This window comes from Macaca thibetana, chromosome 19 (genome assembly GCF_024542745.1).
Source record: "Macaca thibetana thibetana isolate TM-01 chromosome 19, ASM2454274v1, whole genome shotgun sequence".
NCBI classification, from domain to species: Eukaryota; Metazoa; Chordata; class Mammalia; order Primates; family Cercopithecidae; genus Macaca; species Macaca thibetana.
This window is the reverse complement of record NC_065596.1, coordinates 54550956-54622828: the sequence shown is the minus strand read 5'-3', so window position 1 is coordinate 54622828 and position 71873 is coordinate 54550956. Positions and strand designations below refer to the sequence as shown.

General features: G+C 45.7%; 1 pseudogene; it reads right to left on the bottom strand.

Moving 5' to 3' along the window:
• Positions 1-45461: 45461 nt before the first annotated feature.
• On the bottom strand, positions 45462-46074 carry LOC126941730 (60S ribosomal protein L15-like; annotated as a pseudogene).
• Between the last annotated feature and the right edge of the window lie 25799 nt (positions 46075-71873).

Genomic DNA, 71873 nt, shown 5'->3' with positions numbered 1-71873 from the left:
GAACCAAAGACAAAAACCACATGATTATCTCAAGAGATGCAGAAAAGGCCTTTGACAAAATTCAACAGCCCTTCATGCTAAAAACGCTCAATAAATTCGGTATTGATGGAACGTACCTCAAAATCAAAAGAGCTATTTATGACAAACCCACAGCCAATATCATACTGAATGGGCAAAAACTGGAAAAATTCCCTTTGAAAACTGGCATAAGACAGGGATGCCCTCTCTCACCACTGCTATTCAACATACTGTTGAAAGTTCTGGCTAGGGCAATCAGGCAAGAGAAAGAAATCAAGGGTATTCAGTTAGGGAAAGAAGAAGTTAAATTGTCCCTGTTTGCAGATGACATGATTGTATATTTAGAAAACCCCATTGTCTCCGCCCAATATCTCCTTAAGCTGATAAGCAACTTCAGCAAAGTCTCAGGATACAAAATCAATGTGCAAAATGACAAGCATTCTTATACACCAGTAACAGACAAACAGAGAGCCAAATCAGGAATGAACTTCCAATCACAATTGCTTCAAAGAGAATGAAATACCTAGGAATCCAACTTACTAGGGATGTAAAGGACCTCTTCAAGGAGAACTACAAACCACTGCTCAGTGAAATAAAAGAGGACCAAAACAAATGGAAGAACATACTATGCTCATGGATAGGAAAATCAATATCATGAAAATGGCCATACTGCCCAAGGTTATTTATAGATTCAATGCCATCCCCATCAAGTTACCAATGAGTTTCTTCACAGAATTCAAAAAACTGCTTTAAAGTTCATATGGAACCAAAAAAGAGCCCGCATCTCCAAGACAATCCTAAGTCAAAAGAACAAAGCTGGAGGCATCACGCTACCTGACTTCAAACTATACTACAAGGCTACAGTAACCAAAACAGCATGGTACTGGTACCAAAACAGAGATATAGACCAATGGAACAGAACAGAGTCCTCAGAAATAATACCACACATCTACAGCCATCTGATCTTTGACAAACCTGAGAGAAACAAGAAATGGGGAAAGGATTCCCTATTTAATAAATGGTGCTGGGAAACTGGCTAGCCATAAGTAGAAAACTGAAACTGGATCCTTTCCTTACTCCTTATACGAAAATTAATTCAAGATGGATTAGAGACTTAAATGTTAGACCTAATACCATAAAAACCCTAGAGGAAAATCTAGGTAGTACCACTCAGGACATAGGCATGGGCAAAGACTTCATGTCTAAAACACCAAAAGCAACGGCAGCAAAAGCCAAAATTGACAAATGGGATCTAATTAAACTAAAGAGCTTCTGCACAGCAAACGAAACTACCATCAGAGTGAACAGGCAACCTACAGAATGGGAGAAAATTTTTGCAATCTACTCATCTGACAAAGGGCTAATATCCAGAACCTACAAAGAACTCAAACAAATTTACAAGAAAAAAACAAACAACCCCATCAAAAAGTGGGCAAAGTGTATGAACAGACAGTTCTCAAAAGAAGACATTCATACAGCCAACAGACACATGAAAAAATGCTCATCATCACTGGCCATCAGAGAAATGCAAATCAAAACCACAATGAGATACCATCTCACACCAGTTAGAATGGCAATCATTAAAATGTCAGGAAACAACAGGTGCTGGAGAGGATGTGGAGAAATAGGAACACTTTTACACTGTTGGTGGGATTGTAAACTAGTTCAACCATTATGGAAAACAGTGTGGCGATTCCTCAAGGATCTAGAACTAGCTGTACCATATGACCCAGCCATCCTATTACTGGGTATATACGCAAAGGATTATAAATCATGCTGCTATAAAGACACATGCACACGTACGTTTATTGTGGCACTATTCACAATAGCAAAGACTTGGAATCAACCCAAATGTCCATCAGTGACAGACTGGATTAAGAAATTGTGGCACATATACACCATGGAATACTATGCAGCCATAAAAGGATGAGTTTGTGTCCTTTGTAGGGACATGGATGCAGCTGGAAACCATCATTCTCAGCAAACTATCGCAAGAACAGAAAACCAAACACCGCATGTTTTCACTCATAGGTGGGAACTGAACAATGAGATCACTTGGACTTGGGAAGGGGAACATCACACACCGGGGCCTATGATGGGGAGGGGGAATGGGGGAGGGATTTCATTGGGAGTTATACCTGATGTAAATGACGAGTTGATGGCTGCTGACGAGTTGATGGGTGCAGCACAGCAACATGGCACAAGTATACATATGTAACAAACCTACAGGTTATGCACATGTACCCTAGAACTTAAAGTATAATTATAATAAAAAATAAATTAAAAAAATAAAATAAAATAAAAAGAATGCATCGGGTCACCCAGGGGTCTCCTTCATTAGACTGCCTGGGGTCGTCCAATAGTTTCCCCCATTAAAATGCATGGAATCGTCCAGGTGTCTCTATCATTAGACCACCAAATATCGGCTGGGAGTCTATCCCATTAGAATGCCTATGATTGCCCAAGTGCCTCTGTTATTAGAATGCCTAGGTTCGCCCAGGACACTTAAACGTAGATTACCTGGGGTCGGTCTGGAATCTCTCCCATTAGAATGCCTAAGGTCATTAAGGTGTCTCTGTTATTAGACTGCTTGGGGTCATCCAGAAGGCTTTCCTATTAGAATGCCTGGGGTCGTTAAGTTGTCTCTATCATTAGAATGCCTGGGTTAGCTGAGATTCACTCCCATTAGAATGCCTGGCGTTGCTCAAATGTCTCTGTCAGTAGACTGCCTGGGTTTGGCCGGTGTCTGTCCCATTAGAATGCCTGAGGTTGCTCAGGTGTCTCTATCAATAGACTGCATGGGGTCACCCTGGAAACTATCCTATTAAAATGAAGGGGTCACCCAGTTCTCTCTATTATTAGAATGCCTGAAGTTGGCCAGGAGTCTCTCCCACTAGAATGCCTGTGGTCATTCAGGTTTCTTTATCATTACAAAGCCTGGGGTCATCGAAAGTCTCTCCCATTAGAATACCTGAGTTTGCCCATGTATCCGTCATTAGACTTCCTGAAGTCAGCTCGAAACCTCTTCCATTAGAATGCCTGGTCTAGGTGCCTGTATCTTTAGACTGCATATGGCTGACCAAACGTCTCTCCCATTAGAATGCCTGGGATATTGTAGGTGTCTCTCCCATTACATTGCCTGGGGTCTTTCAGGTGTCTTTATAATTAGATTGCCTGGGGTAGGCCAGGAGTGTCTTTCATTAGAATACCTTTAATCACCCAACTGTCTCTATTATTACAATGCCAGGGGTCAGCCAGGACTCTATTCAAAAAGGATGCTTGGGGCCACGCAGGTGTCTATATCATTAAACTGTCTGTTGTCACCAAGATGTCTCTATCATTAAAATACCTAGGGTCAGTTGAAGGTCTCTCCCAATAAAATGCCTGGTTTTGCCCAGGTGTGTCAATCTTTGCAATGCCTGGGTTAGGCCAGGAGTCTCTCTTTTTGAAGTTACTCAGTCACCCAGGTGCCTGAGCTCAGCCAGGAGTCTACCTAATGGTAATTGCAGGGTTCACATCTCTATCTTTAGACTGCTTATGGTCAGTCAGGAGTCTCTTCCATTAGAATGCCTGGGGTCATCCAGGTGTCTCTATAATTAGAATGTCTGGAGTCGGCCTGGAGTCATTCCCATTAGAATTCCTGTGGTCACCCAGGTGTCTTTATTACTAGACTGCCTGGGGTCAGTCAGCAGGTTCTCCCATTAGAATGTCTGAGGTCAGCTGAAAGTCTGATGCTTGACTTGTGGCACTCAGGTGTTTCTGTAATTAGAATCCTTGAGTTAGCTGGAAGTTTCTCCCATTAGAATGCCTAGTGTCACTCATGTGTCTCTATTATTGGACTGCCTCAGTTAGGCCAGGGGTCTCTACCATTAGAATGTCGGGGGTTGTCCAAGTGTATTTATCATTAGAGTGCTGATGGTCAGCGAAGAGTCTCTTCCATTATGTTAGATATGGTGAGTTCCTCTTCAAAAGTTGTATTTTATGGTAAACAACCTTCCCGTCAGTTCCAATCTGTAACCCACATCTGTTCCCAATCTGTAACCCACATTTGCTCCCCCTCTGTAACCCAATCTGTAAAACCCACAGCTGTTCCTTATTTGGCCACTGTAGCCCCCACTCCTACTCCCTTTGAAGTAGCCAATCAGAAACAGCTTAGATTGTTTGGTCCAATTACGGCCAATGGGAATTGAACATAGTAGCAGAGACAGACAGCATTAGGGATTTAAAAAACCCTTCCCTCCTTTGTTGGGTGTTCTCTCACAGTGCCAGAAGAGCAAGGAGCATCCTTTTGCAGAAGTAAATTTACCTTGCTGAGAAGTCCTTTATTTGAGGGCTCATTTTCTTCGTGACTCCAAGCTCTTATTTCCAACAGCTTGGTGGCTTGTCTGGGATTCCCTTTCTCCTCCAGGGAGAGGTCCCTGATCATCTCTTGTGAGGAGATGCATCCCACTGCCTTGTTGTGCTGGCCTCAGGGGCAAGGGGGTAGAAACATCCCCTAGCCTCATGAATAAATCCAGACTCTCAGCAATGCAGGCAGAAAGCATCCTCACATACCATGGCAACCCGGTAACTCTGTGCACAGACCAAGGTAAGAAACATCATGGGGGTGACAAAGTATTTCCTTGGTGGTCGAGATATTTTGGAGGTTGAAAATGTGTGAATGAGACACACAATTGAGCCTCTAGAGAAAGAAAAGCCAAGAAATCTGTAGTAAGATGGGGTTGAGCCTCTAGAGAAAAGAGATAAAACATCTCTGGTAAGGGAGGTTGAGCCTCTAGAGAAAAGAAAGGCAAGAAATCTCTAGGATGAGGGATTGAGCCTCAGGCCAAATCTCCAGGATGGGAAATACCTCAAGTGAGAAAGAGAATGGAAAGGATAAAGCTGATAATAATATTCTTCCTGATAGTCCCCTAGGTCTCATGTTAAAATATTTGGAACATAATGAAAGCACTAAACACAAGAAAAAGCAACAGGTGATAAAATATTGTTTCATTTGAACTCAGTAACCAATTCTCAAACCCTCAGTTTTCTGGTCAAAGTTTGGGTCAAATGAGGATTGGATTTGTCAGCTTTTAATAGAATATGTTAATGACAAGACTATGGTCTCTGAGGAAGAAATAGATTATGCCCTGTGTTGGTGGCAGGGACCTGTCCTCTTTTACCCCCTAAAAACTACAGGAAGTAAGTATTCAGAGAATATGGTCCCTACCCCCTAAGAGTTCACCAGCATATGGGATCCCCTAGACCACTTTCCCCCGTTTAATGCCCCTGATCCTCCTCCTCCTTACAACCCTGACTCTTGAGAATTATCTTCCTGTTAGCCTGCTTATTACCAGTCCAAGTACCATTTTCTAAAAAAAAAAAAAAAAAAAAAAAAAAAAAAAAAAAAAAAAATTCAACTTGAGGTAGAGCAATGTGAAAAGGATATTCAAAACTTCCTTTTCCCCTCTACTTCCAAGGAATCAGCTCCAACCTTCTTCTCCTTAAGAGAAGTGCCCCTAGGAGGGAGAACCATTGGCTTCGTGAATGCCCCCTTAACAAGCTCAGAAGTTGAAAATTTGGAAAAAGAGCTCAATCCACTGTTAGATGACCCTTATGGGGTGGCAGATCAAATTGACCAATTTTTCAGACCTCAGTTATATACTTGGGCCATGTTAGTGTTCATCCTGGGCCTCCTCTTTTCAGAAGAAGAAAGGAGCATGATCTGTAGGGCTGCTGTGGTAACTTGGGAATGTGAACATCCTCCCAGTCAAAACGTTCCTGCCATGGACCAAAAATTCCCTGCCCAAGACCCCCAGTGGGACAATAACAAGCAGTTCACCAGGAAAATATGCAGGACCTTAGGGAAATGACAATATAAGGAATTTGGGAATCAGTACCCGGAATTCAAAATTTTTCCTGAGAATTCAACAAACAAAAAGGAAAGATGAAGGGCCTATGGAATTCTTAGGCAGACTAAAAGAGCAAATGAGAAAGTATGCAAGCCTAGATTTAGAAGATCCCTCTTGGACAGGGAATAATAAAGCTTCCTTTTGTCACTAATAGTTGGCTAGACATCTCAAAGAAATTACAAAAGAGAGAAAATTGAGAAGACAGTCCCATGATCGAAATCCATAGAGAAGCACAGAAAGTATACGTAAGGAGGGACAAAGAGAAGCAAAACAAAAAGCAAAAATTATGTTATCCACCTTCCAGCAGAGGACTCCAAAAGATAAGGCCCACCCATATTACTCTCTGTCACCTGGAGACCCATACACCCCTAGACAAAATTTCCAGGGGGCCAGAACCTATAAAGGATCCCATTCCTATAAGGGATAAACAGAGACAAAGCCAAGGAACTCCGGAACAGGAAGGGAGGAAAGACAGAATAAATGTTTCAAATGTGGAAAAGTAGGTCATTTTAAGAGGGAATGCCCTGAATGGGTAAAAGAGAAGGAAGTAATCCCGCTTATGGCCTTTGAAGAATAGGGAAGTGAGGGGCTCTGTCTCTTTTACATTGAGTCCCACCAACAGCCCTTGGTAAATTTAGAGGTGGAACCCAAATATAAGCTCATAACCTCTTTAGTAGACTCAGGAACAGCTCACTCCACTGTTTGTTTCTCTCCACTTGCTATCATCTACTACAGCTGTTATTTTTTATCCAATAACAAAACCAAAGTGGCCATTGTAGAAATAAATGACTTAAAGCAGACTTTAGCAACTGAGTCAGGATATCAAGATGCAAATGCCTGAATGGAATGGATTAAATATTCAGTCTGCACTCTAAGCTACAGCGATTGTTACACTTGTGTGCATCATAGGACAGAGGTCCATGTTGTCCCCTTCCCACTTGGATGGTCTTCCAGCAGACCAGGCATGAGCTGTATAGTGGCTCTCCTCCAAGACCCTCAGTTTGGGGTATTAAATTCTGCCAAGCTCTCTCTCTCTCTCTCTGCTATTCCCTGAAGTCTGACACCCTGTGGGTCAGCACCGAAGGGCCATCCAGCGTGTCTCCCAATGCCAATTTTACCTCATGTCTCTCATGACAGGGGGAAAACTTGGCATTCTTTGGAAGTCTAACAGGATGCAGTGAGCTTAAGCCCTTCCAAGAGCTTATCAACTAGTCTGCCCTATTCATCCCTGAGCAAATGGATGGTGGTATTGTGGTGGACCCTTACTGGTAACTGGAGTGGTACTTGCACTCAATTGGCCATCCCTTTCACGCTGGCATTTCATCAACCAGAAAAGAAAAAAACAAAGAAGAAGAGAGGCTCCTCATGGGTTTTTTAGCTCTCATGTTTATATAGATGCTATTAGAGTACTGCAAGGAGTACCAGATGAATTTAAGATCTGAAACCAAATAGCTGCAGGCTTTGCATCTGTATTGTTTGGGTGGGTGACTATACAACAAGCAATGATACTAGGTATGCCATTAGAGGAATAGGTGAGCAATTAGGACCTACTAGCCAAATGGCCTGGGAGAATAGGATAGAATTAGACATGACATTAGCAGGAAAAGGGTTGAGTTTGTGTCATGATTGTAACCTAATGTACTTTTATCCATAGAAAACTGGCTTGGTAAATGGAAAGGGCTAAATGATTTAAATATTTACCTCTCTTGCAATTGTTATAGGTGTACTTTTTCTTCTAGGAAGCTACATCATACTATATATTCATGGATTCGTGCAGAGGCTTATAGAAGCTGCTCTCACCAAATCCTTTAATTCTCCCCCAACTATTGGAAAACCAAACAAAACAGCAGAGTCAAAACATCCTAAAAAAGTTTGAAGGGGAAGAGTTATGAAAATCAAGAGGAGGAAATTGTTAAATGCAATGAATTCCTCTTCAAAGGTTTTATTTTACAGTAAACAACCTTCCCCTCAGTCCCAATCTGTAACCTACTTCTGTTCCCAATCTGTAACCCAATCTGTAACCCATATCTGTTCCCAATCTGTAACTCAATCTGTAAAACTCACATTTGTTCCTTTTTTGGCTGCAGTAGACCCCACCCCTGCTCCATTTGAAGTAGCCAATCAGGATCAGCTTAGATTGTGTTGTCCAACCCTAGTCAATGGGGATCAGATACAGTAGCAGGGACTGACTGGGTTAAGTATAAAAGCCCCTTCCCTCCTTTGTTTAGTGTGGTCTCCCAGCAGCCAGAAGAGTGAGCAGCACCCTTCTGCAGAAGTAAATTTGCTTTGCTGAGAAATCCTTTATTTGAGTGCTCATTTTCTTTGTGACCCTGAGCTCTTATTTCCAACACCTTAGAATGCCTGGGGTTGCCCACACATCTTTATCATTGGACTACCTGAGGTTGACCAGGAGTCTCTCCCATTAGAATGCCTAGGGTGATACTGGAATCTATCCCATTAGATTGTCTGTAGTCGCCAACGTGTCTCTACCATGAAAAGTCTTGGGATCACCCAGGTGTCTATATAATTTGAATGCCTGCGGTCAGCCAGGATTCTCTCATATTAGAATGCCTGGAGTTGCTCAGATGTCTTAATCATTATACCACCTGTAATAAGCCTGTAGCCTCTTTTATTTGAATGGCTGCTTTCACCCAGGTGTCTCTATCATTAGAATGCCTCCGGTCTGCTTGGAGTCTCTCTCATTAAAATGCCTGGGTTTGCCTAGATGTTGCTATCACTAGGCAGCATGGGATCAGCCAGGAGTCTCTCTCATTAGAATGTTTGATTGCTCACATGTCTCTATTATTTGACTGCCTGGATTTGGCCAAGTGTCTCTCCCATTTGAACGCCTGTGGTCGCCCAGATTTCGCTATAATTAGACTGCTTGGGGTTGGCCAGGAATCTTTCTCAATAGAATAACTGGGGTGGCCCAGTTGTCTCTATCCATAGATGGCATGGGGTTGGCCGAGGTCTCTACCAATGGAGTACCTGGGGTCAGCCAGGAGTTTCTTCCATTAGAATGCCTGGGGTCTCCCAGGTGCCTCTATCAATAGACTGCCAGGTTTCTGCCAGGAGTCTCTCACATTGGAATGCCTGGGTTCAGCTGGAAGTGTCTCCCATTAGAATGCCTGTGGTTTCCCAGTTTCCCCTATCAATAGACTCCTGGGGTCAGCCCAGAGTCTCTCCCATTAGAATACCTAGTATAGCCCAGGTGTCTCTATTGTTAGACCGCCTGAGTTCAGACGGGAGTCTCTCCCATTAGATTGCTTGCCATTGCCCACATGTCTCTGCTATTAGGATGCCTAGGATCGGCCAGGAGTCTCTTTCATTAGAATGCCTGGAGTCACCCAAGGGTCTTTAGAATTAGACTGTTTGGTGTCAGCCAAGAATCTCTCTCACCAGAATGTCTTTGGTCACCCAGGTGTTTCTATCGTAGACTGCCTAGGTAGACCAGAGTCTTTTATTAGAATGCCTGGGGTTGTCTGGGAGACTCTCCTATTAGAATGTCTGAGGTCACCCAGCTGTCTCTTTAATTAGGCTGCCTTGGGTGGACCAGGAGTCTCTCCCATTAGAATTTTTGGGATTGTCCACGTGCCTCTATCATTAGACTTTCTGAGGTCACCAAAATCTCTCCCACTAGAATGTCTGTGGTTAAAAAGGAGTCTTTCACATTAGAATGTCTGGGGTCACCAAGGTGTCTCTATAATTAGAATGCCTATTGTCGGCTGAGAGTCTCTCCCATTAGAATATCCAGGGTTGCCCAGGTGTCCTTATTATTCGATTCTCTGATGTTGCCAAAGAGTCTCTCCCATTAGAATTTCTGGTGTCACCCAGGTTTCTGTATATTTAAACTGCCTAGAGTCAGCCAGGAGTCTCTCCCAGCAGAATTCCTGCTGTCGCCCAGGTGTCTCTATCATTAGAATGTCTGAGATAAGCTGGGAGTCTTTCCTATTAGAATGCCTGTGGTGACCCAAGTGTCTCTATCCTTAGATTGCCTGGAATAAGTCTGGAGCCTCTTTCATTTAAATGCCTGGGGTTACCCTAGTGTCTTTATCATTAGGCAGTATGGGGTTGGCTGGGAGTCTCTCCCATTAGAATGTTTGCGGTCACCCACATGTCTCTATTATTAGACTGTATGGGTTTGGCTGGGTGTCTCTTAGAATGCCTAGGGTTGTCCAGGCGTCTTTATCATTAGACTGCCTGAGGTCAGCCAAATACCTCTCCCTTTAGAATGCCTAGGGGGTACATCTGTCTCTATCAATAGACTGCTTGGTGTAAGCCAAAAGTCTCTCCCATAAGGATGCCTGGGATTCAGACAGGAGTGTCTCCCATTAGAATGCCTCTGGTCACCCAGTTGTCTCTATCAATAGGCTGCCTGGGGTCAGCCCAGAGTCTCTTCCATTAGAAAGCCTGGGGTCACCCATGTGTTTCTATTGTTAGAATGTCATGTGTTGGCTGAGGAGACTCTCCTGTAAATATGCCTAAGGTCACCCAAGTATCTGTATCATTAGAGTCTCTGGGGTTGGATGGGAGTCTCTCATATTAAAATTCCTGGTGTTGCCCAGATGTCTCTATTGTTAGATGACCTAAGGTTGTCAAGGAGTCTCTCCCATTAGATGCCTGGAGTCATCTGGGACCCTCTTCCATTAGAATGCCTGGAATCGCCCAGATGTCTCTATCATTAGAATGTCTTGGTTCGGCCCGGGGTCTCTCTCATTGAAGTAACTCGGTCACCCACGTGTCTTTATTATTAGTCTACCTGGGCTCGGCCAGAAGTCTCTCCCATTAGAATGCCTAAGGTCATCCAGATGTCTCTATTATTAGACTACCTAAGTTCGGCCAGGAGTCTCTTTCATTAGAATATCTGGGGTCGCCCAGGTGTCAATATAGTTAGATGGCCTGTGGTCAGCCACAAAAGTCTCCCATTAGAACGCCTAGGGTCGTTCACCTGTCTCTATCTTTGGACTGCTTGGGATCATCCAAGAGTCTCTCCCTTTACAATGCCTGGGGTCACCCAGGTGTCAAAATAATTAGACTGCCTGGTTTTTTCCTGGAACCTTTATTATTTGAATGCCTGGGGTCACCCAGGTGACTCTATCGTTAGACTGCTTGGGGTCAGTCTGGAGTCTCTCCCATTAGAATGCCTGTTGTCACCCAGATGTCTCTACTCTTAAACTGTCTTGGGTCAGCCAGGAATTTCTCTTATTACAATGCCTGGGGTCGGCTGGGAATCTCTCCCATTAAAATGCTTGGGGAAACCAAGGTGTCTCTATCATTAGACTGCCTGGAATCAACCTGGAACCTCTTTTGTTAGAATGCCTGGGTTTACACAGTTTTCTCTATAATTAGAATGCCCGAATTTGACTGGGAGCCTCTCTTACTAGAATGCCTGTGTTCACCCAGGTGTCTCTATCATTAGGAGGCATGGGGTCAACCGGGAGACTCCCATTAGAATGTTTGCCATCGCCGACATGTCTCTATTATTAGATTGTCTGGGGTTAGCTGGGAGTCTCTCCCATTAGAATGCCTGGGTCGCCTAGGTGTTTCTATAATTAGACTGCCTGTGGTTGGCCAGGAATAACTTCCATTAGAATGCCTGGGGTCACCCAGATATCTCTATCCATAGACTGCCCAATATTGGCAAGGAATCTATCTTATTAGTATGCCTGGGGTCAGCTAGAGTCTCTTTCATTAGAATGCCTGGGGTAGCCCAGGTGTCTCTACTTTTAGAATGCCTGTGGTTGGCAGGTGGTCTCTCCCATAAGAATGCCTAGGGTCTCCCAGGTGTCTCTATTGTTAGACAGCCTGGGATCAGCTGAGAGCCTCTTTTTTAGAATGGCTGGGGTCACCCACGTGTTTCTATCACCCCCCCCCCCCCCCCCCCCCCCCCCCCCCCCCCCCCCCCCCCCCCCCCCCCCCCCCCCCCCCCCCCCCCCCCCCCCCCCCCCCCCCCCCCCCCCCCCCCCCCCCCCCCCCCCCCCCCCCCCCCCCCCCCCCCCCCCCCCCCCCCCCCCCCCCCCCCCCCCCCCCCCCCCCCCCCCCCCCCCCCCCCCCCCCCCCCCCCCCCCCCCCCCCCCCCCCCCCCCCCCCCCCCCCCCCCCCCCCCCCCCCCCCCCCCCCCCCCCCCCCCCCCCCCCCCCCCCCCCCCCCCCCCCCCCCCCCCCCCCCCCCCCCCCCCCCCCCCCCCCCCCCCCCCCCCCCCCCCCCCCCCCCCCCCCCCCCCCCCCCCCCCCCCCCCCCCCCCCCCCCCCCCCCCCCCCCCCCCCCCCCCCCCCCCCCCCCCCCCCCCCCCCCCCCCCCCCCCCCCCCCCCCCCCCCCCCCCCCCCCCCCCCCCCCCCCCCCCCCCCCCCCCCCCCCCCCCCCCCCCCCCCCCCCCCCCCCCCCCCCCCCCCCCCCCCCCCCCCCCCCCCCCCCCCCCCCACCCCCCCCCCCCCCCCCCCCCCCCCCCCCCCCCCCCCCCCCCCCCCCCCCCCCCCCCCCCCCCCCCCCCCCCCCCCCCCCCAGACTGCTGGGGGTCAGCCTGAAGCCTCTCCCATTAAAATGCTTGTGGCCACCCAACTTTCTCTATCATTAGACTGCATGGGGTCAACCAGAAGTCTCTCTTATTAGAATGCCCGGTGTCTGCCGGGAGTCTCTATCATTAGAGTGCCTAGGTTCGCTCAGGTGTCTCTATCATTAGGCTGCCTGGGTTTGGCCCGGAGTCTCTTTCATTAGAATGCCTGGGGTCGGCTGAGAGTCTCTCAAATTAAAATGCTCTATCATTAGTTTCCCTTGGGTCGACCAGAATTTTCTCCCATTAGAAATCCTGGTGCTGCCCAGGTGTCTGTATTTTTTGACATATCTGTGGTCACCAAGAAGTCTCTCCCATTAGAATTCCTGGTGTGGCCCAAATATCTCTATCCTTAGACTGCCTGAAGTTGTCCAGGAGTCTCTCCCATTATAATACCTAGAGTTGGTTGCAATCTGTTCCATTAGAATGCATGGAGTGGCCTAGGTGTCTCAATCATTAGATTTTCTGGGTGTGGTCGGGGGTCTCTCTCATTGTAGGGACCCGGTCACTTAGGAGTTGCTATCATTAGTTTGCTTGGGCTCTGCCAGGAGCCTCTTACATTAGAAGGCCTTAAGTCTCCCAGGTGTCTCTATCATTAGACTACCTGAATTCAGATGGGAGTCTCTTTCATTAGAATGCCTGGGGTTGCCCAGGTGTCTTTATTAGTAGACTGCCTTGGGTCGGCCCAGAGTCTCTACCATTAGAATGCCTGGGGTCATCCAGGTGTCTCAATCTTTAGACTGCTTCAGGTCAGCCAGAAGTCTCTCCTATTAGAACGCCTGGGGTCGCCCAGCTGTCTCTATACTAGACTGCCTGAGGTCAGCCTGGAGTTCTTCTCATTACAGTTCTTGTTGTCACCTACGTGTTTCTATCACTAGACTGCCTGGGGTTGGTCAGCTGTGTCTCCCATTAGAATGCCTGGGGTCGTCCAAGAGTCTCTCTCATTAGAATGCCTCAGGTCTCCAAGATGTCTTCATCATTCAAATGCTTTGGTTGGCTGGGAATCTTTCCCATTAGAGTTCTTAGGGTGACTCAGATGTCTCTATTAAATGACTGCCTGGGGTCTCTGCCATTAGAATGTCAGGGGCCACCCAAGTGTCTGTATCATTAGAGTGCCTATGGTCGGCCAGGAGTCTTTTCCACTAGAATACCTGGAGTCGCTCTGGTGTCTCTATCATTAGACTGCCTGGTGTTGGGCAGGAGTCTCTCCCGTCAGAATGCCTGAGGTAGGCCAGTATTTCCTGCCATTAGAATGCTAGAGCTCTCAGAGGTGTGTTTTCTATTAACGTTCGGATGGCCAGTAGTCTCTGAATGTCTGAAGTTGCTCAAATGTCTCTATCATTAGACTGACTGAGGTTGGCCAGGAGTCTCTTCTATGAGACTGCCTGGTGTTGGTGGGAAGTCTCTCCTGTAAGAATGCCTGGAGTCGTCCAGTGTCTCTATCATTAGACTGCCTGGGGTCAGAGGAAGTATCTAACATTAGAATGCCTGGGGTTGCCCAGGTGTCTGTATCTATAGACATATGTCTCTATAATTAGACAACCTAGGGTTGCCCAATAGTCTCTCCCATTAGAATGTTTGGAGTCGCCCAGTGTTGCTATAATTAGATTACCTTTGGTCGGATAGAAGTCTCTCCCACTAGAGTACCTGGGGTAGCCCAGGTAACTGTATCATTAGAATGCCTGCTGTCGGCCGAAAGTCTCTCTTATTATAATGCCTGAAATCGCCAAGTTGCCTATCATTAGACTGCCTGGAGTTGGACAGAAATTTCTCCCATAGAATGCCTGCAACCACTTACTTGTCTCTATCATTAGACTGCCAGGAGGCAGCCAGGAATCTCTCCCATTAGAATGCCTAAAGATGACCAAGTGTCCCAAACTTAGACTTCCTGGGTTTGGCTTGTGCTGTCTCCCATTAGAATGCCAAAGGTCACCCAGGTGTCTCTGTCATTAGATTGCCTGGGGTCTCCCCCATTATAATGCTTGGGGTCACCAAGGTGTCTTTATAATTAGACTGCCTGGGGTCTGCAGGAGTCTCTCTCATTAGAATGCCTGGAGTCACCCAGTTGTCTCTTCAATTAGACTCCCTTGGGTTAGCCAGAAATCTCTCTCATTGAAATGCTGAGTTGGCTAATAAGAGATTCTCCTATTAGAATGCCTGGGGTCACCCAGGTGTCTCTTTAATTAGAGTGCCTTGGGTTGGCCAGGAATCTCTCTCAATAGAATGCCTGGGATTGCACATGTGCCTCTATATTATATTGCCTGGGGTCGGCCAGGAGTCTGTCCCATTAGAATGCCTGTGGTGTGTTGAGAGTCTCTCACATTGGAATGCCTAGTGTCACCAAGGTATCTCTACTATTAGAATGCCTTGGGTCAGCCAGAAGTCTCTCCTGTTAGAATACCTAGGGTCACACAGTTGTCTCTATAATTAGACTGACGAGTTAGCTAGGAGTCTGTCTTATGGAATGCCTGGTGTCAGCCGGTTGTCTGTTCCATTGAAATGCCTGGGATTGCCAAGCTGTCTCTATTATTTCACTGACTGTGGTCAGCCAGGAGTGTCACCTGTTAAAGTGTCTGCAGTCTCTTAGGTGTAGCTATCATTAGACTGCTTGGGTAAACTGGGAGTCTCTCCCATTAATATGCATGGTTTTGCCCAGGTGTCTTTATCATTAGACTGTTGGTGTTTGCCAGGAGGTTCTCCCATTAGAATGCCTGGGGTTGAACAGGAGTCTCTCCTATTGGAATGCCTGTGGTCTCTTAGGTGTCTCTAGCATCAAAATGCCTGGGATCAATGTGGGTCTCTCCTGTTAAAATGTCTGGGGGTGCCCAGGTTTCTTTATCTTTAGACTGCCTGGCATTGGACAAGAATCTCTCCCATTAGAATGCCTGGGGCCACACAGGTCTTTCTATTATTAGACTACCTGGCGTTGGCCAGGAGTCTCTTCCAATAGAATGCCTGGGGCAGGCCAGGAGCCTCTTTCATTAAAATGTCTGGGGTCACCCAAGTGTCTCTATCATTAGACTGCCTAGGGTCGGTGGGGATTCTCTCACATTAGAATGTCTGAGCTCCTCTGCATGTCTTTTTAATTAGAATGTCTATGGTCTGCAAGGAGTCTCTCTCACTACAATGCCTGGGGTCAACCAGGGTGTCTATCATTAAAATGCTTGGGGTCGCCCAGATAGCTCTATCATTAGAATACCTCGAAATGGCTAAGAGTCTGTCCCATTAAAATGCCTGGGGTCTACTAGGTGTCTCTATCATTAGAATGCCTGGAGTTGGCAGGAAGTCTATCCCATTAAAATGCCTGGGGTGGTACAGGTGTCTCTATCATTAGACTGCCTTGATTAAGCTGGGAGTCTATACCATTAGAATGCCTGAGGTTGTCCATGTGTCTCTGTCATTAGAATGCCTATGGGCACCTTGTGTTCCCAACACTAGGCTGCCTCGGTTCAGCCTGGAGTCTTTCCCATTAGAATGCTTAAGGTCGCTCAGGTTTCTCTATCATTAGAAAACCTGAGTGTGGTTGGGAGTCTCTCCCATTAGAATGCCTGGGTTGCTCAATTTCTCTATCATTAGACTACCTGGTGTCAGCCAGGAGTCTCTTTCATTAGAGTGCCTTGAATAGCCCAAGTGTCTTTGTAATTAAACTGCCTGGGGTCAGTCAGGAGTTTATCCCATTGGAATGCCTGGGGTCATCTAGGTGTTTCTTTCCTTAGAGTGCCTGGGGTTGGCCCAGGCAGGAGTTTCTTCCATTAGAATCCCTGAAACACCCACTTTTCTCTATCATTAGACTTCCAGGGCTCTGCTGAGAGTCTCTCCCACTAGAGCGCCTAAAGTCCACCAGGTATACCAACCTTAGATTGCCTAGGGTCAGCCAGGAGTCTCTTCCAATAGAATGCATGGGTTCGCCAAGGTGTCTCCATCATTACACTGCCTGGTGTCGGCAAGAAGTCTCTCCCACTAAAATACTGAAGGTCAGCCAAGAGTCTCTCCCATTAGAATGCCTAGAGTCATCCAGTTGTCTCTATCATTAGAATGCCTGGGTTCAGCTGTGAGTTTCTTTCATTAAAAATGCCTGAGATTACCCAGCTGTCTCTATCATTAGACTGCTTGTAGTCAGATAGGAGTCTCTCCCTTTGAAATACCAGGGGTCTCCCAGCTGTCTGTATCATTAGACTGCCTAGGGTTGGCAGGTGTCTCTCCCATTAAAGTGCCTGAGATCACCCAAGTGTCTCTATCATTACACTCTCTGCAATTGGCCAGCGGTCTCTCCCATTAGAATGCCTCGGGTGATTCTGACATTAGACTTTCTGGGGTCAGCCAGGAGTCTCTACCATTGGAATGCATGCGATCACCCAGTTGTCTCTATCATTAGACTGCCTGGGGTCGGCTGAAACTCTCTCATTAGAATATCTGGGTGCTTGCAGGTCTCTTTATTGTCAGACTGCCTGAGGTCGACCAGGAGTCTCTCCCATTAGAATGCCTGGGATCTTTCAGATGTCTCTATCATTAGAATGCCTGGGGTTGGCAAGCAGTCTCTCCAATTAGAATGTCTGTGGTGGCCCAAGTGTCTCTATCAGTAGACTGACTGAGGTCAGCCAGGTGTCTCTCCAAAAAGAATGCCTGGGGTCGGCAGGGAGTCTCATTAGAATGACTTTGGTCTCACAGAAGTCTCTATCATTAGACTCCCTAAGAGTGGCTGGGAGTCTCTTTCATTAGAATGCCAGGGGATGCCTAGATGTCTTTATAATTAGACTGCATAGGGTAAGCAAAAACTCTCTACCATTAGAATGTCTGGTTTCTTCTAGGAGTCTCTCCCATTAGAATGACTGTTGTGACCCTGGTGCCTCTATAATTAAACTCCCTGAGGTCGGCCAGGAGTCTTTCCCATTACAACGCCTGCGGTCTGCAAGGTGTTTTTATTATTTGTCTGTGGTCTCCCAGGAGTCTCTCCCATATGAATGCCTGGGGTCGCCAAGTTGTCTCTATAATTAGACCACCTAAGGTCAGACAAAATCTCTCATTAGAATGCCAGAAGTTGCTGAGGTGTCTATCATTAGACTGGCTGGGGTTGGCTGGGAGTCTTTCTCATTAGACTGATGAAGGTCACCCAGGTGTTTCTGTCATTAGGCTACCTGGGGTTGGCCAGGAGTCTCTCCCATTGGAATGCCTGGAGGGTCGCCCAGATGTCTCTATCACTAGACTGCTTGGGGTCAGCAAGGAGTCTCTCCTATTAGAATGCTTTGGGTAGCCCAAGTGTTTTCATTCTTAGACTGTCTGGTGTTGGCCAAGAGGCTATCCCATTGGAATGCCTGGGGTCCCCTGGGAGTCCCTCCCATTAGAATGCCTGGAGCCACCCAGTTGTGTCTATCATTAAACTGCCTGGGGTTGGTCCGGTGTCTCTCACATTAGAATGCTTGGGTTTGCACAGGTGTCTCGATTTTTAGACTGCCTGGGTTCAGCCAGGAGTCTCTCCAATTACAATATCTGGGTTTGTCCAGAGTCTATCACATTAGAATGACTAGAATCTCCCAGGGCTCTGTAATTAGACTGCCTGGGTCAGCCAGGAATTTCTCCCATTAGAATTTCTAGAATTGACAAGGTGTCTCTAACATTAGACTGCCTGAGGTTGGTTGGGTGTCTCTCCCATTAGAATTCTTGAGGTTTGTTGGATGTTACTATTTTTAAAATGCCTGGGGTCGCCTGGGTGACTCTATTATTAAAATCCCCAGGTTCGGACAGAAGTCTCTCCCATTAGCATGCACAGGGTCACTCAGGTGTCTCTACCATGAGACTGCCTGGGGTTGGCTGGGAGTGCTTGCCATTATAATGCCTGGGGTCGCCCAGGTGTCTCTGTAATTAGAGTCCCTGGAGTCAGCCAGGAGTCTCTCCCATTAAAATGCTTTGGGTCGCCCAGGTGTTTCTATTAGACTGCCAGGGGTCTGACAGGAGGTACTCCCATCAGATTGCCTGTGATCAGTTAGGTGTCTCTATCATTAGACTGTCTGAGAACAGCCAAGAGTCTCTCCAATTAAAATACCTAAGGTCAAGTGGGAGTGCTTGCCATTAGAATGCCTGTGGTTGCCCAGGTGTCTATCATTAGACTGCCTGTAGTCAGCCGAGGGTCTCTCCCAGTAGAACGCCTAAGTTCACCCAAGTGTCTTTATTGTTACACTGCATTGGGTGAGCCAAGAGTCTCTCCTACTAGAATGCTTGGAATCTGCCAAGAGTCTGTCCCATTAGAATGCCTGGGGTGGTCAAGGTGTCTCTATTATATAACGTCTGGGTTTGGTCGGGGGTCTCTCTTATTAGAATGCCTGAAGTTGACCAAGTATCTCTATAATTACACTACCTGGGGTCGACCAGGAGACTCTCCCATTAAAATGCCTGGGGTCACTTACGTTTTTCTATAATTTGATTGCCTGGGATCAGCCAGGAGACTCTCCCAAGAAAATGCCAGGGGTTGGCTGGGAGTATCTTTTATTAGAGTGATTGGGGTCCACCAGTTGTCTCTATTATTATGCAACCTGGGGTTGGTCAGGAGCCTCTTTCATTAGAATACCTGGTTTTGTCTGAAAACCAGTTCCATTAGAATGACTAGGGATGCCCAGGTGTTTCTATAATTAGACCGCCTGGGTCCCCCAGTACTTTGTCCCATTATAATGCCTAGGGTCAACAACATGTCTCTATCATTAGACTTCCTGGAGTCGGCCAGGAGTCTCCCATAAAAATGCCTAGGGTCGCCCAGGTGTTTCTATCTTTAGACTGCCTGGCATCGGCCAGAAGTCTCTCTAATTAAAATGCTTTGGTCGCCCAGATGTCTCTATCATTAGACTGCATGGGGTCAGGTGGGAATTTCTCCCATTGGAATGCTTGGGGATGAAAAGGTGTCTCTATCATTAGACTGCCTGAGGTCAGCCAGAAGTCTCTCCCACTCAAATGCCTGGGTTTGCCCAGGAGTCCCTATTCTTAGACTGCCTGGGGTTGGCCAGGAGACTTTCCAATTAGAATACTCGGATTTCTCTGGGAGTCTTTCCTATTAGAATGACTATGGTGGCCCAGATGTCTCTATAATTAGACTACCTTGCTTTGTCCAGGAGTCTCTCCATTAAAATGCCTGGGGTCGACCATGTATCTCTATCATTAGACTACCTGAGGTCGGCCAGAAGTCTCTTCCATTGGATTGCCTGGGGTCTGATAAGAGTCTCTCTTAGAATTTCTGGGATTGCCCAAGTGTCTCTATCATTAAAACGCCTGTGGTCACCTGGGAGTTTCTTCCATTAGAATGCCAGTGGTCGCAAAGGTGTCTCTGAAATTAGACTGCCTGGGGTCGGTCAAGAGTCTCTCCCATTAGAATGACGGTGGTCTTCAGGTGTCTCTAATCAGAATGCCTGGGGTGGGCCAGGATTCTCTGTCAATACAATGCCTGGGATCTCTCAGGTGTCTCTATAATTAGACCACCTGGGGTTGGACAAAAGTCTCTCTCATTAGAATACTAAGGGTTGCCCAGGTGTCTCTACTATTAGACTCTCAGGGGTCAGCTGGGAGTCTCTTCAATGAGAATTCCGGGGATCGCCTAGGTGTTTCTGTCATTAGAATACCTGGGGTCGGCCAAGAGTCTCATTGAAATGGCTGGGGTCACCCAGGTATCTTTAGATTGCCTGGGGTTGGCCAGGAGCCTCTACCATTGCAAAGCCTGGGAGATTTTCCCATTGAAACCCCTGGGTTTGCCTAGTTTTCTTTATCATTAGGCTTCCTTGAGCCAGACAGACGACTCTCCAATTAGCAAGGCTGCAGTCGCCCAGGTGTCTCTATCATTAGACGTCCTGGGAATGGCCAGGAGTCTCTCCCATTAGAATGCCTGCGGTTGGCAGGAAGTCTTTTCCATTAGAACGTCTGGGCTCTCCCAAGTGTCACTATCTTTAAAATGCTTTGGTTTAGACAAAATTCTCTCCCATTAAAATGCCTTGGGTCGTTAAGCTGTCTCTATCATTAGAATTTACAGGGTCGGCCAGCAGACTCTCCCATTCGAATGTCTTGTGTCACCCAGATGTCTCTATAATGAGACTGCCCTGGGTCCGCCAAGAGACTCTACCATTATAATACGTGGGGTGGCCCAGGTGTCCCTATAGCTAGACTGCCTGTGATCAAAAAAGTGTCTTTCCCATTAGAATGCCTGGCATCCCTCAGGTGTCTTCATTCTTAGACTGTCTCTGGTCAGCCAGGAGTCTCTTCCACTAGAATGCCTGGGGTCTGCCAAAAGTCTCTCCCATTAGAATGCCTGGAGTCACCCAGATATCTCTATCATTGGACTGGATGAGGTTGGGTCAGAGTCTCTCCCATTAGAATGACTGGGGTCACTGAGGTGTCTCTATAATTAGACTGCCTGGGTAAGCCCAAAAGTCTCTCCGTTTAGAATGCCTGTTGTCGCCCGGTTGTCTCTATCCTTAGACTGCCTTGGGTCGGCCAGAAGTCTCATCTATTAGAATGCCTGTGGTCGTCGGGGCTTCTGTAACATTATAATGACTGGGTTGCCTAGGTGTCTTTTTTATTAGACTGCCTGAGGCGGCCGGGGTTCTCTATCAGACTGCCTGGGGTTGCCCAGGTGTCTCTAATAATCAAATTACCTGGGGTTGGACAGGAGTCTCTCTAATATGAATGCCTGGAATAAACCAGTTGTCTCTATCATTAAACTGTGTTGTGTTGGCTAGGAGTCTCTCCCTTTAGAATGCTGGAGGTCGCCCAGGTGTTTCTGTAATTAGACTACCTGAAGTCTGTCCAATGGAATGTCTAATGTCACTCATGTGTCTTTATCATTAGACTGCCTCAGGTCGTCCAGGAGCTTCTCTTATTGGAATGCCTGGGTTCACCCATGTGTCTCTATAATTAGAATGCTTGGAGTCAGCAAGGAGTCTCTCCCTGTAGAATGCCTGGGGTGACTCAGGTCTCTCTATCCTTAGACTTCCTGGGGTTGGCCTGGGGTCTCTCTTTAGAATGCTTGGGGTTGGCCTGGGGCATCTCTTATTAGAATGCCTGGAATCGCTCAGGTGTCTCTATCATTAGACTCCCTGGGGTTGGCTGAGATTCTCTCTCATTAGAATGCCTGGGGTCGCTGAGGCGTCTCTAACATTAGACTGTCTGGGGTCTACCGAGAATCTCTCCCCTTAGAATGCCCAAGGTCACCCAAATGTCTCTATCACTAGGCTGTCTGGGGTCTACCAAGTGTCTCTCCCATTGGAATGTCTGGGGTCGCCCATGTGTCTCTATCATTTGACTGGTGTCAGCCAAGAGTTTCCCATTTGAATACCTTCAGTTGGCCAGGAGTCTCGTCAATTGGAATGCCTGGGATAGTCCAGGAGTCTTTCCTATTAAAATGCTTGGGGTCCTCTAGTTATCTCTATCATTAGGCTCTCTCGGTTTGGACAGGAGACTCTACTATTAGAATGTCTGTGGTTGCCCAGGTGTCTCTATCATTAGATGACCTAGGAATGGCCAGGAGTCTCTTCCTTTAGAATGCCTGAGGTCACCCAGGTGTCTCTATCATTGGAATGCGTGGGTTTGGCTGGAAGTCTCTCCCATTAAAGTGTCTTGAGTCATTCAGGTGTCTGTATCATTAAAATGAATGGGGTCGGCTGGCAGTGTCTCCCATTAGAACAACTGTTGTCACGAAGGTGTCTCTATAAAGACAGGTTTTGCTTCACCAGGTGTCCTTATTCTTAGACTGCCTGTGGTCAGCCAGGAGTCTCTTGCATTAGAATTCCTGGGGTCAACCAAAAATCTCTCCACATATAATGACTGTGGATGCCAAAGTGTCTCTATAATTAGACTGCCTGGTGTCAGCCAGGAGTCTCTGCCATTAGAATGCGTGTGGTTGGTCAAGAGTCTTTTCTATTAGAATGCCTGGGGTCTCCAAGGTGTTTCTATTATTAGACTGCCAGAAGCCTGGAGCTGTCCAGGAGTCTCTTCAGTAAGAATGCCTGGAGTCGCCCAGGTGTCTCTATTACTAGACTGCCAGAAGTTGGCCAGAAGTTGGCCAGAAGTCTCTCCCATTGGAATGCTTGCGGTCGCCCAGTAGGCTTTATATTTAGAATGCCCGTGGTGGGGCAAGAGTCCCTTCCAAGAAAATGCCGGGTGTCGCCCAAGTGTCTCTATCATTAGACTGCCTGCAGGCGGCAGAAACTCTCTCCCGTTAGAATGCCTGAGATCACCCAGGTGTCTTTATCATTAGATTGCCTATCGTCAGCCGGGAGTGTTTTCCACTAGAATGTCTGATGTCACTCAGAAGTCTTACTCTTCAGATTGCCTGAGGTTGGCCAGGAGTTTCTTCATTAGAATTCCTGGGGTCAGCTGAGAGTCTCTCTTATTAGAATGACTGGGGTCATCCAGGTGTCTGTATCATTACAGTATCTTGGGTCGCCCAGAACCTCTCCTATTAGAATGCCTGGGGTAGCCTAGGTGTCTTCATAATTAGACTTCTTGGGCTCAGTCAGGAGTCTCTCCCATTAGAATGCCTGGGATGGCCCAGGTTTCTCCATTATTAGACTGCATGCTGTCTGCCAGGAGTCTCTCCCATTAGAATGCCTGGAGTCACCCAGGGCTCTCTAGCATTAGACTTGCTGGGGACAGCCAGAAGTCTCCACATTAGAATGCTTGGGGTCAGAGGGAGTATCTCCCATTAGAATGACTGAGGTCGTCCAGGTGTCTCTACCATTAGAATGTCTGGAGTAGGCCAGGAGTCTTTCATTTTAGAATGCCTATGGTCACGAAGTTTCTCTATAATGAGACAGTAGGGTTAGCCATGAGTCTCTCCTGAAGGAGCACCTGGTATCTGCTGAAATTTTCTCTCATTAAAATACCACCAAAATGCTTGTTGTCTGTTGGGAGTCTTTTCTATTAGAATGCCTGGAGTCTCCGAGGTGTCTCTATTATTACAAAACCTGGGGCCATCCAGGAGTCTCTTTAGTTAGAATGTCTGGAGTCATCCATTTGTGTCTGTCATGAGAATTTCAGAAGTCTTCTGGGAGTCTCTCCCATTACAATAGCATGGGTCTCCCAAATGTCTCCTTTATTAGAATGCCTGCTGTTGGCCATGAGTCTCTCAGCTGGGAATCTCTCCCATTAAAATGCCTAGGATCACCCAGGTGTCTCTATCATTAGAATGCCTCGGGTCACCGTGGTGTCTTTCCTGTTAGAATGCCTAGGATCACCCAGGTGTCTCTATCATTAGAATGCCTTGGGTCATCGTGGTGTCTTTCCCGTTAGAATGCCTGGGATTCCCCAGGTGTCTCTACCATCAGACTGCCTGGGTTTAGCTGTGAGTCTCTCCAATTAGAATGACTGGAGTCTCCCAGGGGTCTCTGTCATTGGGCTCCCATTAGAATGCCTTGGACTGACTGGGAGCCTCTCCCATTAGAATGTGTGGGGTTGCCCCAGTGCCTCTAACATTAGACTGCCTGGAGTCGGTCAGGAGTCTCTCTCATTAGAATACCTGGGGTCGCCTAGGTGTCTCTAACATTAGACTGCCTGGGTTCATCCAAAAGCTTCTCCCGTTAGAATGCCTGAAGATGCCAATGTGTGTCTATAATTAGAATGCCTGGGGTCTGCCAGGAGTTTCTCCCATTAGAATGCCAGAGGTCGTCCAGGTGTCTCTATTCTTAGAAGGCCTGCGTTCAGCCAGGAGCCTTGCATTAGAATGCCTGGTGTTGGCCAAAATTCTCTTTCACTAGAATGCCTGGGATCACCCTGGTGTCTCTATTATTAGATTGTCTGGCGTTGGCAGTGAGTCTCTTTCATTACAATGCCTGAGGTTGCCCAGGGGTCTCTATCATTAGCTGCTTAGGGTTAGGCAAGAGCCTCTTCCATTCGAATTCCTAGTGTCACCCAGGAGTCTCTATAATTAGACTCCCTGTGTTCAACCAGGAGTCTCTCCCACTGGAATGCCTGGGATCACTTATGTGTCTGTACCCTTAAACTGCCTGGGGTCAGCTAGGAGTCTCCCATTAGAATACTTGGGGTAGGCTATAAGCCTCTCCAGTTATTATGCCTGGGGTCAGTCAGGTGTCTCTATTATTAGAATGACTGGAGTCAGTAGGGAGTCTCGCCTCCATTATAATATCTAAGGTCATCTAGGTGTCTCCATAATTAGACATTTTGTGGTCAGCCGAAAGTCTCTTCCAAAAGAATGCCTGCATTCTTCCAGAAGTCTCTCCCATTAGAATGCCTGAAGCCACTCATGTCTGTTTATAATTAGACTGCCTGGGGTGGGTCAGGAGTCTCTGCCATTAGAATTCCTGAGGACACCAAGCTGTCTTTATCATGAGACTCCTTGGTGTAGCCCAGGTGTCTTTATTATTAGGTTTCCTGGATTGGCCAGGAGTATCTTTCATTAGAATGCCTGCAGTCACCCAGGGTTCTCTATTGTTAGAATTCCTAGGGTCGTCAGGGAGTGTCTCCCATGAAAATGCCTGGCGACTTCCAGATGTCTCTACCATTAGTCTGCCTGGGGCCAGCCAGTATCCTCTACCATTAGAATGCCTGGTGTCTCCCAGGTGTCTCTATAATTAGATTGCTTGTGTAAGCTAAAAGTCTCTCCCATTTAAATTAGTGGGGTCGCCCAGGTGTCATTATTCTTAGACTGCCTAGTGTCAGCCAAGAGTCTCTGGTATTAGGATGACACCTGATGTCGCCCTGGTGTCTCTATAATTAAACTACCTGGGGTTGGTTTTGGCCAAGAATCTCTCTCATCAAAACGCCTAAAATTGACAAGGTGTTTTAATCATTATACTGCCTGAGGTCGGCCAGGGGTCTCTCCCATCAGAATGCCTGGCTTTGGCCAGGAGTCTTTTGGATTAGAATACTTGGGGTGACCTGGGTGTCTTTATTATAATGCCTAGGGTCTTCTTGGAGGCTCCCCCATTAGAAAGCATGCTACACCAATGCATCTGTATCATTAGACTCACTGGGGTCAGCTGGGAATCTCTTTTATTAGAATGCCTGTAGTGGGCTGGAAGTCTTTCTCATTAGCATTCCTGTGGTTGGCAAGGAGTGTTTCCCATTAGAATTCCTGGGATCACTCAGTTTTCTCTATGATGAGAATACCTGGGATCTGCCATGAAACTCTCTCATTAGATGCCCTCTGTCACCGAGGTGTCTCTCCCATTAGAATGCCTGGCATTGCCCAGTCATCTTTATCATTAGAATGCCTGGAATAGGCCAGGAGTCTCTCCCAGTAGAATGCCTACTGTCACCCAAGGGTCTTTATTATTAGACAGCCTGGGTTGGGCCAAGAGTCTCTCCCATTAGAATGCCTGGCACTGCCCAGGTGTTTCCATCATTAGACTGTCTGTTTGGCCAGGAGTCGTTCACAGTAGAATACCTGTTGTTGCACGGGTGTCTCTACAATGAGAATGTCTAGGTTCTTCCAGGAGTCTGTCTCATTCGAATGCCTGGGGTCACCCAGGTGTCTCTATCATTAGACTGCCTTAGATCTGCCAGAAATCTCTTATTTTAGAATGCCTATGATCGACCTCGAGTCTCTCCCATTAGAATGCCTTGGGTTGCCTAGGTGTCTCTATCATTGAACTGCCTAGTGTCTCCCTGGAGCCTCTTCCATTGGAATGCCTGTGTCACCCAGTTATTCTTATCTTTAGACTGCCTAAGGTCAGACTGGAATCTCTCCCTTTAGAATACAAGGAATAGCTCAGTTATCTCTACCATTAGACTGCCTAGTGTTATCCAGGAGTCTCTCCTATTAAAATGCCTCGTGTCTCCCAGGTGTCTTTATTATTAGATTGCATGGTGTTGGCCAAGAGTTGCTACCATTGGAATGCCTGGGGTGGGCCAGGAGTTTCTCCCATTTGAATGCCTGAGGTCGTTAAGCTGTCTCTGTTACTAGACTGACTGGAATCAGTGGGAATATCTTCTGTTAGAATGCCTGGAGAGGCCCGGGTGTCTCTCTTGACCACACCTGCCTGTGGTCAGCCAGGTGTCTCTCCCACAAGAATGCCAGGAATCGCCATGTTGTCTCTATCATTAGGCTGCTTGGGGTAGGCCGGAAGTATCTCCCATTAGAATGCCTTGTGTCACCCAGGTGTCCCTATCTTTAGAATACCTGAGGTCAGCCAGGAGTCTCCACCAATAGAAAGTCTTGGGTCACCAAAGTGTCTCTATCCTTAGGCTACTTCGGGTCGGACATGTTTCTCTGCCATTAGAATGCATGGGGCAGCTGATAGTCTCTCTTTAATTAGAATGCCCTGTTGTCACCCAGATGTCTATAGCACTAGAATGCCTAAGGTCCTCCGGGAGTCTCTCCCATTAGAATGCCTGCGGTCACCCAGGTTTTTCCAAAATTAGACAGCCTGCGTTTGGCAGTAAATCTCTCTCATTAGAATGCCTGGGGTCGCCCAGGTGGCTCTACTCTACTGACCTGGGTCCACCAGGAGTCTCTTCCATTATAATGCCTGGGTTTTCCCCGCCTTCCTGGACTTGACCAGGAGTATCTCCCATTACAATGCCTGGGGTCGCCCAGGTGTCTGTCATTAGCCTGCCTCTATTCAGCCGGGAGTCTTTCCAATTAGAATGCCTGGGATTTCTATTATTAGAATGATTGTAAGAGCCCCATGTGCCTATAATTAGACTGTCAGGGGTCAGCCAGGAGTCTTTCCCATTACAATGCCTGTGGCCCGGCAGGTGTCTTTATCCTATGATTGCCTGTGATTGGCCACAAGTCTCCCATTAAAATGCCTGGGGTCTGCTGGGAGTCTGTCCAATTAGATTGCCTGGGGTTGATATTGTGTCTCTATCATTAGACTGCCTGGGTTCGACTGTGTGTCTCTCTTTAAAATGACTGATTTCCTTAAGGTGTCTGTATCATTAGATTGCCTGGGGTCGCCTAGGAGTGTCTCCCATTAGAATGCCTGTGATGCACCATGTGTCTTTATTCTTAGACAGCCTGGGGTAGGCCATGAGTCTTTCCCTTTAGAATGCCTGGGGTCAGAAGGAAGTCTCTTCCATTAGAATGGCTAGGCTCTCCCAGGTGTCTCTACATTTAAAATGCTTCGGTTTAGACAAAAATCTCTCCCATTAAAATGCCTTGGGTCGTTAAGCTGTCTCTATCATTAGAATTTATGGGGTGGGCCAGCATACTCTCCCTTTCAAATGTCTTGTGTCACCCAGATGTCTCTATAATGAGACTACCCTGGGTTGACCAGGAGACTCTACCATTATAATACGTGGGGTGTCCCAGGTGTCCCTATAATTAGACTCCCTGAGGTGAAAAATGTGTCTCTGCCATCAGAATGCCTGGCATCACCCAGTCATCTTTATCATTAGAATGCCTGGAATAGGCCTGGAGTCTCTCTCCGTAGATGCCTACTCTCGCCCAGGGGTCTTTATTATTAGACAACCTGGGTTGGGCCAAGAGTCTCTCCCATTAGAATGCCTGGCCTTGCCCAGGTGTCTCCATCATTAAACTGTCTAGGTTTGGCCAGGAATCATTCACATTAGAATACCTGTAGTCACCCGGTGTCTCTGCAATGAGAATGTCTAGGTTCTTCCAGGAGTCCTCTCATTCGAACGCCTGGGGTCACCCAGGTGTCTCTATCATTAGACTGCCTTAGATCTGCCAGAAATCTCTATTTTAGAAAGTCTGTGATTGACCTCGAGTCTCTCTCATTAGAATGCCTTGGGTTGCCTAGGTGTCTCTATCATTGAACTGCCTAGTGTCTCCCGGAAGCCTCTTCCATTAGAAAGCCTGTGTCACCCAGTTGTTCCTATCTTTCGACTGCCTGGGGTCAGACGGGAATCTCTCCCATCAGAATGCAAGGAATTGCCCAGTTATCTCTATCATTAGACTGCCTAGTGTTATCCAGGAGTCTCTCCTATAAAAGTGCCTCGTATCTCCCAGGTGTGTCTATTATTAGATAGTATAGTGTCGCCCAAGAGTTGCTACCATTAGAATGCCTGGGGTGGGCCAGGAATTTCTCCCATTTGAATGCCTGAGGTCGTTTAGCTGTCTCTGTTATTAGACTGACTGGAATCAGCGGAAATATCTTCTGTTTGAATGCCTGGAGAGGCCCAGGTGTCTCTCTTGACCACACCTGCCTGTGGACAGCCAGGTGTCTCTCCCATAAGAATGCCAGAAATCGCCAAGTTGTCTCCATCATTAGGCTGCCTGGGGTCAGCCAGGAGTCTCTTCCATTAGAATGCCTTGTGTCGCCCAGGTGTGTCTTATCTTTAGAGTGCTTGAGGTCGGCCAGGAGTCTCTCCCATTAGAATGTCTTGGGTCACCCAAGTGTGTCTCTTGTTAGACTGCTTGGAGTCGGACATGTTTCTCTGCCATTGGAATTCATGGGGCAGCTGATAGTCTCTCCTTAATTAGAATGCCTGGTTGTCACTCAGGTCTCTATATCATTAGAATGCCTAAGGTCATCTGGGTGTCTCTCCCATTAGAATGCCTGGGGTCGCCCAGGTGTTTCCATCATTAGACTGCCTGTGGGTGGCTGTAAATCTCTCTCATTGGACTACCTGGGGTCTCCCAGGTGGTTCTATTATACTCACCTGGGTCCACCAGGAGTCTCTTCCATTATCATGCCTGGGTTTTCCCAGCCTTCCTGGGCTTGACCAGGAGTCTCTTCCTTTAGAATGCCTGTGGTCGCCCAGGTATTTCTATCATTAGCCTGCCTGTATTTGGCTGGGAGTCTTTCCAATTAAAATGCCTGGATTCTCTATTATTAGAATGACTGTAATAGCCCCATGTGCCTATATTTAGACTGTCAGCAGTCAGTCAGGAGTCTGTCCCATTAGAATGCCTGTGGCCCCTCAGGTGTCTTTATCCTAAGATTGCCTGTGGTTGGCCACAAGTCTCCCATTAGAATGTCTGGGTTCCACTGGGAGTCTCTCCCATTAGAATGTCTGGGGTTGATATTGTGTCTCTCTCATTAGACTGCCTGGGTTCAACCGGGTGTGTCTCTCTTTAAAATGCCTGAGGTCCTTAAGGTGTCTCTCTCATTAGATTGCCTGGGGTCGCCTGGGAGTCTCTCCCATTAGAATGCCAGTGATGCACCCGGTGTCTTTATTCTTAGACAGCCTGGGGTAGGCCACGAGTCTTTCCCATTAGAATGACTGGATCGGTCAGGAGTCTCTCCCATTAGAATGCCTGATGTCAGCAGGAAGTCTCTTCCGTTAGAATGTCTACTGCCCTGGGTCCGCCAGGAGACTCTACCATCATAATATGCGGTGTGGCCCAGGTGTCCCTATAGTTAGATTGCCTGTGGTCAACAAAGTGTCTCTCCCTTTAGAATGCCTGGCGTCACCCAGGTGTCTTCATTCTTAGACTGTCTTGAGTCAGCCAGGAGTCTCTTCCACTAGAATGCCTGGGGTCTGCCAAAAGTCTCTCCCATTAGAATGCCTGGAGTCACCCAGGTGTCTCTATCATTAGACTGGAAGGGGTTGAGTCAGAATGTCTCCCATTAGAATGCCTAAGGTCACCGAGGTGTCTCTATAATTAGACTGCCTTGGTAAGGCTAAAAGTCTCCTCCTTTAGAATGCATGCTGTTGCCCAGTTGTCTCTATCCTTAGACTGCCTTGGGTCGGCCAGAAGTCTCATCTATTAGAATTCCTGTGGTCTTCGGGCTTCTCTTACATTATAATGACCGGAGTTGCCTACGTGTCTTTTTTATTAGACTGCCTGGGGTCGGCCAACAGTCTCTATTAGACTGCCTGGGGTTGTCCAGTTGTCTCTAATAATCAAACTACCTGGGGTTGGACAGGAGTCTCTCTAATATGAATGCCTGGAATAAACCAGGGGTCTCTATCATTGGACTGTGTTGTGTTGGCTAGGAGTCTCTCCCTTTAGAATGCTGGAGGTCTCCCAGGTGTTTCTGTAATTAGACTACCTGAAGTCGGTCCAATGGAATGTCTGATGTCACTCATGTGTCTCTATCATTAGACTGCCTCAGGTTGGCCGGGAGCTTCTCTTATTAGAATGCCTGGGTTCACCCATGTGTCTCTATAATTAGAATGTTTGCAGTTGGCAAGGAGTCTCTCCCTATAGAATGCCTGGGAGGATTCAGGTCTCTCTATCCTTAGACTTCCTGGGATTGGCCTGGGTTCTCTCTTTAGAATGCTTGGGGTCAGCCTGGTGTATCTCCTATTAGAATGCTTGGAGTTGCCCAGCTGACTCCATCATTAGACTCCCTGGGGTTGACTGAGAGTATCTCTCATTAGAATGCCCGGGGTCGCCCAGGCATCTCTATCATTAGACTGTCTGGGGTCTACTGAGAATCTCTCCCTTTAGAATGCCCAAGGTCACCCAAATGTCTCTATCACTAGGCTGTCTGGGTCTGCCAAGTGTCTCTCCCATTAGAATGCCTGGGGTCACCCATGTGTCTCCATGATTAGACTGGTGTCAGCCAAGAGTCTCCCATTAGAATACCTTCAGTTGGCCAGGAGTCTCTTCCATTACAATGCCTGGGATAGTCCGGGAATCTTTCCGGGAATCTTTCCTGTTTAAATGCTTGGAGTCGCGTAGTTGTCTCTATCATTAGGCTCTCTTGGGTTGGACAGAAGACTCTACCATTAGAAGGTCTGTGGTTGCCCAAGTGTCTCAATCATTAGACGACCTGGGAATGGCCAGGAGTCTCTCCCATTAGAATACCTGAGGTTGTCCAGAGGTGTCTCCCATTAGAATGCCTGAGGTCGCCCAGGTGTCACTATCATTAGAATGTGTGGGTTTGGCTGGGAGTCTCTCCCATTAAAATGCCTTGAGTCGTTTAGGTGTCTGTATCATTAAAATGAATGGGGTCAGCTGGCAGTGTCTCCAATTAGAACGACTGCTGTCACAAAGGTGTCTCTATAAAGACTGGTTTTGCTTCACCCGATGTCCTTATTCTTAGACTGCCTGTGGTCAGCTAGGAGTCTTTTGCATTAGAATTCCTGGGGTCAACCAAAAATCTCTCCAATTATAATGACTGTTGATGCCCAAGTGTCTCTATAATTAGACTGCCTGGTGTCAGCCAGGAGTCTCTGCCATTAGAATGCTTGTAGTCAGTCGAGAGTCTTTTCTATTAGAATGCCTGAGGTCTCCAAGATGTCTCTATTATTAGACTGCCAGAAGCCTGGGGCTGTCTGGGAGTCTCTTCAGTGAGAATTCCTGGAGTTGCCCGGGTGTCTCTATTATTAGACTGACAGAAGTTGGCCAGAAGTCTCTCCCGTTAGAATGCTTGCGGTCACCCAGTAGGCTTTATTTTTAGAATGCCCGTGGTAGGGCAAGAATCTCTTCCATGAAAATTCTGGGTGTTGCCCAGGTGTCTCTATCATTAGACTGCATGTGGCCGGCGGAAGTCTCTCCCATTAGAATGCCTGAGATCACCCAGGTGTCTTTATCATTAGATTGCCTATCGTCAGCCGGGAGTGTTTTCCACTAGAATGTCTGGTGTCACTCAGAAGTCTTACTCTTCAGATTGCCTGAGGTTGGCCAGGAGTTTCTTCATTAGAATTCCTGGGGTCAGCTGAAAGTCTCTCTTATTAGAATGACTGGGGTCATCCAGGTGTCTGTATCATTATAGTATCTTGGGTCGCCCAGAACCTCTCCTATTAGAATGCCTGGTGTAGCCTAGATATCTTTATAATTAGACTTCTTGGGCTCAGTCATGGATCTCTCCCATTAGAATGGCTGGGGTGGCCCAGGTTTTCCTAATATTAGACTGCATGCTGTTTGCCAGGAGTCTCTCCCATTAGAATGCCTGTGGTCACCCAGGTGTCTCTATACTTAGACTGCCTACTGTTGGCAGGAGTCTCTCATTAGAATGCCTGCAGAGGTCCTGGACTTTCTGCCATTACAATGCCTTGGGTCGCCCACTTGCCTCTACCATTGGACTGCGTGGGTTCCACCGAATGTCCCTCCCATTACAATGCCTGAGGTTGCACAAGTGTCTTTATTATTATGCTGCCAGGGTTTGCCCAGAAGTCGCCTTCATTAGAATGCCTGGGGATTCCCAGGAACCTCTAACCTTAACCTGCCAGGGGTTGCCATAAATCTCTCCCAAGAGAATGCTTGGGGTCAGCTGAGAACCTCTTCAATTATAATGCATTGGGTGGCTCAGGTGGCTCATCATTATAATGCCTGTATTAGTCTGGGAGTCTCACCCATTAGAAGGCCTGGGGTAATTTAGATGTCTGTAGAATTAGATTGTCTGAGGATCAGCCAGAGATAATACCTGTGTTTGACTGGGAGTCTTTCCCATTAGAATGCCTATGGTCGCTCATGTTTTGTTATCATTACAATTTCTGGGTTCAGCTGGGAGTCTCTCCCATTAGAATATCTGTAGCCACTCAGGTGTCTCTATCATTAAACTGCCTGGCATCGACTGGGAGTCTCTGAAGTAGAATGCCTTGGGTCAACCAGGTGTCTCTATTGTTTGACTGCCTGGTGTCAGACAAAAGTCTCCTCATTAGAACACTTGGTATTGGACAAGAGTCTCTACCATTAGAAATACTGGGGTTTTGCAGGTGTCAGTATCATTAGACTCCATGAGGTCAGCTGGGAATCTCTCCCATTAAAATATCTAGGGTCACCCAGGTGTCTCTATCATTAGAATGCCTGGGGCCTGCCTGATGTCTTTCCCATTAGAATGCCTGGGATTCCCCAGGTGTCTCTACCATTAGACTGCCTGGGGTTAGCCGGGAGTCTCTAAAATTAGAATGACTGGAGTCTCCCAGGGGTTTCTATCAATGGGCTTCCTGGGGTCAGCCAGGAGTTGCTCTCATTAGAATGCCTTGTGGTGACTGGGAGGCTCTCCCATTAGAACGTGTGGGATTGCCCAGGTGCCTCTAACATTAGACTGCCTGGAGTCGGTCAGGAGTCTCTCTCATTAGAATACCTGGGGTTGCCTAGGTGTCCATCTAATTATTCTACCAGGAATCCACCAGGTGTCTCTCACATGACAATCCCTATGGTTGCCCATTTTTCTCCATCATTGGACAGCCTGGGGCCAGCTGAGAGTGTCTCTCATTCAAATGGCTTGGTTCGCCTAGGTGTCTCTAACATTAGACTGCCTGGGTTCATCCAAAATCTTCTCCCATTAGAATGCTTGAAGATGCCAATATGTGCCTATAATTAGAATGCCTGGGGTGTGCTAGGAGTTTTTCCCATTAGAATGTCAGAGGTCGTCCAGGTATCTCTATTCTTAGGAGGCCTACGTTCAGTCAGTAGTCTCACATTAGAATGCCTGGTGTTGGCCAATTTTCTCTTTCACCAGAATGCCTGCGATCGCCCAGATGTCTCTATTATTAGACTGTCTGGCATTGGCAGTGAGTCTCTTTCATTACAATGCCTGATGTTGTCCAGGTGTCTCTATCATTAGACTGCTTCGGGTTAGGCAAGAGCCTCTTCCATTCGAATTCCTAGTGTCGCCCAGGTGTCTCTATAATTAGACTCCCTGTGTTCAACCAGGAGTCTCTCCCATTAGAATGCCTGGGATCACTTAAGTGTCTGTATTTTTAAAGTTCCTGGGGCCAGCTAGGAGTCTCCCATTAGAATGTTTGGGGTAGGCCGGAAGCCTCTCCAATTATTATGCCTGGGGTCAGCCAGGTGTCTCTATTATTAGAATGACTGAAGTCAGTGGAGTCTCACCTCCATTGGAATGCCTAAGGTCATCTAGGTGTCTCCATAATTAGACTTTTTGTGGTCAGCCAAATATCTCTTCCAAAACAATGCCTGCATTCATCCAGAAGTCTCCGCCATTAGAATGCCTGAAGCCTCTCATGTCTGTTTATAATTAGACTGCCAGGGGTGGGTCAAGAATCTCTTCCATTAGAATGCCTGAGGACACCAAGCTGTCATTATCATGAGATTCCTTGGCATAGCCCAGGTGTATTTATCATTAGATTTCCTGGGGTTGGCCAGGAGTATCTTTCATTAGAATGCCTGCAGTCCCCCAGGTGTCTCTATCGTTGGACTTCCTAGGGTCGGCAGTGAGTGTCTCCCACTAAAATGCCTGGCATCTCCCAGATGTCTCTACCATTAGTCTGCCTGGGGCCAGCCAGTATCCTCTACCATCAGAATGCCTGGTGTCTCCCAGGCGTCTCTATAATTAGATTGCCTGTGTAAGCTAAGAGTCTCTCCTATTTAAATTATTTGGGTCACCCAAGTGTCATTATTCTTAGACTGCCTAGTGTCAGCCAAGAGTCTCTGGTATTAGGATGACACCTGTTGTCACCCTGGTGTCTCTATAATTAAACCACCCAGGGTTGGTGTTGGCCAAGAGTCTCTCTCATCAAAATGCCTAAAATAGACTAGGTGTTTTTATCAGTATACAGCCTGGGGTTGGCCAGGGTTCTCTCCCATCAGAATGCCTGGCTTCGTCTGGGAGTCTTTTGGATTGAAATTCTTGGGTTGACCCGGGTGTCTTTATTATAATGTCTAGGGTCTTCTTGGAGTCTCTCCCATTATAACGCATGCTGTTGCCCATGTGACTGTATCATTAGACTCACTGGCTTTGGCTAGGAGTCTCTTTTATTAGAATGCCTGGGGTGGGCTGGAAGTCTTTCCCATTTGCTTTCCTATGGTTGGCAAGGAGCCTTTCCCAATAGAATTCCTGGGATAGCTCAGTTTTCTCTATCATTGGAATGCCTGGGATATTCCACGAATCTGTCTCATTAGAATGCCTTATGTCACCCAGGTGTCTTTCCCATTAGAATGCCTGGCATCGCCCAGTCTTCTCATTAGAATGCCAGAAATAGGTTGAGAGTGTCTCCCAGTAGAATGCCTACTGTTGCCCAGGGGTCTTTATATTTAAAAAGCATGGATTTGGCCAAGAATCTCTCCCTTTAGAATGCATGACATTGCCCAGGTGTTTTCATCATTAGACTGTCTAGGTTTGGCCAGGAGTCGTTCACATTAGAATACCTGTGGTCGCCCGGGTGTCTCTACAATGAGAATGTCTAGGTTCTTCCAGGAGTCTCTCCCATTCAAACGCCTGGGGTCACCCAGGTGTCTCTATCATTAGACTGCCTTAGTTCTGCCAGAAATCTCTTATTTTAGAAGACCTGTGATCGACCTCGAGTCTCTCCCATTAGAATGTCTTGGGTTGCCTAGCTGTCTCTATCATTGAACTGCCTAGTGTCTCCCAGGAGCTTCTTCCATTAGAATGCCTGTGTTACCCAGTTGTTCATACCTTTAGACTGCCTGGGGTCAGATGGGAATCTCTCCCATTAGAATGCCAGAAATCGCCCAGTTTTCTCTATCATTAGACTGTCAAGTGTTTTCCAGGAGTCTCTCCTATTAAAATGCCTCGTGTCTCCCAGGTGTCCTTATTTTAAATTGCATGGTGTCGGCCAAGAGTTGCTACCATTAGAATGCCTGTGGTGGGCCAGAACTTTCTCCCATTTGAATGCTTGAGGTCGTTTAGCTGTCTCTGTTATTAGACTGACTGGAATCAGTGTGAATATCATCTATTAGAATGCCTGGAGAGGCCCAGGTGTCTCTCTTAACCACACCTGCCTGTGGTCAGCCAGGTGTCTCTGCCACAAGAAAGTGAGGAATCACCAAGTTGTCGCTATCATTAGGCGGCTTGGGGCCAGCCGGGAGTCTCTCCCATTAGAATGCCTTGTGTCACCCAGGTGTCTCTATCTTTAGAATGCCTGACGTAGGCCAGGAGTCTCTCCCATTGGAATATCTTGGGTCACCCAAGTGTCCCTATCCTTAGACTGCTTGGGGTCAGACATGTTTCTCTGCCATTAGAATGCATGGGGCAGCTGGTATTCTCTCTCTAATTAGAATGCCCTGTTGTCATCCAGGTGTCTGTATCATTAGAAAGCCTAAGGTCCTCCGGGAATCTCTCCCATTAGAATGCCTGGTGTCACCCAGGTGTTTCCATCATTAGACTGCCTGCAATTGACTGTACATCTCTCTCATTAGAATGCCTGGGTTGCCCAGGTGGCTCTATTATACTGACCTGGGTCCACCAAGAGTCTCTTCCATTATAATGCCTGGGTTTTCCCAGCCTTCCTGGGCTTGACCAGGAGTCTCTCCCATTAGAATGCCCGGGGTCACCCAGGTGTCTCTCATTAGCCTGCCTGTATTCGGCCGGATGTCTTTCCAATTAGAATGCCTGGGGTCTGTATTATTAGAATGCCTGTAATAGCACCATGTGCCTATAATTAGACTGTCAGGGGTCAGTTAGGAGTTTCTCCCATTAGAATGCCTGTGGCCCCTCAGGTGTCTTTATCCTAAGATTGCCTGTGGTTGGCCACAAGTCTCCCATTAAAATATTTGGGTTCCACTGGGAGTCTCTCCCGTTATAATGTCTGGGGTTGATATTGTGTCTCTCTCATTAGACTGCCTGGGTTCGACTGGGTGTGTCTCTCTTTAAAATGTCTGAGGTCCTTAAGGTGTCTCTCTCATTAGATTGCCTGGGGTCGCCTGGGAGTCTCTCCTATTAGAATGCCTGTGATGCACCCGGTGTCTTTATTCTTAGACAGCCTGGGGTAGGCCACGAGTCTTTCCCATTAGAATGACTGGATCGGTCAGCAGTCTCTCCCATTAGAATGCCTGGGGTCGGCAGGAAGTCTCTTCCGTTAGAATGTCTAGGCTCTCCCAGGTGTCTCTACCTTTAAAATGCTTCAGTTTAGACAAAAGTCTCTCCCATTAAAATGCCTTAGGTCATTAAGCTGTCTCTATCATTAGAACATATGGGGTCTGCCAGCAGACTCTCCCATTCGAATGTCTAGTGTCACCCAGATGTCTCTACAATGAAATCGCCCTGGGTTGACCAAGAGACTCTACCATTATAATACGTGGGGTGGCCCAGGTATCCCTATAATCTGACTGTCTGTGGTCAACAAAGTGTCTCTCCCATTAGAATGCCTGGCATCCCCCAGGTGTCTTTATTCTTAGACTGTTTCGGGTCAGCCAGGAGTCTCTTCCACTAGAATGCCTGGGGTCTGCCGAAAGTCTCTCCCATTAGAATGCCTGGAGTTGGCCGGGCGCGGTGGCTCAAGCCTGTAATCCCAGCACTTTGGGAGGCCGAGACGGGCGGATCACTAGGTCAGGAGATCGAGACCATCCTGGCTAACACGGTGAAACCCCGTCTCTACTAAAAAAATACAAAAAACTAGCCGGGCGAGGTGGCGGGGCGCCTGTAGTCCCAGCTACTGCAGGAGGGAATGGAAAGAGCTCTCCGGCCATTGACTGCCTGGGCGACAGAGCGAGAGTCTGGAGTCACACAGGTGTCTCTATCATTAGACTGGGGGTTGAGTCAGAGTCTTTCACATTAGAATGCCTGGGGTCACCAAGCTGTCTCTATAATTAGACTGCCTGGGTAAGGTCAAAAGTCTCTCCCTTTAGAATGCCTGTTGTTGCCCAGTGGTCTCTATCCATAGACTGCCTTAGGTCGGCCAGAAGTCTCATCTATTGGAATGCCTGTGGTCATCAGGGCTTCTCTTACATTATAATGATCAGGGTTGCCTAGGTGTCTTTTTTATTAGACTGCCTGGGGTCGGCCAGGAGTCTCTATTAGACTGCCTGGAGTTGCGCAGGTGTCTCTAATAATCAAACTGCCTGGGGTTGGACAGGAGTCTTTCTAATCTGAATGCCTGGAACAAACCAGGTGTCTCTGTCATTAGACTACGTTCTGTTGGCTGGGAGTCTCTCGCTTTAGAATGCTGGAGGTCACCCAGGTGTTTCTGTAATTAGAGTACCTGAAGTCAGCCCAATGGAATGTCACATGATGTCACTCATGTGTCTCTATCATTAGACTGCCTCAGGTCAGCCAGGAGCTTCTCTTATTAGAATGCCTGGGGTCACCCTGGTGTCTCTATAATTGGAATGCCTGGTGTCGGCCAGGAGTCTCTCCCTGTACAATGCCTGGGAGGACTCAGGTCTCCCTATCCTTAGACTTCCTATGGTTGGCCTGGGGTCTCTCTTTGGAATGCTTGGGGTTGGCCTGGGACATCTCCTATTAGAATGCCTGGAGTTGCCCAGGTGTCTCTATCATTAGACTGCCTGGAGTTGGCTGAGATTCTCTGACAGCAGAATGCCTGGGTTCACCAGGCGTCTCTATCATTAGACTGTCTGGTGTCTACCGAGAGTCTCTCCCTTTAGAATGCCCGAGGTCACCCAAATGTCTAGGCTGCCTGGTGTCTGCCAAGTGTCTAGGCTATCTGGGGTCTGACAAGTTTCTCTCCAATCAGAATGCCTGGGGTCACCCAGGTGTCTCTATTATTAGAATGACTGTAGTCAGTGGGGAGTCTTGCCTCCATTAGAATGCCTAAGGTCATCTAGGTGTCTCCATAAGTAGACTTTTTGTGGTCAGCCAAAAGTCTCTTCCAAAACAATGCCTGCATTCTTCCAGAAGTCTCTCCCATTAGAATTCCTGAAGCCGCCCATGTCTGTTTATAATTAGACTGCATGGGGTGGGTCAGGAGTCTCTCCCATTAGAATGCCTGAGGACACCAAGCTGTCATTATCATGAGATTCCTTGGCATAGCCCAGGTGTCTTTATCATTAGACGTCGTGGGGTTTGCCAGGAGTATGTTTCATTAGAATGCCTGTAGTCGTCCAGGTGTTTCTATCGTTAGACTTCCTAGGGTCGCCAGGGAGTATCTCCCTTTAAAATGCTCGGCGTCTTCTGGATGTCTCTACCATTAGTCTGCCTGGGATCAGCTAGTATCCTCTACCATTAGAACGCCTGGTGTCTCCCAGGTGTCTCTATAATTAGATTGCTTGGGTAAGCTAAGAGTCTCTCTCATTTAAATTCATGTGGTCGCCCAGGTGTCATTATTCTTAGACTGCCTACTGTCAGCCAAGAGTCTCTGGTATTAGGATGACACCTGATGTTGCCCTGGTGTCTCTATAATTAAACTACCTTGGGTTGGGTTTGGTCAAGAGTTTCTCTCATCAAAATGTCTAAAATTGACTAGGTATTTTTATCATTAGACTGGCTGGGGTCGGCCAGGGTTCTCTCCCATCAGAATGCCTGGCATCGGCCGGGAGTCTTTTGGATTAGAATACTTGGGGTGAACCTGGTGTCTTTATTATAATGCCTAGGGTCTTCTTGGAGTCTGCTATTAGAAAGCATGCTGTCGCCCATGTGTCTGTATCATTAGACTCACTAGGGTCGGCTGGGAGTCTCTTTAATTAGAATGCCTGAGGTGGGCTGGAAGTCTTTCTCCTTGGCATTTCTGTGGTTGGCAAGCAGTCTTTCCCATTAGAAATCCTGGGATCGCTCAGTTTTCTCTATCATTAGAATGCCTGGGATCTGCCATGAATCTCTGTCTTTAGAATGCCTTATGTCCCCTGTGTCTCTCCCATTAGAATGCCTGACGTCGTCCAGTCGTCTTTATCATTAGAATGCCTGGAATAGGCAGGGAGTCTCTCCCAGTAGAATGCCTACTGTCGCCCAGGGGTCTTTATTATTAGACAGCCTGCGTTTGGTCAAGAGCCTCTCCCATTTGAATGCCTGGCATTGCCCAGGTGTTTCCATCATTAGACTGACTAGGTTTGGCCAGGAGTCGTTCACATTAGAATATCTGTGGTCGCCTGGGTGTCTCTACAATTAGAATGTCTAGGTTCTTCCAGGAGTCTCTCCCATTCGAACGCCTGGGGTCACCTAGGTGTCTGTATCATTAGACTGCCTTAGTTCTGCCAGAAATCTCTTATTTTAGAATGCCTGTGATCGACCTCGAGTCTCTCCCATTAGAATGTCTTGGGTTGCCTAGCTGTCTCTATCATTGAGCTGCCTAGTGTCTCCCGGGAGCCTCTTCCATTAGAATGACTGTGTCGCCAGTTGTTCCTATCTTTAGACTGCCTGGGGTCAGACCGAAATCTCTCCCTTTAGAATTCTAGGAATCGCACAGTTATCTCTATCATTAGACTGCCTAGTGTTATCGTGGAGTCTCTCCTATTGAAATGCCTCGTGTCTCCCAGGTGTCTTTATTATTAGATTACATGATGTCAGCCAAGAGTTGCTGTCTTTAGAATGCCTGCGGTGGGCCAGAACTTTCTCCCATTTGAATGCCTGATGTGGTTTAGCTGTCTCTGTTATTAGACTGACTGGAATCGGTGGGAATATCTTCTATTAGAATGTCTGGAGAGGCCCAGGTGTCTCTCTTAACCACTCCTGACTGTGGTCAGCCAGGTGTCTCTGCCACAAGAATGCCAGGATTTGCCAAGTTGTCTCTATCATTAGGCTGCTTGGGGTCAACTGGGAGTCTCTCATTAGAATACCTTGTGTCACCCAGGTGTCTCTATCTTTAGAATGCCTGAGTTTAGCCATGAGTCTCTCCCATTAGAATGTCTTTGGTCACCCAAGTGTCTCTAGCCTTAGACTGCTTGGGGTCAGACATGTTTCTCTGCCATTAGAATGCATGGGGCAGCTGATAGTCTGTCTCTAATTAGAATGCCCTGTTGTCGCCTAGGTGTCTATATCATTAGAATGCCTAAGGTCCTCCAGGAGTCTCTCCCATTAGAATGCCAGGTGTTTCCATCATTAGACTGCCTGCGGTTGGCTATATATCTCTCTCATTAGAATGCCTGGGATCCCCCAGGTGGCTCTACTCTACTGACCTGGGTCCACCAGGAATCTCTTCCATTATAATGCCTGGGTTTTCCCAGCCTTCCTGGGCTTGAACAGGAGTCTCTCCCATTAGAATGCCTGCGGTCACCCTGGTGTCTCTATCATTAGCCTGCCTGTATTCGGCCAGGAGTCTTTCCAATTAGAATGCCTGGGGTTTCTATTACTATAATGACTGAAATAGCCCTGTGTGCCTATAATTAGACTGTCAGGGGTCAGCCAGGTGTCTCTCCCATTAGAATGCCTGTGGCCCCTCAGGTGTCTTTATCCTAAGATAGCCTGTGGTTGGCCACAAGTCTCCCATTAAAATGCCTGGGGTCTGCTGGGAGTCTCTCCCATTAGAATGCCTGGGGTTGATATTGTGTCTCTATCATTAGACTGCCTGGGATCACCTGGGAGTCTCTCCCATTAGAGTGCCTGTGATGCACCAGGTGTCTTTATTCTTAGACAGCCTGGGGTAGGTCACGAGTCTTTCCCATTAGAATGACTGGATCGCTAAGGAGTCTCTCTCATTAGGATGCCTGGGGTCAGCAGGAAGTCTCTTCCATTAGAGTATCTGTCCTCTCCTGGGTGTCTCTACCTTTAAAACGCTTTGGTTTAGATGAAATCTCTTCCATTAAAATGCCTTGGGTCTTTAAGCTGTCTCTATCTTTGGAATTTATGGGGTCAGCCAGCAGACTCTCCCATTCGAATGTCTAGTGTCACCCAGATGTCTCTATAAAGAGACTGTGCTGTTTTGGCCAGGAGACTCTACCACTATAATGCGTGGGGTTTCCCAGCTGTCCCTATAATTAGACTGCCTGAAGTCGACAAAGTGTCTCTCCCATTAGAATGCCTGAGGTCGCCCAGGTGTCTTCATTCTTAGACTGTCTCGGGTCAGACAGGAGTCTTTTCTACTAGAATGCCTGGGATCTGCAGAACGTATCTCCCATTAGAATGCCTGGAGTCACCCAGGTGTCTCTATCATTAGACTGGATGGGGTTGTGTCAGAGTCTCTCCCATTAGAATGCCTAGGGTCACTGAGGTGTCTCTATAATTAGACTGCCTGGCTAAGGCCAAAAGTCTATCCCTTTAAAATGCCTGTTGTCTCTTGGTTGTCTCTATCTTTAGACTGCCTTGTGTCCGCCAGAAGTCTCATCTATTAGAATGCCTGTGGTCGTCGGGGCTTCTGTAACATTATAATGACCCGGTTGCCTAGGTGTCTTTTTTATTAGACTGCCTGAGGCGGCCGGGGTTCTCTATCAGACTGCCTGGGGTTGCTCAGGTGTCTCTAATAATCAAACTGCCTGGGGTTAGACAGGAGTCTCTCTAATCTGAATGCCTGGATTAAACCAGATGTCTCCATCATTAGACTGCCTTCTGTCAGCTATGAGTCTCTCCCTTCAGAATGCTGGAGGTCGCCCAGGTGTTTCTGTAATTAGACTACCTGAAGTCGGTCCAATGGAATGTCTATGTCACTCATGGGTCTCTATCATTAGACTGCCTCAGGTCGGCCAGGAGCTTCTCTTATTAGAATGCCTGGGGTCACCCAGGTGTCTCTATAATTAGAATGCTTGGGGTCAGCAAGGAGTCTCTCCATGTAGAATGCCTGGAGTGATTCAGGTATCTCTATCCTTAGACTTTCTTGGATTGTCCTGGGGTCTCTCATTAGAATGCTTGGGGTCGGCCTTGGGTATCTCCTATTAGAATGCCTGGAGTTGCCCAGGTATCTCTATCATTAGACTGCCTGGGGTCTACTGAGAATCTCTCCCCTTAGAATGCCCAAGGTCACCCAAATGTCTCTATCACTAGGCTGTCTGGGGTCTGCCAAATGTCTCTCCCATTAGAATTCCTGGGGTCTCTATCATTAGACTGCCTCAGATCGGCCAGGAGGACCTTTTATTAGAATGACTGGGGTCACGCAGGTGTCTCTATAATTAGAATGCTTGGGGTCAACAAGAAGCTCTCCCTGTAGAATGCCCAAGGTCACCCAAATGTCTCTATCACTAGGCTGTCTGGTGTCTGCCAAGTGTCTCTCCCATTAGAATGCCCGGGGTCGCCCGTGTGTCTCTATCATTAGTCTGGTGTCAGCCAAGAGTCTCCCATTAGAATACCTTCAGCTGGCCGGGAGTCTCTTCCATTACAATGCCTGGGATAGTCCAGGAGTCTTTCCTATTAAAATGCTTGGGATCGCCTAGTTGTCTCTATCATTAGGCTCTCTCGGGTTGGACAGGAGACTCTACCATTAGAATGTCTTCGGTTGCCCAGGTGTCTCTATCATTATACGACCTGGGAATGGCCAAGAGTCTCTCCCATTAGATTGCCTGAGGTTGGCCGGAGGTCTCTCCCATTAGAATGCCTGCGGTCTCCCAGGTGTCTCTATCATTAAAATGCATGGGTTTGGCTGAAATTCTCTCCCATTAAAAGGCCTTGAGTCGTTCAGGTGTCTGTATCATTAAAATGAATGGGGTCGGCTGGCAGTGTCTCCCATTAGAATGCCTGCTGTCACCAAGATGTCTCTATAAAGACTGGTTTTGCTTGACCAGGTGTCCTTATTCTTAGACTGCCTGTGGTCGTCCAGGAGTCTCTTTCATTAGAATACCTGGGATCAACCAAAAGTCTCTCCAATTATAGTGACTGTGGGCGCCCAAGTGTCTCTATAATTAGACTGCCTGGGGTCAACAGGAAGTCTCCCATTAAAACGCCTGTGGCAAACCAGGTGTCTCCATTATTACACTGCCTAGTGTCAGCCAGGAGTCTCTGCCATTAGAATGCTTGTGGTCGGTGGAGAGTCTTTTCTGTTAGAATGCCTGGGGTCTCCAAGGTGTCTCTATTATTAGACTGCCAGAAGCCTGGGGCTCTCTGGGAGTCTCTCCAATTAGAATGCCTGGAGTCGCCCAGGTGTCTCTATTTTTAGACTGCCAGAAGTCAGCCAGAAGTCTCTTTCATTAGAATGCTTGCCGTCACCCAGTAGGCTTTACTTTTAGAATGCCCGTGGTGGGGCAAGAGTCCTTTACATGAAAATGCTGGGTGTCGCCCAGATGTGTCTATCCTTAGACTGTCTGTGGCTGGTGGAAACTGTCTCCCATTAGAATGTCTGAGATCACCCAGGTGTTTGGTTTTTTTTTGTTTGTTTGTTTTTAGTTTAATAGACATTTATTCCTTTAGTTGAGCAACCTCTACACAATAAAAATGTATGACTTAAGATCTTTTTTGTGTGTGTGAAGAAATTTAGGTCTCAAGAACTTGCATGAACTTGCTATGAATGCTTCCTGGAATTCAATTAACTGAGCCTTTGAAAACCCTAGAGAAGATAGGAGAAAAATGGTTCAGAGAAATGAGTTTTTAAGTTTAAGTCAGAATTTAGAATTGGGCAATTACTTGTCTACCTTTTTTTTTTTTACACTCAAATCCACCCTGGGAAACAGTCTAGTGTCCTGGAAGACATGATACAAACAGAAATGCAATGTGGTGGTATACTCAGTCAAAGTGGGAGCACAAGAGATGGCCCAACTTTGTGGAATGGTAAGGATTTTTAGGGTAGTTTGGCCAGGAACAAGAGAAGTAACTGCAGAAAACACCTACGGTTGGAAGCCATGTGCTTATGACCTTTTCTGTAGCCTATGGGAGTGCACAGAATGGGTAACCCAAGATGTTTTTAAGACTGACTGGACTAAGAATGAGGTACTTATAGCCAACTACTTTCCCCCGTAATGTGACTGAAGGGATTCATAATGATCACAATTAGCATTACATTTAAGTATTTTAGGATTGACTTCTCACACTTGAAAGGTATTTATCTAATGGCCACTGGCTTACCAGCTTCCCACTCCAGCATCCATTGCTAGCTTACCAATCTTAAGGGTAATTTTATCTCACATTCAATTTCAAAACACAACAGGGTTAATACCACTACCACTAATCATTGAGCTACATGAAGCCACGGCACTGAATCAGAAGCTTTCACCTTTTGTATGTGAATTTAAAATGGTACTATGGAGGTGGAGGCAATTTTCTTCAGGCTAACCCATATTTTCTAAAGCCTAATTTAAAAAGTCTGTGCCTGTCAAACTAAAAAAACTCAGCCACTTGAAAGTAAACCAGCAGAGCATTGCCATCACCCCAACAAAATTGCAGGTTTCATCACATGCACCAGACAAATCTACAGGGCTAGTTTCAGTTCTCTTAAAGAATTTATTTTAAACCAATTATACCACAGTATGTTTTATACACTGACATACAACTCCCTAATAAGATAAAGCAAAGACAAAAAAAGTTTATCTTATTAGAAACAAGATACACCACCACTTATTCTCTTCAAACATTATTAACTTTCTTAATTTGACAAAGCATTCAAGAAACAATCTGCAGACTAGTTTTAACAGAAAAATAACACCTGTCAGCAGACATGACTGTCCTATTAGGTATGAATTTTACAAACGTTACTTATATTAGTGGTAACGGTGGAGCTGGAGAGTATTGTACCTTCTCCAAGATGCCCGGCGAGAACCACGAATAGTGTGGTAGAACTTAAGGCCCTTTCCAAGGCCACGGCTCTTTTGGCCTGCAGATGTCAGCCCATGCATCTCCCAGTGCTTGTGGACTGATTTGGTGATCCACTGGGTGTCAGGATTTCTTCTGATAGCTTTATGAATTGATCAATGAGGATAACCTCAAAAAACTCATATGTGAAACCTTCTCCAACCCAGTAAGAATTCAGGACTCTCAGAGCCCAGAGTGGAGTCCAGTTCGCTCCTCTGCAACGGACTGAAGGCTTCAAGAAAACTTTAGCTGGGTAACCCCATGATGGACAGGCTTGCTGTAAAATGAACCCTTAGGAAATGGGCGTTTTTAGTCACCATGGTAAACACAAATCCTATATATAACGAAAGCTTGCTTGGCCTTGTAACCCAGTCAGCGCCATTGATCAGGCCAGGTGGGGCAGGGATCCCTGTGGAGAGCAGAGAGCTGGTGGTACAGCCAGCAGCGGACCCTCAGAAGAAACCACATGACATCAGACTGCTTCTTTCTCCATAGCTCCTGGATGTACTTGCATGCACCCATCTTGGCTTACCTGATGGCTACCACCAGATGGAAAGGGGCCACCCAGGTGTCTTTATCATTAGATTGCCTGCGGTCGGCTGGGAATGTTTTCCATTAGAATGTCTGGTGTCACTCAGAAGTCTTACTCTTCAGATTGCCTGAGGTTGGCCAGGAGTTTCTTCATTAGAATTCCTGGGGTCAGGTGAAAGTCTCTCTTATTAGAATGACTGGGGTCATCCAGGTGTCTGTATGATTATAGTATCTCGGGTCACCCAGAATCTCTTGTATTAGAATGCCTGGGGTAGCCTAGGTGTCTTTATGATTAGACTGCTTGGGCTCTGTCATGGATCTCTCCCATTAGAATGCCTGGGGTGGCACAGGTTTCTCTATTTTTAGACTGCATGCTGTCAGCCAGGAGTCTCTCCCATTAGAATGCCTAGAGTCACCCGGGGCTCTTCTGGCTGACTTGCTGGGGTCAGCCAGAAGTCTCCACATTAGAATACTTGGGGTTGGAGGGAGTATCTCCCATTAGAATGGCTGGGGTCGTCCAGGTGTCTTTCATTTTAGAACGCCTAAGATCGTGAGGTTTCTCTATAAGGAGACCATGGGGTCAGTCATGAGTCTCTCCTGAAGGAATACCTGGTATCTGCTGAAAGTTTCTCTCATTAAAATGTCATAAAATTGCTTGTAGTCTGTTGGGAGCTTTTTCTATTAGAATGCCTGTCATCTCCAAGGTGACTCTATTTTTAGAAAACCTGGGGCCATCCGGGAGTCTCTTTAATTAGAATGTCTGGAGTCATCCATTTGTCTCTATCATTAGAATTCCTGAATTTGTCCAGGAGTCTCTCCCATTACAATGGCATGGGTCGCCCAAATGTCTCCATCATTAGAATGTCTGCCGTTGGCCATGAGTCTCTCCCATAGGAATGCCTGGGATCACCCTGGTGTCTCTATCATGAGACTGCCTTGAGTCAGCCAGGAGTCTCTCCCATTAGAATGCCTGGGTTTGCCTAAATGTCTCTGTAGTTAGGCTGCCTGGCTCTTACGTGAGTCTCTCCCATTAAAATACCTGGAGTCGCCCAAGTGTCTCCATCACTAAGCTGCCTGGAATTGGCCAGGAATCTCTCCCTCTCCCAGTCAAATGCCTGGGGTCGCCCAGGTGTCTCTATCACTAGTATGCCTGGTTTCAACTGGGAGTCTCTTCCATTAGAATGCCTGGGGTTTTTCAGGTAGCTCCTTCACAGTTATTAGATTGCCTGTGGTCATCCAGAAATCTCTCCCATTAAAATTTCTAACATTGCCCAGGTGTCTCTATAATTACACTGAGAGGGATTGGTTAGTAGTTTCTCCCATTAAAATTCCTGTGGTTGCCCAGGTGTCTCTATACTTAGACTGCCTGCTGTTGGCCAGGAGTCTCTCATTAGAATGCCTGAGGTCGTCCCGGACTTCCTCCCATTAGAATGCCTGGGGTCGCCCAGATGACTCTACCATTAGACTGCCTGGGTTCCACCGAATGTCCCTCCCATTACAATGCCTGAGGTTGCACAAGTGTCTTTATTATTATGCTGCCAGGGTTTGGCCAGAAGTCTCCTTCATTAGAATGCCTGGGGTAGCTCCAGAACCTCTAACCTTAAACTGCCAGAGGTTGCCCTAAGTCTCTCCCAAGAGAATACTTGGGGTCAGCTGAGAACCTCTTCAATTAGAATGACTTGGGTTGCCCAGGTGGCTCATCATTAGAATGCCTGAATTAGGCTGGGAGTCTCACCCATTAGAATGCCTGGGGTAATTTAGATGTCTGTAGAATTAGACTGCCTGAGGGTCAGCCAGAAATAATACCTGTTTTTGACTGGGAGTTTTTCCCATTAGAACCCGTATGGTTGCTCATGTTTCTCTATTATTAGAATGTCTGGAGTCATTCGGCCGGGAGACTCTCCCATTAGAATGTCTGTAGCCACCCAGGTGTCTCTATCATTAAACTGCCTGGCATCGACTGGGAGTCTCTGAACTAGAATGCCTTGGGTCGACCGGGTGTTTCTGTCGTTTGACTGCCTGGTGTCAGACAAAAGTCTCCTCATTAGAACTCATGGAATTGGCCAAGAGTCTCAACCATTCGAATTACTTGCGTTATCCAGGTGTCTGTATCATTAGATTCCCTGGGGTCAGCTGGGAATCTCTCACATTAAAATGCGTGGCGTCACACAGGTGTCTGTATCATTAGAATGCCTGGGGTCGGCCTGGTGTTTTTCCCATTAGAATGCCTGGGATCATCCAATTGTCTCTACCATTAGACTTCCTGGGGTCGGCCAGAAGTCTCTCCAATTAGAATGACTGGAGTCTCCCAGGGGTCACTATTATTGGAATTCCTGGGGTCAGTCAGGAGTTGCTCCCGTTAGAATGCCTTGGGCTGACTGGGAGTCTCTCCCTTTAGAACGTGTGGGATTGCCCAGGTGCCTCTAACATTAGACTGACTTCCTGGAGTTGGCCAGGAGTCTCTCTCATTAGAAAACCTGGGGTCACCTAGGTGTCTATTTAATTATTCTACCAGGAATCCACCAGGAGTCTCTCACATGACAATCCCTGTGGTTGCCCATTTTTCTCCATCATTGGACAGACTGGGGTCAGCTGAGAGTCTCTCTCATTCAAATGCCTGGGGTCGCTTAGGTGCCTCTAACATTAGACTGCCTGGGTTCATCCAAAAGTTTCTCCCGTTAGAATGCCTGAAGATGCCAATGTGTGTCTATAATTAGAATGCCTGGGGTCTGCCAGGAGTTTCTCCCATCAGAATGCCAGAGGTTGTCCAGGTGTCTCTATTCTTAAAAGGCCTGCGTTCCGCCAGGAGTCTTGCATTAGAATGCCTGGTGTTGGCTGAAATTCTCTTTCACTAGAATGCTTGGGATCCCCCTGGTGTCTCTATTATTAGACTGTCTGGCATTGGCAGTGAGTCTCTTTCATTACAATGCCTGAGGTTGCCCAGGTGTCTCTATCATTAGACTACTTAGGGTTAGGCAAGAGCCTCTTCCATTCGAATTCCTAGTGTCACCCAGGTGTCTCTATAATTAGACTCCCTGGGTTCAACCAGGAGTCCCTCCCATTAGAATGCCTGGGGTCGTTTAGGTGTCTGTATCCTTAAACTGCCCGGGTTCAGCCAGTAGTCTCCCATTAGAATGTTTGGGGTAGGCTGGAAGCCTCTTCAATTAGAATGCCTGGGGTCACCCAGGTGTCTCTATTATTAGAATTACTGGAGTCAGTGGGGAGTCTCACCACCATTAGAATGCCTATGGTCATCTAGGTGTCTCCATAATTAGACTAGACTTTTTGTGGTCAGCCAAAAGTCTCTTCCAAAAGAATGCCTGCATTCTTTCAGAAGTCTCTCCCATTAGAATGCCTGAAGCTGCTCATGTCTGTCTATAATTAGACTGCCAGGGTGGGTCAGGAATCTCTCCCATTAGAATGCCTGAGGACACCAAGCTGTCATTATCATGAGACTCTTTGGCATAGCCCAGGTGTCTTTATCATTAGACTTCCTGGGATTGGCCAGAAGTATCTTTCATTAGAATGCCTGCAGTTACCCAGGTGTCTCTACCATTAGAGTTCCCAAGGTAGGCAGGGAGTATCTCCCATTAAAATGCCTGGTGTCTCCCAGGTGTCTCTACCATTAGTCTACCTGGGGTCAGCCAGTATCCTCTACCATTAGAATGCCTGATGTCTCCCAGGTGTCTCTATAATTAGTTTGTCTGTGTAACCTAAGAGTCTCTCCCATTTAAATTAGTGGGTTCGCCCAGGTGTCATTATTCTTAGACTGCCTAGTGTTGTCTCTGGTATTAGGATGACACCTGATGTCGCCCTGGTGTCTCTACGATTAAACTACCTGGGGTTGGGGTTGGCCAAGAGTCTCTCTCATTAAAATGCCTAAAATCGAGTAGGCATTTTTATCATGAGACTCCCTGGGGTCGGCCAGGGTTCTCTCCCATCAGAATGCCTGGCATCGGCCGGGAGTCTTTTGGATTAGAATTCGTGGGGTGAGCTGGGTGTCTTTATTATAATATCTAGGGTCTTCTTGGAGTCTCTGCCATTAGAAAGCATGCTGTCGCCCATGCGTCTGTATCATTAGACTCACTGGGGTCGGCTGGGAGTCTCTTTTATTAGAATGCCTGGGGTGGGCTGGAAGTCTTTCCCATTAGCATTCCTTTGTTCGGCAAGGAGTTTTTCCCATTAGAATTCCTGGGATCGTTCAGTTTTCTCTATCATTAGAATGCCTGGGATCTGCCATGAATCTCTCTCATTAGAATGCCTTATGTCACCCAGGTGTTTCTTCCATTAGAATGCCTGGCATCGCCCAGTCATCTTTATCATTAGAATTCCTGGAATAGACCGGGAGTCTCTCCCAGTAGAATCCCTACTGTTGCCCAGGGGTCTTTATTATTAGAGAGCCTGGGTTTGGCCAAGAGTCTCTCCCTTTAGAATGCCTGGCATTGCCCTGGTGTTTCTATCATTAGACTGTCTAGGTTTGGTGAGGAGTCGTTCCCATTAGAATAACTGCAGTCTCCCGGGTGTCTCTACAATTAGAATGTCTAGGTTCTTCCAGGAGTCTCTAACATTCGAGAGCCTGGGGTCATCCAGGTGTCTCTGTCATTAGACTGCCTTAGTTCTGCCAGAAATCTCTTATTTTAGAATGCCTGTGATCAACCTCAAATCTCTCCCATTACAATGCTTGAGTTGCCTAGGTGTCTCTATCATTGAACTGCCTAGTGTCTCCTGGGAGCCTGTTCCATTAGAATGCCTGTGTCACCCAGTTGTTCCTATCCTTAGACTGCCTGGGGTCAGACGGGAACCTCTCCCATTAGAATGCCAAGAATTGTCCAGTTATGTCTATCATTAGACTGCCTAGTGTTATCCAGGAGTCTCTCCTATTAAAATGCCTCGTGTCTTCCAGGTGTCTTTATTATTAGATTGCATGGTGTCGGCCAAGAGTTGCTACCATTAGAATGCCTGAGGTCGTTTAGCTCTCTCTGTTACTAGACTGACTGGAATCAGCAGGAATATCTTCTATTAGAATGCCTGGAGAGGCCCAGGTGTCTCTCTTGACCACACCTGCCTGTGGTCAGCCAGGTGTCTCTCCCACAACAATGCCAGAAATCACCACGTTTTCTCTATCATTAGGCTGCTTGGGGTCAGCCGGGAGTCTCTCCCATTGGAATTCCTTGTGTCTCCCAGGTATCTCTATCTTTAGAACGCCTGAGGTCGACCAGGTATCTCTCCCATTAGAATGTCTTGGGTCACCCAAGTGTTTCTATCCTTAGACTGCTTGGGGTCTTACATGTTTCTCTGCCATTAGAATGCATGGGGCAGCTGATAGTCTCTTTCTAATTACAATGCCCTTTTTGTCACCCAGGTGTCTTTATCATTAGAATGCCTAAGGTCTTCCAGGAGTCTCCCCCATTAGAATGCTTGGGGTCACCCAGGTGTTTCCATCATTCGAGAGCCTGCAGTTGGCTGTAAATCTCTCACATTATAATGCCTGGGTTCACCCTGGTGGCTCTATTACACTGGCCTGGGTCCACCAGGAGTCTCTTCCATTATAATGCCTGGGTTTTCCCAGTCTTCCTGTGCTTGACCACGAGTCTCTCCCATTAGAATGCCTGGGGTCGCCCAGGTGTCTCTATCATTAGGCTGCCTGTATTCAGCCTGGAGTCTTTCCAATTACAATGCCTGGGGTCTCTATTATTAGAATGACTGTGATAGCCCCATGTGCCTATAAATAGACTCTCAGTGATCAGTCAGGTGTCTTTCCCATTAGAATGCCTGTGGCCCCTCAGGTTTCTTTATCCTAAGATTGCTTGTGGTTGGCCACAAGTCTCCCATTAAAATGCCTGGGTTCCACTGGGAGTCTCTCCCATTAGAATGCCTATGATGCACCAGATGTCTTTATTCTTAGACAGCCTGGGGTAGGCCATGAATGTTACCCATTAGAATGATTGGATCGGTCAGGAGTCTCTCCCATTAGAATATCTGGCCTCAGCAGGAGTCTCTTCCATTAGACTATCTGAGCTCTCCCAGCTGTCTCTACCTTTAAAATGTTTCTATTTAGACAAAAGTCTCTCCCATTAAAATGCCTTGGGTCGTTAAGCTGTCTCTATCATTAGAATTTATGCGGTCAGCCAGCAGACATTCCTATTCGAATGTCTTGTGTCACCCAGATGTCTCTATAATGAGACTGCCCTGGGTCGGCCAGGAGACTCTAACATTATAATATGTGGGGTGACCCAGGGTTCCCTATAATTAGACTGCCTGTGGTCAAAAAAGTCTCTCCCATTAGAATGCCGGGTGTCACCCAGGTGTCTTCATTCTTAGACTGTCTCGGGAGTATTTTCCACTAGAATGCCTGGGGTGTGTCAAAAGTCTCTCCCATTAGAATGCCTGGAGTCACCCAGGTGTCTCTATCATTAGATTGGATGGGATCGGGTCAGAGGTTCTCCCATTAGAATGCCTGGGGGTCACCGATGTGTCTCTATAATTAGACTGCCTGGGTGAGCCCAAAAGTCTCTCCCTTTAAAATGCCTGTTATTTCCCGGTTGTCTCTATCCTTAGATTGCCTTGGGTCGGCCAGAAGTCTCATCTATTAGAATGCCTGTGGTTGTCAGGACTTCTCTTACATTATAATGATGGGGGTTGCCTATGTGTCTTTTTTTATTAGAGTGCCTGGGGTCAGACAGGTGTCTCTGCTAGACTGAATGGGGTTGCCCAGGCGTCTCTAATAATCAAACTGCCTGGGGTTGGACAGGAGTCTCTCTAATCTGAATGCGTGGAATAAACTAGATGTCTCTATCATTAGACTGCATTGTGTTTGCTAGGAGTCTCTCCCTTTAGGATGCTGGAGGTCCCCCAAGTGTTTCTGTAATTAGACTACCTGAAGTCGGTCCAATGGAATGTCTGATGTCACTCATGTGTCTCTATCATTAGACTGCCTCAGGTCGTCCAGGAGCTTCTCTTATTAGAATGCCTGGGTTCACCCAGGTGTTTCTATAATTAGAATGATTGGGGTCAGCAAGGAGTCTCTCCCTGTTGAATGCCTGGTGTGACTCAGATCTCTCTATTCTTAGACTTCCTGGGGTTGGCTTCAGGTTTGTCATTGGAATGCTTGGGGTCGGCCTTGGGTATCTCCTATTAGAATGCCTGGGGTTGGCTGAGAGTCTCTCTCATTAGAGTGCCTCGGGTAGCCCAGGCATCTCTGTCATGAGAGTGTCTCTGGTCTACCGAGAGTCTCTCCCTTTAGAATGAAAAAGGCCACCCAAATGTCTAGGCTGCCCAGGGTCTGCCATGTATCTAGGCTTTACAATAGGCTGTCTGGAGTCTACCAAGTGTCTTTCCCATTAGAATTCCTGGGGTCACCAAGGTATCTCTATCATTACACTGCCAAGGATCGACCAGGAGTTTCTCCCATTAGAATGCCTGGGGTCACCCAGGTGTCTCTATTGTTAGACTGCCTAGATTCGGCCAGGAGTCTCTCTTATGAGAATTCCTGGGTTCAAACAGGTTACTGTATCATTAATCTACCTAGTATCACACAGGACTCTTTAGCATTAAAATGTCCAGGATTGGATGGGAGCCTTTCCCATTTCAATGCCTAGGGTTGCCCAAGCGTCTCTATCCTTAGAATACCTAGGATTGGCCAGTAGTCTCTCCCATTAGAATGTCTGGGACCACTAAGATGTCTCCATTAGTAGACTCCCTGGGGTTGGCCAAGAGTCTTTCCCATTAAAATGCCTGGGGTTGCCCAGGGGTCTCTGTCATTAAATTGCTTGCAGTTGATTGGGAGTTTCTCCCATTAGAATGCCTGTGGGCAGCTAGGAGTCTCTCCCGTTATAATGCCTGGGATCATCCAGCTGTCTCTATCATCAGACTGCCTGGGGTCACCCCGGAGTCTCTCCCACTAGAATGCCTGGTTTCAACCAGGTGTGTCTATAATTAGACTACCTGGGCTTGGCCTGGAGTCTCGTTCATTAGAAGGCCTGGAATCGCCCAGGTGTCTGTATTACTAGACAGCCTGGGATCAGTGGGAATCTCTCCCATTAGAATGCCTGAGGTCACCCAGGTGCCTCTATAATTAGACAGCCTGGAGTCGAGCAGGAGCCTTTTCAACCAAAATGCCGGGGATTGCCCAGGTTTCTCTATAATTAGAATGTTTGGGGTCAGCAAAATGTCTCTCCGAAGTCCCCCACGTGTGTCCAGAAAGACTTCGGTCTCCCCAGTGTCTCTATCTGTTGCAGGAAGTCACGGACCCTGAATGGAGGCACTGGCTGAAGCCATGGCAGAAGAATATAAATTGTGAAGATTTTGTGGACATTTATTAGTTCCCCAAATTAATACTTTTATAATTTCTTCTGTCTGTCTTTACTGCAATCTCAGAACTTAAATTGTGAAGATTTCATGAACACTTATCACTTCCCCAATCAATAGCCTTGTGATTTCCTATGCCTGTCTTTACTTTAATCTCTTAATGCCATCATCTTCATAAGCTGAGGAGGATGTATGTCACCTCAGGACCCTGTGATGATTGCACTAACTGCACAAATTGTTTGTAGAGCATGTGTGTGAACAATATGAAATCTGGGCACCTTGAAAAAAGAACAGGATAAAAGCAATGTTCAGGGAACAAGGGAGATAACCTTAAGCCCTGACTTCTGGTGAGCTGGACAGAAAACAGCCATATTTCTCTTCTTTCAAAAGGAAATAGAAGAAATATTGCTGAATTCTTTTTCTCAGCAAGGAACATCCCTGAGAAAGATAATGCATCCCTGAGGGGAGGCCTCTAAAATGGCCGCTTTGGGGGCAGCTGTCTTTTATGGTCATAGACAAAGGGATGAAATAAGCCCCGGACTCCCATAGTGCTCCTCAGCTTATTAGGACAAGGAAATTCCCGGCTAATAAATTATAGTTAGACTGGTTCTCTGCTTTTGAACCTTGTTTATCAATGACAATGCATGCACAGCTGGGCATGGAAGTTCATTAGTGATTCTAGTTTGGGGCCTGACCTCCTGTCTTGTGATGTTTTGTTGTCCTTAAAGCATGTGATCTCTGTGACCCACATCCTATTCATACACTCCCTCCCCTTTTGAAAATCACTAATAAAAACTTGCTGGTTTTATGGCTCAGGGAACATCACAGAACCTGCTGACATGTGATGTCTCCCCCAGACACCCAGCTTTAAAATTTCTCTCTTTTGAACTCTTTCCCTTTATTTCTCAGACCAGTTGACAGGGAAGTAGAAAACAACCACATTGAATATCGGAGGTGGGATTCCCCTGATATCTATCATTAGTATGCATGGGGCTGACCGAAAGCTTTTCCCATTAGAATGCCTTGGGTCACCCAGGTGTCTCTCTTATTAGACTTCCTGGGGTAGGACAACAGTCTTTGCTATCAGAAAGCCTTTGGTCATCCAGGTGTCTTTATCATTAGAATGTCTGGGCTCCACCAGGAGTCTCTCCCATTAGGATGCCTGGGGTCGTCCAGATGTCTCTTTCATTAGATGGCCTGGGATCGGCCAAAAGTCTCTCCAATTAGAATTCCTGGGTTCGGCTTCTAGTTTTTCCTATTAGTATGCTTGAGGTCACGCACTTGTCTCTATCATAAGACTGCGTGGTGCTGGCCAGGAGTCTCTCCCATTAGAATGCCTGGGGTCCCGCAGTTGTCTCTGTCATTAGAATGTCTTGGTTCGGCCAAGGGTCTTTTCCATAAGAACACCTGTGGTGACCCAGGTGTCTCCATCATTAGATTGCCTTTGGTCAGTCAAGAGTCTCTTTCCTTAGAATGCCTGGATTCACCCAGGTGTTTCTATAGTTTGACCACCTGGGGTCAGCCAGGAGTCTCTCCTAAGAGAAAGCCTGGGGTCAGCTGGGAGGCCCCTCCATTAGAATGTCTGGAATTGCCAAGTTGTCTCTATTATTAGAATGTTTGTTGCAGGCCAGGATTTTCTCCCATTAAAATGCCTAAGCTTGTGCAGGTGTATCTATCATTAGACAGCCTGCAGTCAGCCGGTACTCTCTCCCTTTAGAATTCCTGGGGTCACCCAGGTGTCTCTATCATTAGAATGCTTGGGGTCGGCTGGGAGTCCCTTTCATTCAAATGCCTAGGGTTGCCCATGTTTCTGTATTATTAGACTGCCTGGGGTTGGCCAGGAGTCTTAGCCAGAAGGAGATAGAGACACAGAAAAACCCTCCAAAAAATCAATGAATCCAGGAACTGGTTTTTTGAAAAGATCAACAAAACTGATAGACTGCTAGCAAGACTAATAAAGAAGAAAAGAGAGAAGAATCAAATAGACGCAATAAAAAATGAGAAAGGGGATATCACCACCGACCCCACAGAAATACATAATACCATCAAAGAATACTATAATAAACACCTCTATGTAAATAAACTAGAAAATCTAGAAGAAATGGATAAATTCCTGGACACTTACACTCTCCCAAGACTAAACCAGGAAGAAGCTAAATTGGCCAGGAGTCTTAGCCATTAGAAGGCCTATGGTCAGGCAGGTGTCTATAATTAGACTGCATGTGGTTGGCAAGGAGTTTCTGCCATTAGAATGCCTATGATTGCCCAGGTGTGTCTATCCTTAGACAGCTGGTGGTCGGCCAGGAGACTCTTCCATTAGAATGTCTGGGGTCACCCAGGTGTGTCTGTCATTAGAATGCCTGTGGTCTCCCAGGTGTCTCTATCATTAGAATGACTGGTCGGCTGAAACTTTCCCCCATTAGAAGGCCTGGGGTCGCCAACATATCTCTATCATTGCAGTGCCTGGGCCTGGACTGGAGTGTGTTTCATTAGAAAGCGTAGGGTCAACCAAATGTCTTTATCTTTAGAAAGCCTGGGGTAAGTCAGGAGTCTCTCCTATTAAAATTCCTGAGGTCACCCAAGTGTCTCTATCATTAGACTGCCTGATGTCAAACAGGAGTCTCTCCCATTAAAACGCCTGGGTGTCTCTATCATTAAACTGCCTGGAGTCGGTGACGAGCCTCTCTTATAAAAATGTCTGGACTTGGCCAGGTGCAGTGGCTCATGCTTGTAATCCCAGCACTTTGGGAGACTGAGGTGGGTGGATCACGAGGTCAGGAGATCGAGGCCATCCTGGCTAACACAGTGAAACCCCAGCTCTACTGAAAATACAAAAAAAAAAAAAAAAAAATAGCTGGGTGTGGTGGCGGGCGTCTGTAGTCCCAGCTACTCAGGAGGCTGAGGCAGGAGAATGGCATGAACCCGGGAGGTGGAGCTTGCAGTGAGCCCAGATCATGCCACTGCACTCCAGCCTGGGTGACAGAGTGAGACTCCATTTCAAAAAAAAAGAAATGCCTGGAGTTTCTCACATTTGTATGCCAGGGTTGGCCCAGGTGTCTCTATCATTAGACTTCTTGGGTTTGACCAGGAGTCACTCCCACTAGAATGCCTGGGGTCACCCTGGTGTCTCTATCACTAGATTGCCTGGGCTTGGCCAGGAGTGTCTCCCATTAGAATGCCTGGGGTCTCCCAGTTCTCTATTATTAGATATCCTGGAGTTGGCCAAGAGTTTATCTATTAGAATGCCTGTGGTTGGCTGGGATTCTGTCTCATTAAAATGCCAGTGGTCAGAGGAGAGTCTTTTTTATCAGAATGCCTGGAGTCATTGAGGTGTCTCTATCATTAGACTGCCTGGGATTGACCAGGAGTCTCTTCCATTAGAATGTCCAGTGTGGCCCAGGTTTTTCTATTATTAGACTATCTAAGGCTGTCTGGGAGCCTCTCATTTCAATGCCTGAATTCTCCCAGGTGTCTGTATCATTAGACTGCCTGTCATCAGTGAGTCTCTTCCATTAGAATGCTTGGGGTCGCCGAGGTGTCTTTATTGTTCAACTGCCTGTGGTCGGCCAGGAGTCTCTCCCATTAGAATGTCTGGGGTTGCTCAGGTGTCCTGGTATTTACACTGCCTGAGGTCAATTAGGAAACTCTTCCATTAGAATGCCTAGAGACGCCCAGGTATCTCTGTCCACAGTCTGGGGTTGACCAAAAATCTCTCCCATTAGAGTTCCTGGGGTCAGCTGGGTGTCTTTTGTATTATAATGCCTGGAGTTGCACAAGTGTCTCTATCATTAGACTGCCAGAGGTCAGCCAATAGAATGCCTGGAGTCGCTCAGGTGTCTCTATCATTATAATGCCTCAGGTTGGCTGGGAGTCTCTCTTATTTGAATGCCTAAGTTTGCCCATGTGTCTTAATCATTAGACTCTCTGGTGTTGGATGGGAGTCTCTACCTATAGAATTTCTGGGGTCGCCCAGGTGTCTATTATTAGACTGCCTGAGGTCGGCTGGGAGACTTTCCCATTAGAATGACTTTTGTTGCCCAGGTGTCTATATCATCAGACTGACTGCTGTCGGCAGGAGTCTCTTTCATTACAATGGTTGAGGTTGCCAGGTTTCTCTATTATTAGACTGCCTGGGGTCAGCCAAAAGCCTCTCCCATTAAAAATGCCTGGGGTCGCCCAGGTGTTTTTATAATTAGACTGCCTGTGGTCAACCAGGAGCCTCTCCCATTAAAATGCCTGTGGCCACCCAGGGGTCTTTATCCAAGACTGCCTACGGTCAGCCAGGCATTGTAATCTTCCATTACAATGCATAAGGTCTCCCAGATATCCCTATCATTAGAATGCCTGGGGTCGTCTGGGAGTCTCTTGTGATAGAATGCCTGGGGTCTCCCAGATTTCTCTATCAAGATGTTTGGGTCGGCCAGGAGTCTCTATCATAAAAATGCCTGGGTTGGCTGGGAGTCTCTCCCATTAGAATGCCTGAAGTCGCACAGGTGTCTCTATCTTTAGACTTCCTGGAATTGACCGAGTCTTTCCATTAGAATACCCAAGGTCGCCCAAGTGTCTCTATTATTCAACTGTCCAGGGTCGGCCAGAAGTCTGTCCTATTAGAATGCCTGAGGTCCACCAAAAGTCTCTCCCATTGAAATGCCTGGGTTATTTCATGTGTCTGCATTATTAGAATGCCATGGGTCATCAGGGATTCTCCCATTAGAATCCCTGGGGTCGTACAGGTGTCTCTAGAGTTAGACTGCCTAGGGTCAGCCAGAAATCTCGCTTATTAGGATACCTGGTATCACTCTGGTGCCTCTATCATGAGATTGCTTGGTGTCGGCTGGGAGTCTCTCTCATTAGAATGGTTAGGTTTGCCGAGGTGTTTCTACAATTGTTCTGCCTCGGGTCAGCTGGGAGTCTCTCCCATTAGAATGCCTGGAGTCGGCTGGGAGGCTCTGCCATTAGAATGCCTGGGATCTCCTCCATTAAGATGCCTGGGATTTCCCAGGTGTCTCTAACGTTAGACTGCCTAGACTTTGACAAGAGTCTCTCCCATTAGAAAGTCTGAGATCGGCCTAGTGTCTCTATCATTAGAATGCCTGTGGTTGGCCTGGAGTCTTTCCCATTAGAATGCCTGGGGTCGCCCAGGTCTCTCTAACATTAAACTGCCTGAGGTCAGCGGGAGTCTTTCCCACTAGAATGTTTGGGGTCACTCAAGTGTATCTATTGTTAGACTGCCTGGGGTTGGCTAAAAGTCTCTCCCATTAGCAACCCAGGTGTCTCTATCATTATACTGCCTGCGATTGGGTGGGAGTCTCTTTCATTAGATTGCCTGTGGTTGCACAGATGTCTCTATCATCAGACTGCCTGGGTTGGCTTGGAGTCTTTCCCATTAGAATGCCAGAGTTCAGATGGAAATGTCTCCCATTAGAATGCCTTAGGTCTCCCAGGTTTCTGTATTATTAGAATGCCTGGGGTCGGATGAGAGTCTTTTCCATTAGATGTCTAGGTGTCTCTACTATTAGACTACCTGTGTTAGACCATTAGTCTCTCCCATTACAATGACTGGGCTCGACCAGGTGTCTCTATCATTAAACTGCCTGGGGTCAACCACGAGTCTCTCCCATTAGAATGGCTTGTGTCATCTGGGAGTCCCTTCCATTGGAATGACTGGGGCCGCCCACGTGTCGCTATCATTAGAATTCCTGGGGTCAGCCAGAGGTCTCCCCCATAAGAATACCTGAGTCGCCCAGGTGTCTCTAACATTAGACAGCTTGGGGTTGCACAGCTGTATCTAACATTAGATTGCCTGGTGTCATCTGGGAGTTTCCCCCATTAGAATGCCTGGAGTCACCCAGGTGTCTCTATGATGAGACTGCCTGGTGTCAGCCAGCCATCTCTCCCACTAGAATGCCTGGGGTTTTCCAAGTGTCACCATTATTAGAATTCCTGGGGTCAGTGGAGGGTATCTCCCATAAGAATGCCTCGGGTCACCCAAGTGTCTCTAACATTAGACTGCCTGGGTTTACACAGGTGTCTCTAACATTAGATTGGCTGGGGTCCTTTGGAAGTCTCCCCCATTAGAATGCCTGGGGTCACCCAAGTGTCTCTATCATTAGACTGCCTGTGGTCAGTTGGGAGTCTCCCCAGTTAGAATGCCTGGGGTCACCCAGGTGTCTCTATGCATGGACTGCCTGTGTTCATACAGAAGTCTCTCCAATTAGAATGCCTGGGGTCATCCAGGTGTCTGTATTATTAGTCTGCCTGGGGTTGGGCAGGAGACTCTCCCATTAGAATGCCTGGTGTCAGCTGGAATTCTCTCTCATTAGAATGCTTGGGGTCGCATAGGTGTATCTGTTATTTGCATGCCTGGGTTCGTCCTGTAGTCTCTCCCATTAGAATGCCTATGGTCACCCAGTTGTCAACATTAGACTGCCTGGGGTCCACCAAGAGTCTCTCTTATTAGAATGCCTTGAGTCATCTGGGAGTTTCTCCCATTAATATGCCTAGGGTCGTTCAGGTATCTCTATCATTAGACTGCCTGGGGTCAGCTGGGAGGCTCTCCTATTAAAATATCTTGGGTGGCTTAGATGTCTCTATAATTACACTGCCTGTGTTCAGCCAGCAATCTCTCCCATCAGAATGCCTGGGCTCTCCCAGGTGTCTCTATCATTAGATTGCCTGAAGTCGGCCGGGAGTGTCTCTCATTAGAATACCAATATTTGTCCCTATTTTTTATCATTAGACTGCCTGGGGTTTAGTGGGAGTCTCTCCCATTAAAATGCCTGGCCTCGATAAGGTGTCTATCATTCGAATGCCTGTGTTCAACCAGGAATCTCTTTTATTAGAATGCCTTGGGTTGTCGAAGTGTCTCTATCATAAGACTGTCTGCGTCAGCTAGGAGTCTCTCCATTAGGATCCCCGAGGTCGGCCAGGAGTCTCTATTATTAGAATGCCAAGGATCGCTCAGATATCTTTATTATTAGAGAGCCTGTGGTCAGCCAGGAGTCTTTCTTATTAGAATGCCTGGTGTCGGCCCAGAGTCTCTCCTGTTAGAATGCCTGGAGTCACAGAGGTGTCTCTATCATTAGAATGTCTGACGTCGGTCTGAAGTCTCTGCCATTAGAATGCCTTAAGTCACATAGATGTCTTTATCATCAGACTGCCTGTGATCAGCCGGGAATCTCGCCAATTAAAAATTCCTGAGGTCGCCCAGGTATCTCTATAATTATACCGCCTGGGGTCAGCCAGACATCTCTTTCAAGAGAATGCCTGGGGTTGACTGGGAGTCTCTCCCATTAGAATGCCTGGGGATGCCCAGGTGTCTCTATAATTAAAATGTCTTAAATCATTTAAGAATCTCTTCCATTAAAATGCCTACAGTCGCCCAGTTGTCTCTATCATTAGATTTTCTGTGGTTGGTCGGGTGTCTCTCCCACTAGAATTCCTGGGGTTGTTCAGGTGTCTCTATCATTAGACTGCCTGGGGTCTAATGAGTCATGAGTCTCTCCCATTAGAATGCCTGGGGTTGGTCGTGAGTCCCTCCCATTAGAATGTCTGGGATCACCCAAATGTCTCTATCATTAGATGGCCTGGAGTCGACTGGGAGTCTCTCCCCTTAAAATGTCTGGGGTCGACGTGGTGTATATAATTATACTGCCTGGGTTCAGCCAGGAGTCTCTCCCATTAGAACGCCTGGGTTTGCCCAGGAGTTCAGTCAATAGACTGCCTGGGGTCAGCTGGGAATGTCTTCCATTAGAATGCTTGGGATTGCTCAGGTGTCTTTATTATTAAACTGCCTGGGATCCACCAGGAGCCTCTTTCCTTAGAATGCCTTGGGTCGCTGAAATGTCTTTATAATTAGACTGCCTGGGTTTGGCAGGAGTCTTTCTCATTAGAATGACTGGGGTTGCCCAGGTGACTCTATCATTAGACTAACTGGGGTCAGCCATGAATCTCTCCCATTAGAATGCCTGAGGTCGCCCAGGTGTCTCGATCCTAAGACTGCCTTTTGTCAGCTGGAAGTCTCTTACTAGAATGCCTGGAGTCGGGTGGGAGCCTCTTCAATTAGAATAGGTGGGGTCGCCCAGGTGTCTGTATCATTTGATTGCCTGGGCTCCACTGGGAGTCTCTCCCATTAGAATGCCTGTGGCCACCCAGGTGTCTCTATCATTAGACTGCCTGGGGTCCACTGGGAGTCTCTTCCATTAGAATATCTGGGGTCACCCAGGTGTTTCTATAATTAGGCTGCCTTGGGTCGGCATGGAGTCTTTCCACTAAAATGCCTGGCGTCGCCCAGGTGTTTCTATCCTTAAACTGCCTGTGGTCAGCCAAGCGTCTCTCTCCCATTATAATGGCTGGAATTTCCCGGGATCCTCTCTACCATTAGAATGCCTGGGGTCGCCCAGATGTCTCCATCATTAGCCTGCCTAAGTTCAGCCAGGAATCTCTTTCGTTAGAATGCCTGGGGTTGCCCAGGCATTTCTATTAGACTGCCTGGTGTCAGCCAGCAGTCTTTGCCATTAGAGTCACTGGGGTTGGCTGGAAGTCTCTCCCATTAGATTACCTTGGGTCACCCCAGTGTCTCTGTCATTTAAATGCCTGGGTTTGGCCAGGAGTCATTTTTATTCAAATTTCTGGAGTTGGCAGGGTATCGCTATCATTAGACTGCCTGTGTTTGACTGGTAGTTTCTCCCATTATAATGCCTGGGATCATCCAGGTGTCTCTAACATTAGACTGCCTGTGGTTGGCCGGGTTTCTCTCCAGTTTGAATGCCTGGTTTTGGCTGGGAGTCTCTCCTATTAAAATGCCTGGGGTCGCACAAGTGTGTTTATCATCGTCCAATGATCAACCTGCCTGTGGTAGACCAGGAGTCCCTCTCATTAGAATTTCGCGGTTCGCCCAGGTGTCTCTATCATTAGAGTGCCTGAATTTGGCAAGAAGTCTCTCTCCTAAGAATGCCTGGGGTAGACCTCGAGTCTCTCTCATAAAAATGTCTTAAGACACTCAGGTGTCTATCACAAGAATGCCTAAGATCGGCCTAGAGTCTCTTTCATTAGGATGCCTGGAGTCGCACAGGTGTCTCTGTAATTAGAATGCCTGCAGTCTGCCAGGAGTCACTCCCATTAGAATGTCTTAAGTTGCCCAGGAGTCTATCCTCAGACTGCCTGAGGTCAGCCAGGAGTCTCTCATATTAGAATACCCGGGGTCAGTTCGGAGTATGTTCACAGACAGAATATTTGTAGTTTTTATGGTGGGATATTCAGTTTTTCACTATAATCCTCAATTTGCTCAGAAATGTCCGTTCGTAGATTCTACAAAAAAGTGTTTCAAACCTGTTGTATCAAAAAGAAAAAAAAAGAAAAAGAAAAAGGTGTACCTCTTTGTCATGAATCTAAACGTTGGAAAGCATTTTCACAAATAACTTCTTTCTAGTTTTCATCACTGGATATTTGGTTTTCCACTATATGTCTCATGGAGTGAAATGCCCCTTTGTAGATCCTATAGAAAGACTGTTTCCAACCTGGTGAATCAAAACACAGGTTTCATTCAATGAGATGAATCCACATATCATAAAGCATTTTCACAAATAGCTTGTTTCCAGCTTTTATCATGGGATGTTCCATTTTTCTTTATAGGCCTCAATGGATTCAGAAATGTCTCCTCATAGATTCTACAAAAAGTGTGCATTTATAGTGTGCATGGAAACAAAAGTTTAACACTGTGAGATAAGTCCACACAACACAAAGCATTTTCCCAGATAGCTTGTTTCTAGTTTTTATTGTAGGGTATTCTGTTTATTACTATAGGCCTCAAGAGACTCAGAAATGTCCCTTTGTCCATACTACAAAAAGAGTGTTTCCAACCTGTTGAAACAAAACAAAGATTTACATCTGTGACATGAATCCACACATTGCAAAGCGTTTTCACACATAGCTTGTTTCTAGTTTTTATAGCAGGATATTTGTTTTTTCACTACAGGTCTCAATGGGCTCAGAAATGTCCCTTCATAGATTTTACCAACAGAGTGTTTTTAACCTGGTGAAGTAAAATACAGGTTGCATTCAGTGAGATGAATATACATTACAAAGCATTTTCACAGATAACTTATTTCTCATTTATGTCACAGGATATACAACTTTTTACTAAAGGCTTCAATGGGCTCAGAAATGTTTCTTCATATATTCTACAAAAAGAGTGTTCCCAATCCATTGAATAAAACACATGTTTAACTTTGTGAGATGAATCCACACATTGCGAAGCATTTTCACAGAGAGCTTGTATCTAGTTTTTATCACAGGATATTCAGTTTTTCACTAGAGGCCTCAATGGGCTCAGAAATGTTTTTTGTAGATTCTACAATAAGAATATTTCCAACGTGGTGGATCAAAACCAGGTTTAACTCTGTGAGACGAACCACACTTCACAAAGCATTTTCACATATAGCTTGTTTTGAGTTTTTATCACGGGATATTCAGTTTTTCACTACAGGCCTCAATGGGCTCAGAAATGTGTCATTGTAGATTCTACAAAGAGTGTTTCCAACCTGTTGAATCAAAACAAAAGTTTAACTCTGTGAGATCAATACCTACACATCTCAAAGCATTTTCACAGATAACTTATGCCTAGTTTTTATCATGGGATAGTCAATTTTTCAACATACGACTCAATGCGCTCAGAAATGCTTATTTGTAGATTGTAGAAAAACCATGTTTCCAATCTGACAAATCAAAACACAGGTTTATATTTGTTAGATGAATGCACATATTACAAAGCATCTTCACAGACAGTTTGTTTATAGTTTTAATTCTGGGATATTTGGTTTTTCACTATAGGCCTCAATGGGCTCAGAAATGTGTCATTGTAGATTCTACAAAGAGTGTTTCCAACCTGCTGAATCAAAACAAAAGTTTAACTCTGTGAGATCAATACCAACATATCTCAAAGCATTTTCACACCTTATGCCTAGTTTTCATCATGGGATACTGAATTTTTCAATATACTACTCAATGCACTCAGAAATGCTTATTTGTAGATTGTAGAAAAAGAGTGTTTCTAACCTGGCAAATCAAAATACAGGCTTATATCTGTTAGATGAATGCACATATTACAAAGCATCTTCACAGATAGCTTGTTTATAGTTTTAATTCTGGGATATTCAGTTTTTCACTATAGGCCTCAATGGGCTCAGAAATGTTCCTATGTAGATTCTACAAAAGAGTATTTCCAACCTGTTGAATCAAAGCACAAGTTTCATTCTTTGAGATGAATAGACAAATAACAAGGCATTTTCACAGACAGATTGTTTCTAGTTTTTATGGCAGGACATTTGGTTTTTCACTAGAGACCTCAATAGGCTAGAAAGTATCTCTTCGTAGATTCTACAAAGAGTGATCTCATTTAACTCTGTGAGATGAATCCATATATTACAAAGCATTTTCACAGATAGCTGCTTTCCATTTCTTATCACAAGAATTTCGGTTTTTCCCTATAGGTTTCAATGGTTTCAGAAATGTTTCTTCATAGAGTCTACAAAAAGAATGTTTTTAACCTATTGAATTAAAACAAAGGCTTAATGCTGTCAGATGAATCTACAATTCACAAGGCATTTTTGCAGACAGCTTGTTTCTAGTATTTATTATGAGATATTCAGTTTATCTTTATAGGCCTAAATGGGCTAAGAAATGTCCCTTTGTCTGTTCAACAAAGAGTGTTTCAAACCTGGCGAATAAAAACAAACGAGTAACTCTGAGACACTCATCCACACTACACAAAGTATTTTCACAGATAGATTTTTTTCTAGGTTTATTGCCAGATATTTAGTTTTCCACTATTGGCCTCAATGGGCTCAGAAATGACCCTTCATAGCTTCTATGAAAAGAGTGTTTCCAACCTGTTGAATCAAAATAAAATTTGAAATCTGTGAGATGGATCCATGCATTGCACAGCATTTTCACAAATAGATTGTTTCTAGGTATTAATGCAGGATGTTAATTTTTTCACTATAGTCCTTCAGGGGCTCAGAAATGTTTCTTTGTAGATTCTACAAAAAGAGTGTTTCACACCTGTTGAATCAAAACAAAGGTTTAACTTGGTAAGATGAATTCACCCATTACAAAGTATTTTCACAGCTAGCTTGTTTCTAGTTTTTGTCGTGAAGTATTCAGTTGTTCACTATAGTGTATGATGGGGACAAAGATATTCCTTCGTAGATCCTTCAAATAGAGTGGTTCCAAAATGTCAAATCAAAACAAAGGTTTAATTCTGAGAAATAAATCCACACATCTCAAAGCATTTCCACAGATATCTTGTTTCTCATTTTTATCGCAGAATATTCGGTTTTTTGCTATAACTTCCATAGGCTCAGAATTGTCCCTTTGAAGATTCTACAAAAACAGGATTTTTAACCTGTTGAATCAAAACATGGGTGTAACTCAGTGAAACGAATCCACACATTGCAAAGCATTTACACAGCCATTTTGTTTCTAGTTTTTATTGCGGAATATTCTTTTTTTTTTTTTTTTTTTTTTTTTTGCTATAGGCCTCAATGGGCTCAGAAATGTCTCTTTGTAGATTCTATAAAAAGAGTGTTTTCAACCTGTTGAATTAAAACAAAGTTTTAACTCTGTGAGATAAATTTACGCATCACAAAATGGTTTCACAGAAAGCTGGTTTCTGCTTTTTATCATGAGAGATTCACTTTTTCACAATAGACCTCAATGGGCTCAGAAAAGTTTTTTCGTAGATTCTACAAAAAGTGTTTTTAACCTGTTGATTTGGAACAAAGGTCTAACTCTGTGAGACGAATCTGCATATCACAAATCATGTTCATAGATAGTGTGTTTTAGATTTTTTTAAATGGGACATTAGCTTTTTCACTATAGACTTCATTGGGCTCAGAATTTTTTTTTCATAGATTCTACAAAAAAAGTGTTTCCAAGGAGTTGAATAAAAACCAAAGTTTATCCCAGTGAGATGAATGAATATATTACACAGCATTTTCCCACAGAGCTTGTTTCTATTTTTGCTCACAGGATATTCGGTTTTTCACTATAGGCTTCAATGGGCTTTAAAATGTCCCTTTATATAATCTACTAAAAGAGTGGTCCCAATTTTTTCCATCAAAACAAAGGTATAAATCTGTGATGTGAATCCACATATTGCAAAGCATTTTAACAGATAGCTTTGTTTCTAGATTTTAAAGTGTGTTATACATTTTTTACTGTAGTTTTTAATGGTCTCAAAAATGTTCCTTTGTAGATTCTACAAAAATGTGTTTCCAATGTGTTGAATCAAAACAAAGGTTCAACTCTATGAGATAAATCCACACATCACAAAGCATCTTCGCAGATAACTTGTTTCTAGTTTCTATCTTGGGATATTCGGTATATCACTATATGCCTGAATTGGCTAAAAATGGACCCTTCATGCATTCCACAAAAGAGTGTTTCCAAACTGGTGAATCAAAACACAGGTTCCATTTTGTGAGATAAATACATACATCACAAAAAAAATTCACAGATAGCTTGTTTCCAGTTTTTATTGTGGGATATAAGGTTTCTTGCAATAGGCCTCAATGGGCTCAGAAATATTCCTTTGTAGATTCTACAAAAAGAAAGTTTCCAAGCTGTTGAATAAAAACAAAGGTTTAACTCTGTGAGATTAACCCACACACCAGGAACCATTTACACAGATAGCTTTTGTCCTAGCTTTTATTGCAGGATATTTGGTTTTTCTCTACAGGCCTCAATGGACTCAGAAACGTCATTTCATAGATTCTACAAAAATAGTGATTTCAACCTGTTGACTAAAAACATAGTTTTAACTCTGTGAGATAAATCTACACATCACAAAGCATTTTCACTGATAGCTTATTGCTAGAGTTTATCGCTAGAAATGTGTTTTCTAACTATAGGCTTCAATGGACTCAGAAATGTCCCTACATTATTTTACTGTAGGCCTCAATGGGTCAGAAATGTCCATTCGTTGATTCTACCAAAAGAGTATTTTCAAGGTGTTGAAATGAAACAAAGATTTAACTCTGAGGTGAAACCACACATCAAAAAGGATTTTCAGAGATAGCTTGTTTCTAGTTCTTATTGCAGAATATTCAAATTTTACAATATGCCTCAATCAGCTCAGAAATGTAACTTCATAGATTTTACAAAAAGTGTTTCTAACCTGGAGAATCAAAACACAGGTTCCATTCAGAGATGAATCCACACATCACAAAACATGTTTATACATAGCTTGTTTCTAGTTTTTATGCTGGATATTCAGTTTTTCACTATGTCTTCATGGGCTCAGAAATGTCCCTTGATAGATTCTACAGAAAGAGTTTTCCTACCTGTTGAATTAAAACAAAATTTTAAACCTGTGAGATAAATGCTCATATCACAAATCATCTTCACACAAAAATTGTTTCTAGATTTTAGGGCAGAATATTCTGCTTTTCACTACAGGCCTCAATGGGCTCAGAATGTCCCTTCATAAATTCTACAAAAATAGTGTTTCCAAGGTGTTGAATAAAAACATAAGTTTAAGTCTGTGAGATTAATCCACACATCACAAAGGATTTTTACACAGGGCTCATGTCTAGGTTTTATCATGGGATATTCAGTTTTTCACTATAGACCTCAATGGGCTTCGAAATGTCTTTTTGTAGATTCAACTAAAAGAGTATTTTTATCTTGTTGAATCAAAAAAAGGTTGAAATCTGTGACATGAATGAAAATATTCCGAAGCATTTTAATAGATAGCCTCTTTCTAAATATTAAGGCAGGTTGTTTGATTTTTTTACTATAGCCCTTGATGGTCTGAGAAATGTTCCTCTGTACTTTCTACAAAAAAAGTGTTTCCAAACTGTTGAATCAAAACAAAGGTTTAACTCTGTAAGGCAAATCCACACATTGCAAAACGTTTTTAGAAATAGCTTGTTTCTAGTTTCTATCATGGGATATTTGATTCATCACTACAGGCCTCAATGGGCTGAGAAATGTCCCTTCATAGATTTTACAAAAAAGTGTTTCCAACATGGTGAATCAAAATACAGTTTCCATTCGGTGAGAAGAATCCACACACCAATAAGCATTTTGACACATAGTGTTTTTCTATTTTTCTTCGTGGGATCCATGATTTTTCACTACAGGCTTCAAGGAGCTCAGAAATATCCTTCTTAGATTCTACAAAACGAGTGTTTCCAACCTACTGAATCAAAGCACAGGTTCCACTCAGTGAGATGAATCCACACATCACAAAGCATTTTCACAAATATCCTTTCCCTAGTTTATATCACATAATGTTCAGTTTTCCACTATAGGCCAAAATTGGCTCAGAAATGTTCCCTTGGAGATTCTACAAAAAGAGTGTTTGCAACCTGTTGAAAAAAAAAACAAAGGTGTAACTTTGTGATAGGAATCCATACACAGTGAAGTATTTTCACAGATACCTTGTTTGTAGTTTTTTATAGTGGAATCCTCAATTTTTTACTATAGGCCTCAATAAGCTCAATTATGTCCCTTCATAGATTCTACAGGAGTGTTTCCAACTTGCTAAATCAAAACAAATGTTTAACTATGTGAGATGAATGCACACATCCCAAAGCACTTTCACAGAAGCCTGTTTCTAGTTTTATCACTACTTATCCAAGTTTTCACCATAGGCCTAATTAGGCTCAGAAATGTTCCTTCATAGTTTTTATAAAAAGTGTGCTTCCAACCTAATGAATCAAAAGAAAGGTTTTATTCTGTAAGATGAATCCAGACATTGCAAAGCATTTACACAGATAGGTTGTTTGCAATTTTTATTGTGGGATATTTTGTTTTTCTCTATAAACCTCAATGGATTCAGAAATGTCTATTTATAGATTCTATAAAAAGCATTTTTTCCAACTTGTTGAATGAAAACAAAGTTTTAACTCTGTGAGATGAATCTGCACATCACAAAGGATTTTCACAGATAGCTTGTGTCTACTTTTTATAGCAGGATACTTGGTTTCTCTACATAGGCCTAAATAAGCTTAGAAATATCTCTTCATAGATATTACAAAAACTGTGTTTCCAACCTGGTGAATTAAAACCCAAGTTCCATTCACTGAGAAGAATCCACACATCAGGAAGCATTTTCACAGATAACTTGTTTCCAGTTTTTGTCTCGTGACTTTTGGTTTTTTACTATAGGACTCAATGGGCTCAGAAATGTTCATTTGTCAATTCTCCAAAAAAAAAAAAAAAAAAGTGTTTTTAACCTGCTGAATTAAAACAAAGGTTTAACTCTGTGAGAGGAATCCACACATCACAAAGCATTTTCTCAGATAGCTTGTTTCTACTTTTTATAGCTGAATATTCATTTTCTCACTATAGTCCTAAATGGATTCAGACATATTCGGTCATAGATTCCACAAAAAGAGTGTTTTCAACATAGTGAATCAAACACAGGATCCATTCAGTGAAAAGAATCCACATATAAAAAAAGCATTTTCCCAGATAGTGTGTTTCTAATTTTTATTTTTATTTTTAAGTTAATTTTTGTTTTTATTTTTAGGTTTTTCACTATAGGCCACAATGGGCTCAGAAATGTCCTCTTCTGGTATCTACAAAAAGAGTGTTTACAACTTTGTGAATCAAAAGACAGGATAACTTTGGTGATATAAATTCAGACATCACAATGCATTTTCACAGATAGCATTTTTTCTAGTTTTTATCATGGAATATTCGGTTTTCCACTATAAGGTCAATGGCCTCAAAAATGTCCCTTTGTAGATTCTGCAAGAAGAGTGTTTCCAAACTGTTGGGTCAAAACAACGGTTTAACTCTGTGAGATAAATCCACACATCCCAAACCATTTTCACACATACTTTTTTCTATTTTTCATCGCAGGTATTTAGTTTTTCATTGTAGGCCTCAAAGGGCTCAGAAATGTCTTATCATATATTCTACAGGAAGAATGTTCCCAACTTCTTGAATCAGAGAAAAGGTTTAACTCTGTGAGATAAATCCACACACCACAAAGCATTTTCACAGATAGCTTGCTTCTAATTCTTATTATAGGATCCTCAATTTTTCACTACAAGCTTCAACTGGCTCAGGAATGTCTCTTCATAGATGTTACAAAAACAGTGTTTCCAACCTGGTGAATCAAAACACAGGTTCCATTCGGTGAGATGAATCCAGACATAACAAAGCATTTCACAGATAACTTGTTTCTAGTTTTTACTGTGAAATATTTGTTTTTTTTGCTACAGGCCTCAAAGGGCTCAGGAGTGATCCTTTTTAAGTTCTACAAAAAGAGTGTACCAAACGTGTGGACTCAAAATAAAGGTTTAACTCTGTGAGATGAATCCATGCATGGCAAAGCATTTTCAAAAATAACTTGTTTCTAGTTTTGTTTTTGGTTTTTTTCCCCACATAATATTGGTTTTTCACTATAGGGCTAAATTAACTCAGAAATGTCCCTTTCCAATTTTCTTTGCAAGATATTCGATTTTTCA